Consider the following 72,089-nt stretch of genomic DNA (forward strand, 5'->3'; position numbering starts at 1 on the left):
GACTGCTAACCACAAAGTCGGCAGTTTAAACTCACCAGTGCTCTCAGAAATCCTAGAGTTACTAAGTAAAAACCAACTCAAAGCCACAGAGTAACAACAAAAATGTCTTAATTTCACCTTAATTTTTAAGAAATAGCAACAACAGTGGAACTTTAGGTGACAGTTTTTCACTTAGTATTTTAAAGATTTGTTTTCACTCAAGTTCTCATCTGCAAAAAATGTAGTTATCCTTATCTTTTTTCCTTTAGACATGTCTTTTTCTTTTACTCTTGCTGATTTTCAGAAATTTTTAATCACTTATTTTGAGCAACTTGAACACAATGCCCTTTAGTGTAGTTTTCTTGTACTTGAGTTTCATTGAGTTTCTCAGATCTGTTTATACTCTTCATAAAATATGAAAAAAATTCCACTATTTTCTAGCCATGCATATTTTTATGTTCCTGTGTTTCCACTTTTCATTGGATTGCCAGAAGAACAAACAAATCTGTCTTGGAAGAAGTGCAGCCAGAATGTTCTTTAGATGCAAGGATGGCAAGACTTTGTCTCTTATTCTTGAGATATGTTATTAGGAGGGACCAGTCCTTGGAGAAGAACACCATGCTTGGAAAAGTCGAAAGTCAGCAAAAAAGAAGACCCTAGCGATATGGATTAACACAGTGGAAGCTTCACAACAATGGGTTCAAAGGTAACAACAATTGTGAGGATGTCACAGGATCGGACAGTGTTTTGTTCTGTTATGCACAATGTGGGTTATGAGTCAGAACTGACTCTATGACACCTAGCAACAGCAACAACAATTACACATAGTAGACAACTTAAATTGTATTAAAAGTCACTATGCTCTAATATTTTATCCTTTTCGCTTTGTTTTTCATTTTGTATAATTTCCATTGCTGTCTTCAAACCCACTAATCTGCAATGTCTAATCTGCCATTGATTTCATCTTATTTATTTTTCATCCAAGACATAGTTTTCATCTCTAGATGTTTCATTACTTTGAAAATAATGTCTACATTTTTGCTTAAAATATCATTGTTCTACTATCCTAGTGTTCTAATTCTATAACCAGTGATATTTTAGAATTAATTTTGATAGACTCTTTTATCCTTGCTATAGGTCATATTTTAATGCATTTCTTACGTGCCTGTGCTTTTTTAGTGCTTGGCAGTCAATGTGCATTTACATTGCTGGGTCCTGAATTACTTTATTCCTATAAATATTCTTTAGGTTTGTTCTGGAATGTGATTTCTTAGAAACAAGATGATACTTTTAGATCTTGCTTTTAAACTGTGTTCAGTTGGACCAAGGTATTATTTATTTTAGAGAGAGTTTTTCCCACTACCGAGGCAGAATCTTTCTGTATATTTTCTCTGATGAACCATCAGGGTGTCTAGTATGAATTAGGGACAGATACTATTTCAGTCCTGTGTGAGCTACTATTCCTTCTAGTTGGTTGCTTTTCCAGCCTTGAGTAGTTTTCTCTCTCACACATATGCTCAGTCACAAACTTGAGGGGGACCCTATCCAGTTGACCTCTAGAGTTCTTTTTCTGTGTATACATTTCCTCTCTAGTGCCTTCCCTGGCAAGCTTTGCCTATCCGGGCTTCCCCAGATCCTCAGGTCTGTCACCCCAACTCAAGGAGACTGCTGAGCTCCATCTGGGCCTGTTCTCCTACACTGAGACCCCAAAATTCTTTCCAGACAATAAACTTGGATACCTTTAGGGTTTAGATCATGTATTTCCCTTCTCTGAGTGATCACTGACTTTTCTTGCCTAATGCCCATTGTCTTGAAAACTGTTGTGGTGGTGATGGTTTTAGTGATTTCATTTGGAGGATAAATCCTGTCCTTGTTGCTTTATGTTGGTTGGTAGTGGAAGTCTCTAAAGTGTCTTTTTATAGCAAGGTCTCTGTTTCAAAATTTATTAATGAATTTCTGCTCATTAAATTTAAATTCTCTAGAGTAAGATGTCCTGTAGGAATCACAGTTGGCTTTCAGGGTCACCCTCTCTCAGTCCAAGTTTCATGAATGAGGAAAGTGACACAGAGGGATTAATGGCTGAACTTTAATTGCCCAATGTATACAAGTAATAAGGGGTAGGTACTTATCCAAGATACAGGTGTATCCTTTTTTAAAGTCCACATTGTTTTCAACATATCTTCTTGGAGAAAACAATTCAAGCCCCAACAACCCCCATCATGCTCACTCTGTGATTCTTCTTACATTTGAAAGTGAGTTATTCAGATCAAAGTTGGTATCTAAGACTAAATATGTGACTCATATATTACAAATTTCAAAGGTCAAAGAACAGGGAAGTTCCCTCAAGTAAAGATAAATTGACATCTACAACTTGGAAATGTGGCTTTGATGCACTTGAGGTGCCACTTCTAATAACCCTAGCTGGATCCGCAAGCAGTAACCCACTGTCTACAATGTTCACCCTGTCACAAGTGTGTGTATACACACATACACATGCATGTGGCACTACTTGAAGTCATCAGATTTTCTACTCCCCAAAGGCAATGAGGTAGATCTGGAAGAATTTGGAGTCTAATCACCAAGATTGGAGTCACAATGCTGACCTCTACTGAGATGCAGACTAAATAGTTTACCTTAGGAAACACAGATAGGAAGTGCTCAAGCTGTATTTCAAACCCTGGCCTTCTTGTAACGAAAGCCTTTTGAACATGGCTATTTTAAAAGATAGCTTTTATACCTAGGTAAATCTGTGGTGGATAGTTTGCCATTCAAGGACTTAAGACAACAAAATTCCTCATGAAAAGACTGAACAAAATCAGTCAGAAGAAATCTTTGTTGTTTTTGTTGTTGAAAACCTGGTTTGGAAGGTATATCATTATAAGGTTTGACCAAATTCCATTGTCATAGACAAGAATGCATTAATATTCCAAAGCAGCTGTAAGTGTTTGAAGAGTGGTGCTGAGAATAACCAGGCACAGATATTGCCTTTCTTAAATTTAGCGGGCATAGCTTGAATGTTGATTAAATGGGCTGGAGACATGGAGAAGCCCAGGGATTGTATGACTAATTAAATAGTTTCATGCAGTTATTATCATCCCAACTTCCATAAGTCTTTCGCCAATGAAAAAAGGAGACTGTTTCTAGAACATTTGTAACGGGCTGTCCCTAGATATCTTAAGAGGTCACTACAGATTCTACAAAGCAGTCTTTATTTTAGTTTAAGATAACTATGAAGATAAAATTTATGACCCATAACTCTTTAAAGGAACAAGGTATGGGCTGGAAAAATCAAACCAATGATAAGCTATTCTGAGTTCACAGACAGAAATCACTGTCTAGAAATTGATTCCAGAATCAGTAACCTCTCCCATGCTATGATTTGTTTAGTAGCAGAGTGATCAGAACACTGGAGAATAATGTATGAGGATGTGTGTGGACATGGGGAAAGCCCCATCTTGACAGTGCACCCATTTTAAAATTCGTTTCTTTTTAACTCCTTCCATTCACATTCCAAAACTTGCAGGTTTCTGGATACTGCTCAGCTCACTTTTTTTCTAGGTTATCCCTTATTGCTGAAGCAACCAACCTGTAAAGAGTACAGAGATTTGTCACATCTAGAGTAGTGCCTGGAACACAGGAAGGTATTCGATAAGCATAGCCATAACTTGTGAGGAAAATTTGGATTGGCTTTTCTCTCCCTTCACTTTGATCTTGCAGAAATATCAGTGAGAATTCACCATGCCTCTTTTTTTTTTTTTTTAAAGTTTTTATTGTGAATTTTTCATTGCAGTGATTACAAACCCCTCTGTGCAGCATCAGTCAACAGTATTTACTTCTATTCCCTCTGTTTATCCCCCACCCCACCCCTAGGGAGAGGGTGTATACAAAAACACTCTGGAATATATAATTATTTAAGCAACCAAAGTGTACATTCTGCAAGCCTTCCTCCTAGACACCAGCACACAGCCTTTCTCTTTTTATGAGGTTGAGTCCTCAGCTGCTCTCTCATGTCATCATCTCTGCCTCCATCTCTGGTGTCACTGCTTCTCTGGATAGGGTCCCACATCCCACTCATGCTCTTCTTCCTTGATTGTCATAGGGTCTACTGTTCCTGGAATGTAAGATTAACTACTCACCTCTTTTTGTTACAAAACTTCTACTTTTACAGTTGTGATAGTTGCAATTTGTAATGCTAAAAATTACTCACTATTGAATCATAAGGATTTTATCCCCATCACCTTTCACCATACCCATCTAGCCAAGATGAAGATTATTCAGTGGGGATCCTACCTTCCCCGCCACACTCTTAAACTAAACTCCCTCTTGAAAGATTGTAAGCCAGTCACGTCATTCCTTTATAGTCCTCCATTTTAGATAGCCAATGTCTAATTTTCCCACCCCTATCAGCCCTCCATACAGAGGGAATAGGATTGATCCTTGATGTGAAGAAAGACTTCCCTCTTAGTTGGTATTTTGAGCTACTAAATCCATAAGTATAGATCAAGTTCCTCAAATTGTAGAAATTTACACTTGTTTCCTTTATCAAAAATTTTTTACCTTCCTCTAATCAAGTTCTGATCATCAAGTCATTAAAGCTAAGTCAAATGGGTACTATCTGCAAGTTTGGGCATTCTTGTGTGTCTTCCCTCACTTCATATCATCTGGAAGCTTCACTCTCAGTTCTAGCCCTCTGTGGCTAGGTCCTTGTCCATGAGTTCAGGAGTCCTCAGGTCTCACCATGCTTTGGACCAACCAACCCTTCTTCTTCTCTCTCTCATCTTCAGGTCAACAGGAATCTATGGAATGCAGTTGAACTTCATTGCTGTCTATCCTCATCTCCCACTCACCAGTAGACCAACGTGGTTGCCAGCATACTTACATGCCTGTTTATGTATTCCCTTTGAGTTTCAGTCTTGGAGGATGGCTTTGTCCTGAAGGGACTTGATTGCTAGCCTTGATGGCTCCCTGGCTAACAACTTGCTTGGTCTTGTAGTAGCCAATCAGACTGCAATTTTTGTTTTGGGTTTTTCTCTGAAGAAGTATCTTCTGTTCTTCTAGCTGTTTCAGACTAGTCTGCTTGTCCTTTCAAGTGGGGATGTCCCACCTCAGAAAGTTCTGGATGGGGCTCAGGATTCTACCTAAGGTCCTATACATTGCAAAGACTCCGCAGGAGGCCTATTTCACTGGGGCAAGTTCTAGAACCCCTTTTAGGTATTCCAATCAGTTATAGACTGAAGACAGGCTTACAATCAGCAATGAGAAAGTTCTCAACTCTGAGTTAAAGCGTATAACCACACAAGTGACTATAAAACCAAAAAAACATTGTTGCAGAGTCAATTCTGACTTATGGTGACCTCATGTGTGTCAGAATCTGACTCTGTTGCATCGGGTTTTCAATGACTGGTTTTTCAGAAGTAGATTGTCAGGTCTTTCTTCTAAGGAGACTTTGGGTGACGAATTTCCTGTTTCAGTTAACAATGAGCATATTAACCATTTGGATCACTCTAGGACTCTATGATCAACATTGTTCCATAATAATAGCAAAGGGATCTAAGGACTTGGAAACAAACTATCAGATAAGATTTGGTCTGGTCTGGCAAAGATAGTAAACTCAAACACAAAGAATTTCTAAAGGATTTTCGTGAGTTTTATGTGTGAACCCAGGTTTTGGGATGGTAATGCAGTGAGTAGGAAGGAAAGGTTTAGTTTGTAAGTTGGTTGATTATTTCTTAGTCATGAATCTCACTGACTATTGTTATGACATTTGATAAGTACTTTCTATTATGTATTATTTGTAAAAACAAAAACAAAACAACAACGAAAGTAGAAACGAAGGAGCAAATAACAGATTCCTTTCACCTTACAAAAATCAATGTGGGAAAACTAGGGAGTGGTCCTTGAAAAATGTAACCTTTCTTGATTCTTTTAAAATAGGGTTTTCTAAATATTTAATTTCTTAAAAACTATTGAAATCTTACAACCACTTGTCTGTCAGTTTGTTATACTTCAATGGCTTGTGGGCTGCTGTGATGCTGGAATCTTTGCTACCAGTAATTTAAATACCAGAAGGGTCACACATGGTGGACAGGTTTCAATTGAGCTTCCAGACTAAGACAGACTAGGAAGAAGGAAAGGCAGGCTACTGAAATCCTTATTAATAGATCCAAAATATTGTCATATGTAGTGCCAGAAGAAGAGTCAACAAAAGATTGAACGGCATTCAAAATAAGATTGGGGAAGAATTGTTGTCTCAAGGTAGAGTTGACCATATGATGCAAATGGAGTAAAGTTTTCGGGATCTTCATTTACTGATGAGACACAACAAAAATGAAAAGAAACACCTGCAAATGGTTTGAATCTACAGAAATTGTAAGTTGTCAAAAATTAAATGCATAAAGATTGGTATCCTAGGCATTGGTTAGCTGAAATGAACATGTATCGGCCATTTGAATCTGACAATCATAGGTTTACTATGCAGGAAATGTTAACTTGAAGAGAAATGGCATCCCTTTCATTGTCAAAAAGAACGTTTCAAGATCTATCTTGAAGAACAATGCTGTCTGTGATAGGAAAATATCTGTATGCCTACAAGGAAGACCAGTTAATGCCACTATTATTCAAATTTACATACCAACTACTAAAGCCGGTGATGATGAAATTAAAGAATTCTATCAACTTCTTCAGTCATAAACTAATCAAACATGTAATCAAGATGTATTGATAATTGATTGGAATGCAAAGGTGAGAAACAGAAGAAGGATCAGTAGTTAGAAAATATAGCCTTGGTGATAGAAATTATGCTGGAGGTTGCACAGTATTTGGTAAATATGCTGCACAAGACCTCTTTAGAGTGTTCAAGAGCAAAGATATCAATTTGAGGACTAAAGTTTACCTTACCCAAGCCATGATATTTTCAATCACCTCAGATGCATGTGCAATTTGGACAGTGAATAAAGAAGATTTTAGAAGAATTATTTCATTTGAGTTACATATTTGGAGAAGAATATTAAAAGTACTATGGATTACCAGAAGAACAAACATATATGTGTTGTAAGAAGTACAACCAGAATGCTCTTTAGAAGCCTGGATGGTTGAGACTTCATCTATCATACTTGGACATGTCATCAGAAGGGGCCATTCCCTGGAGAAGGACATCATATTTGGTAAAGTGGAAGGTAAGGGGAAAAAAGTCACTGAACAAGATGGATTGGCACAATGGCAGCAGCAAAGTGTAGCAGCAACTGGGGGATGGCACAGGACTGGACTGTGTTTCGTTCTGTTGTGCATAGGATAGCTACGAGTCAGAGCCAACTTGACGGTACCTAACAACAGTAAATGAACTGGCATTTCATCTGTCTAATGAAGCAGATTCTTTGCATTAGTTATATATTTCTGTGTAACAAATGACCCCCAAATTTAGAAGCTTAAAACAAGTACCATTTACTATCACAGTTTCTGTAGGCCAAGAGACTGGGAGTGATTTAGTTCACCAGGACTGCTGTCTCTGAGTCTTGCCTGGGTCTGAAGGAGCCACTTCCAAGCTCACTCATGTGTCTGTTGATAGGAGGCTTGAGCTCTTTACCACATGGGCCTGAACATTCTTTGGCTTTCCCCAGAGTGAGTGGCCTGAGACAGATGGCATGAAACAGCAACTAAAATTTAAGCTGCTTCTCTGCATAGGGTCCCACACTCTGTTCTTCTCCCTTGATGGTCCAAGGGTCCTCTGCTCCTGGGCTGCAAGATCAACCACTCCCTTCCTTTTGTTACAAAACATCTACCTTTGCATTTGCAACATTCACAATCAGTCCTGATAGCAATTACTCACTATTGAACCACAAGAGTCTTATCTCCATCTCCTTTCACCAGTCCCATCTACACAGGTTGGAAACCACTCAGTGGAGATTCTACCTTTCCCTGCACCCTCTGAAACTAAGGTCCTTCTTGAAAACTTGTAAGCCAGTCACTTCGTGCCTTTGTTGCACACCCCCATTTTGGGTAGCCAATGTCTAAGTTGCCCTCCCCTGTCAACCCTGTGTACAGAATGGGTGGGAATGATCCTCGCTGTAAAGATTCATTCCCTCTTTTAAGCTGCTACATCCATAAGTATAGGTCAAGTTCATTAAATTGTAGCAGATTACACTCTTTTTCCTCTTCTTTCTTTCTTTCTAGCTGAGTTCTGGTCATCCTGCCATTTAAGCTAGGTCAAATGGATACTATCCAAGTATGGGCGTTCTTGTGTATCTCCCCTCACTTCACATCAGCTGGACACTTCACTCTCTGCTCTAGTCCTCTGTGACTATGTCCCTGTCCATGGGCTCAGGAGTCTGCAGGTCTCACTATACTGTTGGCCACCCAGGTCATGATCCAAGTTGACAGGAGTCTACTGAATGTGGTCAGACATATCCCACAGCTTCATTGCTGTTTTCCCCCACTTCCCCTTCTCAGTAGACCAATGTGGTCACCAGCAAGGTTACATGCCTGCTCGTGTATTCTGTTTGAGTTTCAGTCTTGGAAGGGGGTTTGCCCTGAGGGGACTTGATTGCTTGCATTGATGGCTCTCCCAGTGAACAACTTGATTGTTCTTGTAGTAGTCAGTCAGACTGCCATTATTGTTTTCAAATTTTCCTGCTGGTCTTTCTTTCCAGAAGTATCTTCTATTCCTCTGGCTGCTCCAGACTGGTCTGCTTGTCTTTTCAAGTGGAAATTTCCCACCTCAGAAGATTCTGGATGGGGATCAGAATTCCACCTACCATCCTAGGCAATGAAAAGGCTCCACAGGAAGCCTCTTTCACTGGGTAATTTCTAGCCCCATTTTAGGTATTCCATTCAGGTATAGGCTGAAGATAGGCTTACAAGCTTTCTATAGTGATGTTCCTGGCTATTCCTTTCTCTCTCCCTCAAGTGTCTATTTTACAATAGTAGGCAAAGGATATTCAAAGCATTTTAACATTGTTTTCCCTCTTTTACTCATTCAAACCATTCTCCAATCCCTGTATCACAGAGCCCTGTTTACCCAAGGTTGACCATACATCACTATTTACCTCTGTCTCATTTAGCCCATGCAAACCTTCCGAAATGTTCTCCTATCTGCCTTGTTCTTCCATTCCACTCTCCCTTCTTGTGTATTGCAACCCCCACAACACCCAAACTATCGTATGTCTATTCCCACCCTGTGCTCCACCTTCACCACCTTCCCCTCACCCCACTCCCTGGTAACCAACAAAGAATTTTTCTTTTTTCTTTTTTTTCCCCTTTTAGTGTGGATATTTTTTCTTAAGCTTTTACAATTATGGTCCTATGCAATATTTCTCCTTTTGTGATTTACTAATTTCACTCAGCTTAACGTCCTCAAGGTTCATCCATGTTATGCGGTGGCTTGCAGCTTCCTTGTTATTCTTCAAGGTAGCATAATATTAATGATACATTTTTGGAATACAATGGACACTGTGATTTTTAGAAGTTATTTATTGAAGACAGAGGAAGAATTGATGCATTTTAATTATGGTATTGGTGAATAATATTGAAAGTACCTTGGATTTCTAAAAGAATGAACAAATCTTCCTTGGAGGAAGTATCACCAGAATGCTTCTTAGAAGGAAGGATGGTGAAACTTCATCTCATGTGCTTTGGACATGTTATCACAAAGGATCAGCTCCTGGAGAAGCGCATCATACTTGGTAAAATTGAAGGTCAGAAAAGTAGTTGGCCAGGTTCTATTGGTAATATACTATGTTGTTTATATATGAAAAAATTCATAATTCAACAAGTAGTTTATAATGTGTTTGGAAGGCAGGATGATGTAAATAAAGGAGGGTACACTGAATTATAATTCAATAGGAATAAGTTCTAGTTTCATTTCTATTACTAACTAGCTGTTAGTTATAGCAACATCAGAAAAGTCACTTAGAGTATATTATCACGTGAGGTGTTGTAGGTGGTCTCTAATAATATTGCTACTTATCAAAGGCTTAATTGATGGTATTCAAATTAGAATACAAGTTTCCCAGTCAGATTTCAGAAGGCAATTATCTGTATTACAACCTTGTAAGAGAAATGCATCACAAATAAACATGCAATATAAATGAATCAGGGCTAGGATAAGATATTCATTTATGATAAATGGTCATGAACTGGGCCCTTTGGATAGATAAAGATTGCATTAGAGGAAGGACCCCTGGTAGCACAGTGGTAAAAGCACTTGATTACTAGCTTAAAAGTCAGTGGTTGGAACCCTTCAGCTGCTTCACGGGAGAAAGATGTAGCAGTCTGCTTCAGTAAAGTTGACAGCCTTGGAAACCTCTAGGGCAATTCCACTCTGTCCTACAGGATCTCTATGAGTTGGAATAGACTTGATGGCAGTGATTCTGTGTTTGTTAGAGGATGGTAGATAAACATTACTGTAATCCCTGGGGTATGAGAAGGGGACCACAAAAGCATTGTTTTCATAGAGCGTGCTTGCAACTTGTGGCTGTGTCTAGCCCCATAGGCCAATATATTTTTAAGAGCTTTATTAGATTTTATGGTCTAATTTACATACCATAAATTTACCTGTTTTAAATGTCTTATTTAATGATATTTAGCAAATTTACAGAGTTGTGTAGTCATCATCACGATCTAATATCATTCACATGAAAAAGATTTCTCATGTCAATGCCCTCTCCAGCTCCCAACCTAACCTACTTTCAGTTTCTAGATATTTGCCCATTCTGGAAGTTTCATATAAATTGAATTGTACAATCTTGTGGTCTTTTGCATCTGGCTTCTTTCACATAGGATAGAGTTTTGAAAGTTCATCCATGTTGTAGCATTCATCAGTAGTTTAATTTTACTTTTGAATAACATTGCCTTGTATGACTTTGCTCCATTTTGTTTATCTTTTCACTATTGATGGACATTTGGGTTGTTCCCACTTTTGGGCTTTCATGAAAAATGCTGTTCTAAACATTTGTGTAAGAATATTTTCATTTGCCATATTTTAATTTTTCTTAGGAACCCTGGTGGCAAAGTGCTTAAACAGCTGGATGCTAAGTGAATTATGTGGTTCAAACCCATCAGTTTATCTGCTGAAGAAAAGTATGGCAGTCTACTTGTATGAAAATTACAGTCCTGAAAATCCTATGGGGCATTTCTACACTGTCCTATAGGTGGTGGGTTTTGGTAGTGTGTTGTTTAGTCAGTTCTGACTCACAGCAACCCTGTATAGTTTACTGTAAATCTTTATGGGAGCAGAAAGCCTCATCTTCCTCCTGCAGAGTGACTGGTAGATTTGAACTGCTGGCCTTGCAATTAGCAGCCCAGCTCATAATCCACCATGCTACCAGGCTTCTATAGGATTGTTAAGAATTAGAATCTCCTCAGTGGCAGCGGGCTAGTTATCTAGAAGTAAAATTGTTGGGCCATAGGGTAACTTTATGTTTAAGTATTTCCAGAGTTACTGCACCATTTTACAATACTATCAACATTGTGTGCAGGTTCACATTTCTTTACATCCACACCAACACTAGTTCTTGTTTATCTTTTTAATTATTCTAGCAGGCTTAGAGTAAGCATTCAGGGATAGGGGCAAAGTGTAAAATGGAGAGTTCTTTCCTGTCAGATGGGACAACTAAGCATCAATGTTTGGGCCAATGACTACTATAATAATTGTTTTCTGGACTAAATGCTTCCTGACTGCACTAAAGAATAATCTCTACTTCACTGCATAAGTGAGCTGTGCATTATTCTTTGTAATATTCAAGACAATCCAAAGCAAAGTTCTAAAAAAAAGTCCCTTCATCCCAAATAGTACATTTTATTAGATAGATTCCACTCATTTAGTAGCTAACTATTAGAACTTAGAAACTCCAGAAGATGGTAAAAAATACTTTATGCTAACACAGCATTTTATTTGTGAGAAAGCAAAGTAAATCCTGAATATTTTATTCAAAGATAATTCTGCATAATTTTCTTCTATAGTTATCTAACTTAAAGAATGAATGATTTCTCCAAGGCTATATGTAGACATTACACTTTATCTAAGACTTTGTATTATAATGGGCACTGCATATGATTACAGTTAGATAGAAGCCATATGATATAGTTGTTGCTGTAAAGTTCCACCAAATTAGGTCCTGCTTATAGCGACCCTGCGTAGATCAGCACTGGACTGTGAACCACAAGGTCTGTGATTCAAGCCTACCAGCTGTTCCTCAGAAATCCTACATAGGATCACTGTGAGTCGGAATTGACTCAACGGCACTTAACAGCAACAACAATATGGTTTTCAAGCAGCAGCTGGTGCGTTTGAACTGGAGACCTTGTGGTTTGCAGTTCAGTGCTTATCCTACAGCACCATGTTAGGCCTCCATAGTTGTTGTTGTGAAGTGCCTTCGAGTTGGGTCTGACCCATAGTGACCCCGTATAGGATTTCCGAGGAGCAGCTGGTGAGCTTGAACTGCCAAACCTTGCAGTTCAAACGACTTTGCAGCCTGGCGCATTAACCCACTGCGCCACTCAGTAAATATTTGCTGAATGAATCTGCCCTACCATTTAATTTATTTTGGAGGGGACTAAAATGATACAAAATAATGAGTTAGCATTGTAATAAAATTCTGTCAATTTTATTAAAAGCAGGTTCCATTTCATCACATAATGAAGAAAACTTCTTTCTCTCTCTTAAGGAGCCCATTTCATTGGATTATTCGTAGCATTAAGTTGGCTCAGTGAGACTGTCACTGATAAAGACATGCGCAAAGTTGTTAGCACCACACTTCCATAAATGCAGATAACCACAGTGACCTTCCCAATATGTACAAACTCCCTCTGCACACACACATACACATACTTAACAGCTAATAAATAACATTTAAAGCCAAAGTGTCTTTTATAGAGAGAGCAAAGAAGTCTTTAGAAGCCAGAGTTCCTAGTGTCACATGCAGATTTGATGAATCTTGTCTTAACTTTATGCACCTTTGGTCAAAACCCAAATTCAAAACAAATCATGAATTAGCAATAACAGGGATGCTAACAGGAAATCATACATCATTTTATTTTTTAGAGACAATTCATTCCAAGTCTATTGATATCAATCACAACATGTTTCCTACATTCTATAGGCATAACGGTATTGCTGGCACCTCTGGAATTATTTTTACTCCAACTTGTTGCAATATATCTCTTGATGGTTTGCCTTCCAAATCATTCCGAATGATAAGCAGGTGAGAAACTTTTATATATGAGTATGGGCTCAGATACCCACATACTTTCACAGTTCGGGTTCCCAGCAAAAGCCTCTGAGATCTTTGACGCTGTTATCACTTTATATTATAATATATATAGATATATTTCAGAATGTTTTCCTATATATTAATAACATAAATTATTCAGATAGTAATAATATATTATTTAGATATAGAAATACATTCTGAAAATATGAGATCTATTATAAATAATTGTTCACTCACTCTTCATTCGTTGTTTTAAAAAAACCCAGCAAGAATGGCTTTCCTGGCACTTTTGCGTGGTTATGACAATTGAGAACTCTTTAAATTGCATGTAAGGTTTATCTGCACTGCTTGTGAATATATCCCAATAACTTCTTCACCTCTTTATTTAGTGAAAACGGTCCTTGTGTGAAATTTGTTAGAATCCAAACCCACATTTTCTACTTGAAAACCACACAAGAAAGACAGTCTTGAAGTATGACTGAAAGAAACCAAACTGAATAATAATACTTATTGAATATCAAGTGCCTTCAAGTTGATGAATGTCGTTTTTTAAATCTGAGAATAAATTCATGGTATCATTTTATTGTTCTACCGTTTAATTCTGTGTCAGTTGAGGATTACAGGCACATTTTTAATATCTACTCAGAGAACATAGTTAAAGTGTTAAAGTCTAAATAAAATAAAATTGGTGGGGAGGGGAAAAGAGTTGAAGAATTCATTGGTTTAAATGTTATGTCTCTTTTAATTTGTAACACATTTGCGATGCATTCCAGCCGCAGGGAGTGTTTAAAGGCTCAGCGCTTTCTTAACTACATCTTCAGCCCCTGGCCCTCAGTCACTAGGTCCTGATCAACTTCTGGGCCACATCTCAGTGACACAAGAACCATTTCAAAAAATTCAGATATTTTTACTGGTAAATAAATGACTAGTTTCATGGCCAGCCGACTCATGACAGAGAAAGCTATTTGAGAAAACTTTGAGAAGGTATCAGTTCAGAAAATCTACAATTCCAATTAAAACAGAAAGGACTAGTCCTGATGGACCTGTAGGAAAAGCACTGGACTGTTAAACGAAAGGTCAGTGATTCAAACCCACTAGGCCGGCTGCTCCTGGAAAACCCTATAAAGGATTGCTATGCGTCGGAACCGACTTGACAAAGCTTAACAACAACATGGGTGCATTTTACTCCAGCTAAATATGCCTCATGAAACAATTCTTCTTTCTCGAAGGTCAAAGTGCAGTGCTTTTCATTATCTGCTGTCTTTTAATGAAGGAAGGAAGATGTGCTATTTGGCCATTAGATTCCTCAAATTGAATTAGCCACTTTTTAGTATTTGAGACTGTCTTCTAAAAAGAACTAATAAGGATATAGCTGGGGTTAATACTCAGGAAAATCCACTTTTCAACACCCAAGACACTGGGCATCTTTTGTAAAAGTTACTTCATTCACTTCACTCTTCACTGAATTCATGTGCTGTTCTTTCTGTACATCTGCCCAGTTCTAAGAAAAAGCAGAGGAAGACGGCAATTCATTTCCTGATTATGGTTATATAACCACCTCTCCCCACCCCCACCACCCTTGTCACTTTTATGATGAAAAATTGTAAGAATAAATCTAAAGAGATGTGAATAATGGGTTAGAGAAAGTGGAAGGATCCTAGGAATGAGAGACTCTAACACCTACAAAACCAAGTTCCAATATGGAATATCATTATCAAAGGATGGATCCCAGTGGTTTCAAAATGTAGGAGGATTGTGGTGCTGTGGGATAATGCACTGCACTGTAAGGTTGGTTTGAACCTCAAGGTCAGTGGTTCAAACTCACCAGCTGCTCCTTGGAAACCCTATATAATGTTGCTATGAGTTGGAACTGACTTGATGGCACTTAACAACAACAACAACAACCTTATAAAAATAAAGACCATTTTCTTTTTTCCTGGTAGAAGACTAAAACTAAGTAGATCTAAGAAGATGAGAACTAGGACCTCTTATTTGATTGATTTACTTTAGTCACAGAAAAGAGAAATTAAACATTAGTCTTATTCAATAATTACCTCCTAGATTAAATTCAGATATGCTCAAAAAACAAAGAAGGCTGATCTAACTATGTTTTGTTTCAGTAAGTTTACAATGAGACCATGAACATATCATTAGGCTTTCTCTGATAAATTCTGATAGTATGACCAGAAATACTTCATAAACAGCTGAAGCTTTTCTTAATTTTCTGGGTTTATTGCTACACTCATATACAGGAATCTTGGTGTGGCTCTGTGGACTAATGCATCAGACTGAAAGATCATTTGAACTGAAAGGTTGGTGGCTCAAGCTCACCAGATGCTCCTTGGAAACCCTATACAGGGTTGCAATGGATTGGAATAGATTTGACGGCACTTAACAACAACAACAACATACAGGTTGAAAGCTGTGGAAAATATTTCTGTGTGTGAGAATGTTTCTATGTGTGTTTGTATCTGGTTGTGTGTGATATTAAAATATGATATACATTTTTATATAGAGGTCCCTTCCTAAGAATTGAAGCAAATGTGAAAGTGCCTCAGATCTGTAATAAGGAAAAAAACCAAGTATTAAGCTTCTCAGTAGAAAAGTCTCCACTTAGATAAGAATTTCGTTTTTCAGCCTCATTTAGCACAAGTAGCTCCACTTCTTTTCATTTTTATCTTGAGTGATCATTAATTTTTTGAGGGGTAGGAGGGTCATTCAAGGTATCTATGCCTTAATTTGATTTTTGTAAAACATGAGAAAAATCTAAAAAAGTATGAATGTATAGATAAAATCTGGAAGGATATAAGCCAGCATGTTATTTGTGGTTATGCCTGGGTGACAGTATCACAATGATTTTCACTTCTTTTAGTCGAGTTATTTTTCCTAATCTATCCATAGTGAGCATGCATTAATAATATAAATATAAGTGAAAACATTGAGATATCCCATATAGGGTCTTGAATATGATTTTCCTGAATATGCATGTTTATAAATATAACTAGGAGAAGAGCACAAGCCTAAATCAACTGTTTTTTCTCTTTCCAGATTATGTTGTGACTAGCCTTTCCCATTGTTTGTTGTGTCACTGGTTTTATTACATGATCTAAGCTTTCTCCCCTTCCTACCTGTAACCCATTAGCACTTGGCTTCTGGCAAGGTTGAACGAATGGAGGAATGGAATTGGCATGTCCAGGGAATTCAGCAGGGGAGTAGGGAAGCTCACATGCTTAGTCTCCACTTAGTACTGACGCTCTGGAAAGATTTAGCTGACAGCTGACACGTGGATTAGTCTTAAAGGTCAAGTAGGAAAGAGCCAGGGAGTTGTTTTGAGATGGAAAAGAGAACCGTTTCCTAGACTCTAACTCCTTTAAGCTGCCATCTTTGGCAGTTTTGAGATGGATGTTTGGTAGTTGCCACTTTGGCTTCCTGTCCTAAGAGCTACTGACCCTCAGAGCATCAAGGAACAATGCTGCTAAAGCTGGTGACATAAGACTTTCTAATCCTCTGGGTCTATCCTGGAAAGAGTAGCGCCTTTGCCACAATGGCATTTTCTAAACTTGTGTCATAGCAGGGATGCAGTAGAGAAAAAAAAAAAGTGGAAATGGTCGTGAGCTTGGGATGGAAGGCACAAGGCTGAGAGAATGGACAGAAAAAAAGAAAAGAAGCAAAAGCCCTGCAAAAAGCAAACGGGGCTTTTGATGATGCCTGTGTGGAAAGACCATCTCCAGGATCTGATCACAAGAGACAGTGTGGTGCGACTCAGGATGCAGGACAGGTTGGCCCATGATACTTACCAGCCAGACTTTTTATTCAGGGACTTGTCATGGCACTTCACAAACACCACAGGCGTCTTTCCTTTCTGCAAATGAGACACTCTATCCCGGGAACAGAAGATCACCCTGCCAAAGAAAATGGGTGTGAGTATGCCATTGGGAACCATAAAAAAGGACTTTTTGAAGATGTGTGGTTCCACATGGGATATAGCTTCTGCCTGGTCTTCTTGGGATGTTTACTCTTAGAACTCAGCCACCATCCTGTGAGGAATCTAGGCCACTGGAGTTCCAGCTATCAGCCAGCCCCAAACTGGCCAGTCATGTGATTGAGCCATCTGGGAGGTAGACCTTCCAGTCATCAGTTGAGCCACCTCAGATGATGCTACATGGAGCAAAAGGGAACCCTCCCACAGAGCTTTGCCCAAATTGTAAATGTGTAAGATAAGTAAATTTGTGTGATGATTTCATGTCACTAAAAAAAAGTGTGGTGCTTTGGTCAGGTGCATTCAAACCCTACATGATTCTTCTAGTAAACTTTTGGATATTTACTATAATTGACTGTTACCACTCAGGCCATTCCAGTCAGTGACACATCTGAGTCAGAAGGACTATGAGTCTGATCCAATAGACAAGAGTTAATCAATCTAGACAGGCAGCCTGAACATCATAGTGATGTCGTGATGTCCAATCTCTCAGCTCTTAGTATCTGCACTAAGGGCTAGGAAATCTACCTTCAACTGGTCCTGCTACAGGGACAAATGTTCTACATAGCCTTCTCCACCAAAATATGTCTCCTTGGTCATAAAAGAAAATGACTAAAAGAATCAATTGATCATTGATCAATTCCCATCTAATGATTCATTTTTAATAACAGTAAATCCATACAACAGTTTGTAAAATCCATGTACATCTAGTATAAAAGTTAAAAATCCCACAGTGTTCTCTGTTTATAGCTATGCGTGGGATAGGAGTAGTGGGGAGACAGAGAGAGATTAGCTTGGAATCTTGTCCTTCTTGAAGAAGTTGGTTTTAGTATTTGAATGTCAAAGTAACTTCTCTAAGTTTTACTCCAAAAGGGTTGCGCTGGTAAGAAACAGTGCTGAGTTAAAAGCCAGAGTGCTGATTTTAATTCCTGCTGTTCCTCTGAGTTGTTGTTGTTAAGTGCCGTCTAGTGAGTTCCAACCCACAGCGATCCTGTATAGGATTCCCAAGGTGGAGTTGAGTAACTGTGACCAATTCAAAGCTTATGCCTTCCTTGCACTACCAGAAGCCTGGTAGTGTAGTGGGTTATGCACTGGGTTGCTAAGCACAAGGTCAGCAGTTTGAATCCACTAGCTCTTCTTCAGGAGAAAGATGAGGCTTTACAGCCTTGGAAAAATGTTTACAGCCTCAGAAACCCTATGTAGGGTGACTACGAGTTGGAATCGACTCAACAGCACACAACAATGACAACATGCAAAATTACTGTTATTTTTCAGTATCATAATAAAAGAATAGTCACAAAAATTCTATCTGTAATAACTTAGGTCATATAGTATTAAAATCAAGTTTTACTGTAGATTCCCCCTGAGTACTGAAGGTCCCAGAAATGCTATCAAGAAGTAATGTCATTAGTGTGAGTTTGAAGTGAATGGAGATCAAAAAAGAATTGAATTACTTTTTCTGAGTCTCTCCTGCTTTCACTCGGATCCTCTCAATAGCAAAGCCAGGGCTGCTCCACCAATCTGACCAGCTGAAGTATGAATCGCTGTTCCATTTGAGTTTCAACATGAGCAGCTCTCCAATGTCCACCTCGGTGTAAATTAGGAAGGAATATGTCTTATTTGTGGAAACTTCAGGCCTGAAAATAAAAGTCACGATGTTCGGTTAATTCTGAAAATCATTTTGTTTTCCTCCCAAGATGTACAAATAAATAGCTTTATTGTTTGGGAGATATTTTTTAAATGTGCAATATGTCCCATGAAATACTCAAGATGGATGACAGTAGCATTTTAAAAGACATTCACTCCCTTAAATCTTTTTCAATTGGAATTTTCAAAATATAAACTATTAAGCACAAATTTTTAAAAGAGAAAAAAAATTGACAGGCTATCATTCAGAGGAATTATTTTTGTTTTTGTGCATTCCTTTTCAATTTGCACCGATCTGTAAACTTATTTTTATTTGATTGCATAGAGTACATACCAGTCTTAATTCTCTTTGATCACTTAATAATTTAGGATACATACTTTGTCATGCTTTAAAAAGATCTTTAATAATTATAGTTTTTAACATCTGAATTGATTCTATTGACTTGATAAGTCACAATTAATCATTACCTTGATATTAAACACTTCCTTTGTTTCTAAGTTATTCTATGTACTACTGTAATGAACTTCTTCTGCTACAGAGTTTTTAAAGCATTTTCTGTTCACTATTTCCTTAGGATCAATTACTTGTAATATTGAATGTTACTATAATTGCTATGTTGCCTTGTTTACCTGGAAGATTCTGTTAGTTCATGATGCCTGCAGTAGGGTGTGAATGTACCTGCTTTATAACCTCATTAGCACTAGGTTTTTAAAAAGGTTTGTTCATTTAGTAACTATAGATAACATCTTAATGCTGCCTTAATTTTGTATTCCTTTGATTAATAGTCATGAGTAACATTTTGAAGCTTTTTAGTATTTATACCCTCTATACAGCTGCAAGGTCAGTGGTTCAAGCTTACCAGCCGCTCCTTGGAAACCCTATACAGGGTTGCTATGGGTCGGAACTGACTCAATGTCACTTAACAATAACAATACACACCGTAGAAAAGCCCTGAGAGCATAGTGGATTACGAATTTTGCTGCTAATCACAAAGTCAGCAGTTAAATCTACCAGTTGCTCCACAGGAGAAAGATGACGCTTTCTGCTTCTGCAAAGATTTACAGTCTCAGAACTCCTGTACAGGGTCACTACGAGTCAGTAGTACACAACCACCAGTGCCATCAAACACATTACAAGGCACTCTGGTGGTACAGCAGTTAATCAGTAGGCTGTTAACTGAAAGGCTGACCATTCGAGCCCACCACCTGCTCTGCAGGAGAATGATGTGGCAATCAGCTTCTGTAAAGATTGTTGTTGTTGTCAAGTGCTATTGAGTTCGTTCTGACACACAGTGACCCTGTTTCTGAGGAGCAGCTGGTGGGTCTAAACTGCTGACCCTGTGGTTTTCAGTCCAGTGTTGATCCTACAGTGCCACACCAGACATTCCTAAATTCCATAAAAATTACAGACTATCAAATTCTATGGGGCAGTTCTACTCTGTCATATAGAGTCACTTCAAGTTGGCTTCCACTTAATAGCAATAGGTTTTGGGTATATACATTGCACTTATAGTTATAGAGGGAGTTCTTATTACTATTGGTTTTTTGTTTTGTTTTTTTTTAAATGTCAGATTTTTGAGGGACTTTAACTGTCTTGCTTTAAAACTGTACAAAAGAAATAAGCAGATACAAAACAATAAAAGATTCCTGATGTTGTACTGTAGGATAAACACAGGACTGCAAGCCCAGTTTGAACCACAAGGTTGGTGGTTCAAACTCACCAGTTGGTCTTCAGAAACCCCATACGGAATCACTGTGAGTTGGAATGGACTCAATGGCACTTAACAACAACAACAAAACATGAAAAGAAAAATGGATAGCAAGTGAAAACAAAATAGGAATGTGAAATAGGGCAAAAACCTCAATTCCAATTTCTTAAGCTAGTGACTTGTTTCCTAGTTGTTCCACTCCACCTTGGTTTCTGAAGCCCGTGATTAGGAGGTAGCAGTGCCCAGAAAGCACACTAGCTTGAGGAGATTTGTGTGAATACTCACAGGGTAAAAGCAATGTTCTCACTCTCAGCCACAGTGCCATACAGAGAGATCTCAAATGGCTGGTTGGTCTGTGTAGTACTTTCAGTTCCAGAAAAATGTATCTTCACTTGATAATGGAAGACTGGAAGGGAGAAAATTGGAATAAAGGCTGGTCAGTCTTTATGTAAACACTATAAATGCCAAACGATTAGACAATTCACAGCCATACTAACAACCAAAGTGGAAATGCAAATGCACACACTTGGAAATATTTCTTCACATCTATACAGTGTCCACTTTAGGAGATACAGGCCTAGAATTCTACATTTCTGATTTTTAAAGTAAGGTTTTAGTAGAACACAGTCACACACCTTTGTTTACATGTTGTCTATGACTATATTCTCTCTACCATGGTAGAGTAGGGCATAGTTTGGTCATCTTGAATAAACGATTAGATTCACTGAGCACCAAGTCTGGTACTAGTAGACTAGCCTAAGCTATTGGTCCTAAGTACAATGGAGGGTGGCAAGAGGGAATACTAAATTTGCCTTGTACAGGCTTTGCACTGGCATCATGGTTCAATGGGAATTAGGAGCTATAGTAAATGAATCTTCAGAAATATACACGAGGGTGCAAGAGTTAGTAACATGATTTCATGGACAAAATCAGTCCATGTGGCACTATGTGCATGACAAAAAAGTAGAGCTAAATTGATTTTCCCATTTGCAAGCATCTCCAACCTACCTTTGTAGGGCATCTGAGAACGAGTCTTCAGGTACATTTTGCTGCTTCTTTTGGCTCTGACTTTATTGATCTCATAGCCCAGGTTGTTGCAGCGGTTTTTTCTGCAACTCAGACAGAGCCCCTTATCAAAGGCTTCCTTTGAATTGCACCGGTAGGCCTTACTTGGGTTTTCTTCATTCAACAGGGAGTCAATGAAAAGATGAATGGAACGCTCATGGGAGCACTTCACTAGCTGGTCCACATCTAGAGAATAATAAGCAGAAAGACCAATTTCAACTATGCTAAAGTCTGCAAAGCCATTTGAACTGCAAGGTCGGTGGTTCAAGCTCACCAGCTGCTCCTTGGAAACCCTATACAGGGTCGCTATGGGTCGACTAGACAGCCCTTGGCAACAAACAACAACAAAGTCCACAAAGAATGCTTGACTGTGTACTTCTAAAATAGCTGCTCTAGCTGCTGCATACTGTCCCATTGGTTCCAACTCCTAGTGACCCTGGATATGGTTTCTAAGGCTGTCAATCTTTATGGGAGCAGAAAGCCTTATCTTTTTCCAACAGAGTGGCTGGTGTATTCGAACTACTGACCTTGCTGTTAGCAGCTCATTGTGTAATCCACCACAATACCATGGCTCCTTAGTTTAGATAGTGTTTAGGTATTTTGTTGTTGTTAAGTACCATGGAGTCGGTTCTGACTCATAGTGGCCCTGCACAGGGTTTCCGAGGCTGCAAATCTTTACAGAAACAGAAAGCGTCAAATTTCTCCCATGGAACAGCTGGTAGTTTTGAACTGCCGACCTTGAGGTTAGCAGCCCAATTCGTAACCACTATGCTACCAGAGCTCCTATAGTTCAGAATAAAATGATCTCAGGGTCTATTCCTGTGAATCTATAACTATAGGTTCTATTTAAGCAGGTATTGTTGGTGACCTTCCAGAGTGTCAAAGTTCCCAGGGATTTAAAAAAATTTTTTTCTGTTGTCCTGTATTTATGAATATGTTTATCAAGAAGCCATAGTAACATAATACATCCATGGGAAAAGTTGATCTCTTTCAGCTTATCTCATCCTTCTGCTATGTAAAGAAAGCATCTAAGATGTCAAGAAATGCACTTCTAGAAACCACACCATAAGGGGCATAACTATTCATTGTAAAGTCTCAGAAACCGTATACAGGGCAACTATGAGTTGGAAGCAACTCGACAGCACTTAACAACAATGTATAACTGAAGATGTGTCCCTACTACAGAAATCATCTGCAATGTTATAAGAGCAGCTCCATCACCATAAGCTTTTTTTTTTTAATCACTGCTCTCCTTGCTACAAAACGTCTACCTTTACATTTCCAACCCTCACAAGCAGTCCTGATAACAATTATTCACTATTGTATCACAAGAGATCTATCCTCATTTCATTTCATCAGCCCCGCCTAGACAGATTGTATACTACTCATTGGAGATTCTACCTTCCTTCACGCCCTCTGAAGGTAAGTTCCCTCTTTTTTTTTTTAATGTTTCATTGTGAATTATATGATAGTTTACATGTTTACATCCATGGTTCCAATCCTCTTCATGCATCATCAACCGACCAAAAGGTACATCCTAGAAACTTGCCCCACCATAAGCTTTTATAAATATATATTTTTTGAAAACAGGAACATCTTGTTGTAAGATCTAAAGCAAATGCACATAAAGTCCAGATCATATTGACTATGGGTGGTGTGCCGTGGATTCGATTCTGACTCATAGAGACCCAGCATAGGGTTTCTGAAGCTGTAAGTCTTTACAGGAGCAGACAGCCTCATCTTTCTTCTGTGGAACAGCTGGTAGTTTCGAACTGCTGACCCTGAGGTTAACAGGGCGACTCATAACTTCTATGCTACCAGAGTTGCTATTGACTATTTGTAGGTCTTAATATACTAGATGAATGCAGAAGACCATTAAAATAATACATTGAACACAAATGAACATTCTTATTAAGATAAATATTAAATTAAATTAAATTAAATCGGTTTAAACCTCAAGGTCAGTGGTTCAAGCTCACCAGCTGTTCCTTGGAAACCCTATACAGGGTTGATTCGGGTTGAAACTGGTTTGACAGCACTTAACAACAACAAAAACTATTAATTTTTTTCTTCTTAAAATCCGGAAAATTTATTGCTAGGGATGATGATTATTTTCCCTGATCTTCATGTCTCTTAAAAAGATTTAAAAATTAACATTTTGTTTTCTCTCATTAAAATTCAAAATCACTCCATTGGCTTTGCAACTACATTATACAGTGTAACAGTGTGTGGTCGGGTAAAAACTATTGTAGCTCTTTTTGAGACCAGTGCCATTCTTCTGCCTAAATCTCACCTTCACTCTATCTTGTGTCTGCAAGTACAGTGCCCAGTGTAATATACAATTTATCAACTGCCGAGTTAACTTCAACTCATGGTGACCCCAAGTGTGTCAGAGGAGAACTGTGCTCTAATGGGTTTGCAGTGGCTGGTTTTTTTATAAGTAGATTGCCAGGTCTCATTTCTGAAGTATCTTAGGGTGGATTCAAACATCCAGAGGTGCTTCCTATTAGCAGCTCAGTGTGTTAACCACCTATCTATACCACTCATGGTATGCTGCTGTTAGTGGGCATCGAGCTGATTCCATCATAAAGACTCCATATGTGTAAAGTAGAACTCCATATGTGCTCCAGAGGGTTTCAAGGCTGTGACCTTTCAGAAACTAATCACCAGGCCTTTCTTCTGAAGAACTATGGATGCGTTCAAACCATCGACTTTTCAGATAGTAGTCTAGTACTGAAACTAAAGATAAAATGGTTGTCTTTCTAGTCACAGAAAGTATTAAGACTCTGCCCATGCAGAATGATGCAATTGTTCTAAAACGTATCTTGGGCAAATGTATATATCAACAATACAGTCTCTGTGGATAACGGGTAAGGCAGTGGGTCAATAAGAATCAAGAACAAAATTCACATTTAATTAACTTCAGAGTATATTTACCTCCAAGGCCTTTCTCTGCAATCACTCGAATAGCTTCCCCAATGTTACAGCCTGGTTGAAAGGTACCTCCATTAGGGTAAATGTCAACATGTCCTACTGGTTTCTGGATTCCGATACTTCGGCCAGGCGACCCTCTGGTGAATGTGTGCAACACGTCTACAAAATCTGCATCATCTGGAGAAAGGCGACTTGGAGCTTCAGCATATTCAAAGTTAGGTCCAGCTGGATCTAGGCCTTAATGGGATTTTAGACCTGTTTAAGTTTTCATTAGCATTATTTTAGCAAATCATTGTTCTTCATTTGAATGGAACAGGCAGACACTTAGATTCTATTAGCCCTTATTCTATGCTAATTGGATTTTTAAGTTACTAAAAAAGCCATAAAAGTAGACTCAAATCCTTCTAAAATGGGATTTGTGCCTCTTCAAGTAGTCATTATTTAGTGATTTCCACTCAGGATGGCTTGATTTCCTTTTGTAAATTATTTCTAAATATGGTGGGAAGGCCTTTAAACAGTGGTGGTTTGTTCTCTCTCTCTATAGGTGCCAAAACGTCTATCTACAGTGATGAGATGTGCAGAGATGACGATCTTCCTTTTTACATAAGGCATTTGGTGTTAGTTCTTTTTCAATTCTCCCAGAATCCATGGGAGAGGTGACATGTGTAATACACCACCAAAGCATAGTGAAGAAGAAGGAGCAAGGGAGACAGTGTTCTTCTCAGAGAAGTCAGTGGATTTTCTGTGCTTAATGCTATACTCTATTTCTGTGCTACCATCAGAAGATGGTAAGCCCATGAGAGTAACAGTCTGTATTTTAATCTTATTCATGAAAAAGTAGCCCTCTCATGAGATAGTCTAAGACCATCAGACACATGTGGGTGTTTAACAAATGTTGCATTGCTAATTCTCTCTAGGAGTGGTGGCCATGTTGATTCTTTTGTGATAATATGAACACGACCCTGCTTTCCTACCAGTAATTCTGTTGACTTTCTTGTTGGTTAGACTTCCTGCAACACCAGCAGCATGGGCTCCAAGGCTGTATCCCAAGAGATGAACATTATCCAGAGGATAGTTAAATTCCTCCTTTGGAACAAGGAAAGAAAAAATGATAAGGTTCTTATAGTTCTTTGCAAAAGATCAAAACTAAAGAAATAAAATGATTATAAATATGGTTTTCAAAATATAGGCCATACCAAAAATTATGCTTATTTAAATGTTGTGTTAAAGATGACAGAGAAAACATATACTCCACTGTTGGATATTTTTCTCTTTCTTTCACAATGGCCTTAAATAAGAAGTTTCCTAATATATCTGAAATTATGTAATGTATATAAATTTAACTTTACCCTGTTATTTCCTAATCCAAATGCCCTGTATTGCTTTATCATAGCCAAATGATTAATAATCAGAAAACGTTACAGTGGGGAGGGGCCCCACATATGTAGTCCAACAATCACATTTTATAGTGAAAGTCTGAGGCCTAAGGAGGTGATCGGATTTGCCCAGGTTCATGTATCTGGTTAGAAAAAGAACTAAGAATACAACCAGTCAGTCCCATAAACATTGATTATTTTTTACTTCCAATTACCTGGTTTAAATAATTTGGCCTGGTCAGAATATTAACTTCCTTTTAACAATAAGATAGTTTTCAAATATGATTTTTCAAAGGATGGTCTCAGAAAGCCAAAGGAGATTAAAAAAAAAAACAGCCAAAAATCAGAAGTCTAGGCTTTTCATCCCCTCACATCCTATACACCATTTATTTTCTTACTAACTCAATTCCATAACTCTCCAAACCCTCAACACAAAATCTGGATCCGTAATCCACACTAAGGAATAAATACTGATAATGTTTTTGCCACAGATGCCCTAGTAACTTAATGGACAAGCACTCAGTTGCTAACCAAAAGGTCAGCAGTTCAAACCCACCAGCTGTTCCATGGGAGAAAAGAATTGGCGATCTGCTTTGATAAGGATTTCAGTTTAGCAAACAGTAAAGGGCAGTTTTACTTTGTCCTAATGTGCCAGACTGCAAAGCCGTTTGAACTGCAAGGTCGGCAGTTCAAACTCACCATTGGCTCCTCGGAAACCCTATACAGACAGGGTCGCTATGGGTCAGAATCGACTCGATGGCACTTCACAACATAACAACATAGGGTCGGTACCTTTGCCCTGAGATAACCATGTTTTGTCTGTTCTGCCCACTTAATTCTTGGTCTCGGCAGATCTATTCGCCATGCAAGTATCAAAGGGCAGGGCAGGGCAGGGCAGGGCAGGGCAGGGCAGGGCAGGGCAGGACTATTCTTTCGCAGTATTATCTTAATACTGTTTTTGGTCAAAAAAATAATGTCCATGCTGACCTTCTGAAGATTTGAATTACCTCAGAAAATGTCTACAGCTAAATGAAATGGAAAAAGACTGATTGGTTGCTGCCTAGCTCTAGCCAAGATCTATTTGGACACATTCACTCTGGCAGCGTAGTGGTTTCGGGCTGCAAACCACAAGGTCAGCAGTTCGAAACCACCAGCTGTTCCACAAGAGAAAGATGAGGCTTTCTGCTCCCGTAAAGATTTACAGCCTAGGAAACCCTGTACAGGGTTTCTATGAGTCAGAAGCGACTCCACAGCACATAACGACAACAACATCCAGTGTTACCTCGATCCAGTTGATAAACCTGGCCACGTCATTTCCCACCAGCTTCGTGTAGCCTGCAGAAACGGGATAATGCTGCTGGGCCCGATATAGCCAGTCCACCACAATGACATTGGAGTCAGGTTCCCTCTTGTACAGAGCTGCCACAAGTTTGGGTACCCAACTCTCATACATTCCTGTCACCTGAAAAAAGATAATACCAGTGGATAAAGATGCCCATCTATAACTCGTTTAATTACACTAACCCAACACACTTGTGTTAAGTGGAGAAAAGTTCACAAGGAAGTCCAATGGCTCAGAAGTAAAATTAATCCCCAGCAGAGTGTACAGAGACCTGTCCTACCCATTTGCGGTCAATTTGAGTATGACAGAGGGTAGTGATGAGCTCAGGAATGGTATTTTGGGGTTTACCACACTTTCAATTTTAAGAGTGTTTTATAAATTCAGTAAAACTTCAATAACTTATACTATTGAGGAAAGGTTCATCTGAATGAGTTAAACACTTGCATCAGAATTGGTGATGGTGGTTATGTGCCGTGGAGTCGGTTCTGATGGCATAGGGTTTCCAAGGCTGTAAATCTTTACCAGAGCAGAAAGACTCATCCTTCTCCCACAGAATGGCTGGTAGTTTCGAAACGCTGACCTTGAAGTTAGCAGCCCAGCTCCTAACTACCTAACTACCACTATACTACCAGAACTCCTTTGCATTAGAATTAGACTATTAAAAAATAATTTTAGATTAATTACTTTCAATTACGCTAACAGATGTTTTGCAGCAGAACTGTTTTAGGGCCTGTGAATATATATATGTTTTTTTTTTTCTCTTTTTTATTGAGTCTTTTACATACAACATTTTATGTGTTAGTGGAAAAAAAAGTTTATAACATATTAAACAATCCTAACAGAAAGTAAGTATGTTTAGCAATCTCTCAATAAATAAGAAAATGATTAGTTGTAGCTCACATGTCTTCACAATTCTCTAAAATTCTTAATTATCAGAGTACAAATTGTTGTTGTTAGGTGTCATCGAGTCAGTACTGACACATAGCACAACGGAATGAAACACTGCCCAGTTCTGCGCCAGCCTCACAATTGTTGCCATGCTTGAGCCCATTGCTGCTGCCACTTGCCAATCCATCTAGATTGGGGTCTTCTACTTTTTCTCTGATCCTCCACTTTACCAAGCATGATGTCCTTCACCAGGGACTGGTTCCTTCTGATAATATGTTTGAAGTATGAGAGACGAAGTCTGGCCATCCTGGCTTCCAAGGAGTATTCTGGCTGTATTTTTTCCAGCACAGATTGGTTTGTTCTTTTGGCAATCCCTGGTACTTTTAATATTCTTTTCCACACTGTAACTCAAATGCATCAATACTTCTAATGTCTTTCTTATTCACTGTCCAACTTTCACATGCATATAAGGTTAATGAAAATACCATGGCTCGGGGCAGGTGCACCTTAGTCCTCAAATTGACATCTTTGCTCTTGAACACTTTAAAGAGGTCTTGTGCAGCAGATTGGCTTAATGGAATACGTCCTTCGATTTCTTGAATGATGCTTTCATGAGTGTTGATGGTTGATCAGAACAAAATGAAGTCTTTGGCAACTTCAATCTTTTCTCCATTTATCTTGATATTATTTATTAAACAAATTAAAGAGGTTTAACTGAAAAATTGGCAGTCTGAACCCACCAGGCTCTCCATGGATGGGAGAAATATGTAACAAACAGTATGTTTCTGTGAAGATTTACCGCCTATGGAACTCTATGCGGCAGTATTATTCTGTCCTGTAGAATTCCTATGAGTCAGAATTAACTTAAGGACACACAACCTAAGCATCAATAGTCACATTTCTCAAAGGATTGTTGTTGTTAAGTGCCGTCAAGTTAATTCTGATCCATAGCGACCCTGTATAGGGTTTCCAAGGAGCAGCTGGTGAGCTTGAGCCACCCACCTTGCAGTTCAAACGACTTTGCAGTCTGACGCATTAGCCCACAGCACCACATCAGGACTCCTGTTCTTATTTAGAGATAAAGGTGCCCTGGTAGCATAGTGGGTTATATATTGGGTTTCTAACCACAAGTTCAGCAGTTTGAGTGCTCCCCAGGGGAAAAAATGAGGCTTTCTCCACCCATAAAGATTTACAGAACTGATAGACAGTCAGTCATTTGGAGATGAGAAGGCTGCCAATTGTAATTCTTTGCTTGTTGTTAATAAGGACCTCAGAAGTCAAAGTTAAAACAACTGTGGGACCCTCACATTAACTCCATTCATGTAGAATTTTAACTTTTGTTGTGAGAGAACAGACAGTGGCTATGCTTTAGCAAAAATATATCATTCAAAATAACAAAAATGCAATAAAAAATTGGAGGCTAAAATTCCAGACTATCTTGCCGTAATAACAGCCTGAAATCCACCCACCACCAATATGATATGAGAGCAAGTCATACTGTAACCACGGTAAAGGTTACTCAACTATGTCCTAAACAGACAAAGAAGATTCTGAAATGCATACTTAAAGTAGTTGTTAAAGGGAGACCTTCATAAACCAGATTCTTCTTAATGTAATTCCAATAGAAAAAGAGAAGTCTTGGATTCCCAAACCAAGGTACTTTATTAGGAACTTTGGTTTTATAGGGTGGGTTCTTATAGTTATGCTTCTATTTTGTTTAATTTATTTTAGAAATTAAATTGATCAAGACACTAGTTTTAGTTTCACTCCCAACATTTTCAAATTGCATATATGTATATTTAAAATCAAGTTTATATGTTCTTTGGAGTGGAAGGAGTTGATGAGCAAGTCTGAAACTCAGGAGACCTTGGTTTGAATCCCAACTTTTCCACCAATTGTATCTGTGAACTGAGTCGCTGCTTTAACCTCATCAGGCCACCTATAAAACAAATGGAATCCTGGTGTGGTACTATAGGATAAGCAATGAACTGCGTACCACAGGGTAGGTGGTTCAAACCCACCAGCTGCTCCTGAGAAAACCTATGCAGGGTTACGATGAGTTGGAATTGACTTGATGGAACTTAACAACAACAACATAAAACAAAAGGATCAGATTTCGATAACCTAGAAGTTACTGTCTCCCTCATAAATTGCTTCTTGTGGGCCATTCCCAGTCTATTTACAATCATTATAAAATGCCAGACGAATAGCTATTCCAAGCATGAAGAGAAAACAAAGGAGAAAAGGAACAAAGGTGATGCTACCCCTCTAGGAACTTAGTCAGATCTCCTTTGAACATATCTCAGCAGGCTGTTTCAGGTCTGGGTGCAGCAGGGCTCTGGAAATAAGCAGAGATCAGGCCTACTGAGAGCAAAACCCTGAGGAATTGGTCCTGCCTCTCCACTGTTCCTGGCTGGTGTGTAGACCACCCTTTGCAGCTGCTTTTCAAGAAAGGATGATATCATTTCTCCAGAATGTAATTTGAATCACTCTACATTTCGGCCAGGGGTGAGGACCTCCTACTTCACAATGAGAACCCTGTACTTTCAGCAGTATTCTGTGAAACCCAAGCAAGTGGCAAAGCTGCAGTACAGCTGTGTCTTAACTGCGTGCTGGGATGAGCATATGACAGTTGTAATCTAAGTGTTCTCAGGGTCACTCAAGAGAGAACTGGCTTCTCTTCTCATTCTCCTTAGTCTGTTGCCTTGATTCACTGACTAGCTTAACTTAACAACAGGTGGGACAACTTTGACTGCTCGAGACTTCACTTTGAAATGTTTCAGAACTAGTGTTTCCTAATTGTTGTTGTTAAGTGCCACTAAGTTTGTTTTGACTCATAGTGACTCTCTATTGGGTTTCCAAGGAATGGATGATGGGTTTGAATCACTGACCTTGCGATTAGCAGTCCATTGCTTATCCTACAGTGCCATACCAGGACTCCTAATTCTGTTGTTGTTGTTAAGTGCCTTCCAGTTGGTTCCAACTCATAGTTACCCTGCATTGGATATCCAAGGAGTGGCTGGTGAATTTGAATCACCGACCTTGTGGTTTGAACCAACTTTGCAGTCCAGTGCTTATCCCACAGCGTTACATCAGGATTCTGGATTCCTAAGTAGGCAATCTTTAAAGGACATTAACTCAACTTTGGAGTTCTGGTGTGATGCTGTAGGATAAGCATTGGACGGCAAGGTTGGTTTGAACTGCAAGGTCATCAGTTCAAATTCACCAGTTGCTCCTCAGAAACCTGATACAGGGTCTATGAGTCAGAACTGACTCAATGGCACTTAACAATAACAAAAATAATCTAACTTTGAGTCCTGGTGTGATGCACCAGGATAGACACTGGACTGCTAATGGCAAGGTCAGTGGTTCACTCCTCGGACACCGTATACAGGTTTGAAACCAACTCCATGGCAATTAATAACAACAATAGCCCAATATACTTCTTCAGAGATTGATACTTTCATCAACTGCATAACAATGAATCTAATCCTTCCTTTTTATAACTCAACATAAAATAATAAAGTAATCCCAAAGAAAGGGGCAGAGAATCCAAGTACCACCTCCCTCAATTCTGAAAAGTTCTTATTTCCTAAGTGTTTCTCTGTGCTTTCCTGAGAACATGTTTTGAAGATCTTGATTCTCAGAGACACAGCTGAACTGAACCCCACGCCCACACCTGCGCCATGTGGCCCAGCTGAACCCACTAGTGCAATGGCTGAGATCAATGTGCTGGCTGAGCTATAACATAGACTAGCCTGCTCTGCACGATGAAAATTCAGCTCCTCTGAAGCAGTTAAAATGTCCCACAGCCAGTAATCTAGCCTCTGAGCTCAGGCAGTCAAAATGCCAGAGCAAGTGGTATGGAGAATCCAGTTGGGATTAAGAGGTAAGTGGAGCCAATGATTGTAAACGGTACTATCTACTCACATTGGGTTAATGTCTTAGTATGAGAAGGAAACATTATTATTTTCATAATTTCTAGATTACAGTATTTTCTCAGATAAATTTCAGGTGCCTGAAGCATTCCATTTATTCCTATGGTAAAGATGTGCTTATTAAGTTAGACTTAAAAAAAAAATTAAAGTCAAGTTCTATATATAAGATTTGTTGTTGTTGTTGTTAAGTGCCGTCGAGTCGGTTCCGACCCATAGCGACCCTGTACAGGATTTCCAAGGGTGCCTCCAAAAACACCAAAGATTCCTTTTTCCAAGTTAAAGCTCTCAAAATACACATAAAAAAATTACGCTTAAGAATTTGGTCTTTAATCATAAGATATGCAGGATGTTATGTCAACACCAGTAAATAAACATTTTATTAAAATAAACATTTTTATATGAATTGTTAGTAGTTCCTTGGTCTCCACAAAAATTATACTAATTTTTCCATATTGTCAATAACAAAGGAACTTAAGAAGTCAGGATGATACCTTGTTTAGCTACTTTATCTTAATGGAATTTAGTCCTAGTGTGGCACTGTAGGTTAATGCGCTGGACTACAAAGTTGGTTTGAACTGCAACGTCAGCAGTTCAAGCTCACCTTGGCAACCCTATACAGGGTCACTATGGGTCGGAACTGACTCAACAGCACTTAACAACAACAACAACCCAATTCACACGCTCTGGCATAATGGAAAGATGATATATCTTTAACAATAAATTTTTAAAATTTTATACATATTATGCAAAAACTGGACAGTGAATAAGGAAGACCGTAGCAGAATTGATGTTTTTGAGTTATAGTGTTGGAGGAGAATATTGAAAGTACCATGGGCTGCCAAAAGAACCAACAGATCAGTGTTGGAAGAAGTGCAGCCAGAATGCTCTTTGGATACCAGGATGGCCAAACTTTGTCTCTCATACCTCGGACAAGTTATCAGGAGGGACCAGTCACTGGAGAAGGATATCATGTTTGGTAGGGTGGAGGGTCAGAGAAAAAGAGGAAGATCCCCCAGCGAGATGGATTGGCAGAGTGGCAGTATCGATGGGCTCAAGTGTGACAACAGTTATGAGATTGGCCCAGGATCAGGCAGTGTTTTGTTCTGCTGTGCACAGGGTTGCTATGAGTCGGTACCGACTTGATGGCACCTAACAACAACATTTATATAACTACCCATTGTATATAATCCTTCAGCCAGGATGTGCAGGTTCAGGTAATTGAACTGCCTTGTGAGGATCCCTCAATTAACTCTGTCTTTGCTTAAAGAATGAATTTTAAGTGACTTGATCCAGATTATGGTGAATAAACAACAAAATAGATTAGAGATGAAAAACATTTCAAAACAAAATAAAGTAGCTAATTTTAAAACACAAAGCAGCGCACCTTGATGTGGTGCTGCATGGTAAGCTCTAGACTGCTAACCACAAGGTCAGCAATTCCAATCTATCAGCTGCTCTCAAAATATATGGGATATAATGCATATATGTATGTACATATATAAAGAGAGAGAGAGTCCTGATGTGGCACTATGAGTTAATGTGCTGGACTGCAACATCAGTTTGAATCACAAGGTGGGAGGTTCAGGCTTACCAGCTGCTCCTCAGAAACCCGATACAGGGTCACTATGAGTCAGAACCAACATGAAGGCACTTAACAACAGCAACAATGTATGTAAGTAAACTGAAGCCATCAATGGAGTCCTGGTGTGGTTCTTTAGGATAAACACTAGACTGAAAGGTTGGTTTGAACTACAAGGTCAAACTCACCAGCTGCTTCTCGGAAACCCTATACAGAATTTCTAAGAGTTGGAACCCACTCAACAGTACTTAAAAACAACTAAACTGAGACCCAGAGATGCTAAGTCATGTGACTCACATCAAAAGCTAGCAAATGGGAAAGTCAGAACTGGAATCCATGCCTTTTTACTTGAGTACTCTCCTTTGTATTCCAGGCTGTCTTCCATAGGAAAGGGCATTGGCAATGTACTGGATGAATCAAGGCCATGTCAGATTCTTGCCAGTTCTCCACCACAATAATCCATGTTCTGCTGTGTAGTTGTGTACAGCCTCCCTTCCTCCACCTCAAAGGAAAAACACCAACCATGTACCTTGTTATAATATAGGCTGGTGTCGTCCAGGGAAAGTGTTCATGAATCTGTGATTTTAGAGCCCACCTTCCTTACTCTAAGCCAGAATTTACTCAAGTTTAAAGAGTAAACAAAAGTACAAGATAGAGAAATCCATCAATGGACTCCCAAGCAGTGGGATGTCTATTTGACCCCAACTCTCTCCTTTTAAAACGCTACCTTACCGTCCAGCCATGGATCACCACGAAGGTTTTGCTGCTGTGGTTGAAGTGGCAGTTAGCCACAGATTCTGCCACTCCAGGAATGAGGTGGCAAGTGTCGTCAACTGTATCTTCAGGGGTCCTTAGGGCAAATTTACTTTCAATGTCGCTAAAATCTCTTCCTCCTGTAATTCCTGGAAAGGACAAAGTGGACAAGAGGTTGACTAAAAGACTGTTTGCTTTTATTTTATTGGATGCTATGTTTTATGTTCACAAATACCAACAATGATATATTTTTTAAAACCTTTATTTTGTTGATGTTGTTGAGCAGATACACAATAAAACATGCACTAATTCAACAGTTTCTACCTGAACAATTTAGGGACATTGATGATATCCTTTGAGTTGTGCAGTCATTCTTACTTTCGTTGTCTGAGTAGTTCCTCCCTCATCAACAAAGACTTCCTGCGCACACAATTTTCAATAATTGAACTGCTATTTTGAATTCCTGAGTCAACTCAATCTTCTCTAAGACCTGAGTGTAAGTACCTTGGCCCAGATTACACTGATAATGGTGTGAAAGTGGGAACAGATCATAGGGATCTTGGTTCCACTTTAAAGTTCCTTCTAGTGAACACTGGTATGTGGCTTTCATGTTGCATTTATTTTATTTATTATTTCATATTCTTAGATCTTTAAGTATATTCCCTGGAATATTATCCAATTAGGCTTGCTTAAGGAAAGGCTGTTTCCTTTTCATTCTTGCAGTTGAAAAAATATATTGTTGTTGTTAAGTGCTGTTGAGTTGATTCCAACTCAGAGCAACCCTGTATAGCATTTCTGGGGAGCAGCTGGTAGGTTTGAACTGCCATCTTATGGTTAGCAGTTCATTATTGCTGATCCTACAGAGCCTTAGCAGAACTGCATGGGAATTATTTAGGAGGAATTAGTTCCTAAATGGAAAAAAAAAAAAAAAGTAAAAACACAAGAACAACAACAACAAAAACTATGTATTTACTATTGTTGTTAAGTGCCATCCGCAATTTGTGAAAGGTCCAAAGGCTGTAAATCTTTGTGGGAGCAGAAAGCTCCATCTTTTCTTCCACAGAGGAGCTGGTGAGCTCTAACTGACAACCTTGTGGTTCATAGTCCAGTGCTTATCCTCTAAAACCACCGTGTTCCTATATTTACCATACTTTGTTTTTAAGTGCCGTAGAGTTGGTTCTGACTCATAGCAAAACCATATAGGGTTTTCAAGGAGCTGTTGCTGACTTTATGGTTTGAAGTGCAGTACTTATCCTAGAATACCATACCAGGAGTCCATTCTATATTTACTATGGTTACTGGTGGTGCCTATGTGCCATGGAGTTGGTTCCGACTCATAGGGACAGGGTTTCCAAGGCTGTAAAACTTTATGGGAGCAGAAAGCCTCATCTTTCTCCTGTGGAAAAGCTGGTAGTTTTGAACTGCTGACCTTGAGGTTAGCAGCCCAATTCGTAACCAGTACAATATTTACTATAATAAGGCATGCATTTGTAGATTTAAAATGTGTTGTTGTTGTTAAGTGACATGGAGTTGGTTCTGATTCATAGCGACTCTGTATAGGGTCTCCAAGAAGTGGCTGGTGAGTTTGAACCACCAACCTTGCAGTTCAAACCAACCTTGCAGTCCAGGTCTCCTCCTACAGTGCAACATTTAGTTATTATAATTTTTCAGGAGATAAATAGCTGAGGTTACCTGGGAATATTTCTACTAATCAAAATTTACTGTTTTCACAATTCAAAATGTGAAAATCTGTCATTTAAAATAATATCAGGCCAAGGATAATAAGGAAAACAATAGTAGTAACAATGAAAGTACATATAATAAGGCTTATCTTATAATTGCCTGAGGATTGACCAGTAGGCTCCTTTCAAGTCACTAGCCACATTCCTTAAAAAATATTGTAGTTACTTGTTAAGTGACTCGTTATATACAACTGTTGTTAATGTTATTTTTAAGTGCCCACAAGTCCATTCCAACTTATAGCGACCCATTATAAGGTTTCTGAGATTATAGATCTCTGTAGGAACAGAAAACCTCATCTTTCTCCTATGGAGCAGCTGGTGGGCTGGAACTGCCTACCTTGTACAACTAGATGATTTAAAAAACAATAACAAAAATTTCAGCACCAAAAATGCTGGAGACAATTACTTGCTGACTAGATGTAGTGTTAAGAAGCAGATTTTATTAGAGTAATTACATTCTAAAATCTTGTATTCAAAGAAATGTCTGTGCTAAATTGTTCATCATAAAAGCTCTTAAAATTTCCGCATAGTGAAAACACAAAAGAAACCAAGTTTGTTGTGCTAAAGGCGATTCTGACATATGGCAACCCCATGTGCTACAGAGTAAAACTGTTCCTTCTATAACCTTTATGGAAGTAGATGGCCAGGCCTTACTTCTGCTGTGTTGCTAAGTGGGTTCAAACCGCCCATATTTAGGTTATTGTCAAGGGCAAACAGTTTGCAATACTGAGAGATCTTCATATAGTAAAACTGCATTCAAAATCTATCCATTAGTATACACTCTGATACTGATCTTATTTAAAGGTACAGGTCTGTCTCCCTGTGCCCTCCTAACCATAAAATACTCTGGTGGCCTTATTATTTATCTGATAATGGAAATACATTTTACAGTTTTCTATTCTGATTGTGTTTTCTGTGATGAAGATGTTTTGTTTTATTAGAAAGTGGTTTATATTAAAACTAAATTAGAGGACCCTAGGACCATCAAGGGAAAAGAGCACAAGTGGAATGTGGGACCCTATCCAAAGAAGCAACCACACCAGAAATGGAGGCAGAGATGGGGACATGGAGAGAGGGAGTAGCTGAGGACTCTAGACTCATGGAAAGAGAGGGACTGATTGCTGGCAGCCAGGAGGCAGGTTTGCAGAATGTGCCCGCTGTTCAAATTATTACATATTTCTGAGTGTTTTTGTGTACATACCTCCACTACTCTCCCCTCCCCCCCCCAAAAAAAAACAAAAAAAACAAAGAGGGAATGGAAGCAAATGCTGTTGAATGATGATGCACGGAGGAGATTGTAATCATTCCAAAGAAACGACAAGTGTAAAGCCGATGTTCTCCCATGTAAACTATTACTCAGTTCACAATAAAAATGTAAAAAACAAAACAAAACTAGATTAGTTTCACTCTCTCTTATACCTCAACTGAAATAACCTCCTCCCTAGCAACCTTATTTTAATGTGTTCAGTTACCAGTCTTTCAAAAGAAGAAATTATATGAACAATCCAGCAAATCAATTTTCCCCACCACCTATCTGCCCAGCTGATATTTAGGACAATTACACTGTATGGCTTCAGAGGACACCATTCATGTTTACTCTGTTTTCCTACCATTATGTAACGTGGGGCACTAGTATTGTTACTGCTTTGCAAATGGCTTTTCAAAGAATATTCTTCAATATGACTGAGGCTGGTTTTGTATGGTTCTACACTCACTATATATATATATATAGAGAGAGAGAGAGAGAGAGAAAGAGAGAGAGAGAGATAGATAATCAACACATAGATCTCATATCACATTTTAAGTATGGTTCACTGAGAGCTCCAATTTCTCTCAACCAACATTTTAGGTTGGGGCCATATCTTATACAGAAAAATAGTAGGAAATAAATAATTCTCATATAAGTTTGCAGTTGGAGTTATTTAAAAAAAAAATCATTTATAAAGGTAATGGTTTTTTCATTTTAAGTTACAGGATGTGTAATGAAACCCTTTGGTTAGAAAATAGTACTACTCTCCATGCTTTGCTACTAACTGAATGGCTGACAGTTTGAACCTACCCATCAGCTCTGTGTGAGAAAGATCTTTTGATCTGCTTCCATAAAGATTATAACCAAGAAAACCCTATGTGGCAGTTCTACTCTGTCACGTGGGGTTGCTATGAGTTGAAATGGACTAAATGACACCAAAAACAGCATGAGATACATAGTTGTGTGTGAAGGTTCAAGTCTATGCTAGTTATATATATATATATATGAACTTATAAAGTATATTAGTGCTTAGTCAATCATTCCTTCTCTTTAGAGTTCTACTAGGACTTTACACACTACCTGTGCAATACCTCAAAGGCCCCTGAGTGTCCTAAAGATTAAGTGCATCCCAAAACTTGTATCAGTCCTTCAGCAACTGACTTAGACTGTATACAGACAGGAAGAAAGATGGACACTGTTTAGTCGGCATGTTTACTTGTCCCAACACATGACAGGATTGCTCCAAGGTGAGTTTACCTGACTGACAGATGATGTGATTTGAAAAGACTGTTACTAAGGTCACAGATGAGTTTATAGAGGGAATATCATTGTTGTTAGAAAAGAATACGCATCAAGCATCCTAAGAAAGAAACAAGGGATACTCTAAAGGTAGTGCAGAACTATGAAATGTGTAAGATAATTATTTATATGCATACGAATCACAACAGCCTACATATTTTGCAATTTTTAAAATAATTCCATTGTTTTTTGGAATGAGTGCTGAAGTGATGCAAACGGTTAAGTGTTGGGCTACCAAATGAAAGGCTGCTGGTTCAAATCCACCCAGTGACACCTGGGAAGAAAGGCTTGATGATCTACTTCCAAAAGATCATAGCCTTTGGAATTCCTGTGGGGCATAGTTGCTATGAATTGGATTCAACTCAACACAACAGATTTTTGTCGTTGTTGTTATTCTCAGTGAACTTTCTATTCTCTCTCTCTTTGTCACACACATATACATATCTAAAGTGTACCACTTGGTTGTGTACCACTGAGTCTGTTCCAATTCATAGGGATCCTGTATAGGGTTTCTGAGGCTGTAAATCTTTACAGAAGCAGAAAGACTCCTCTTTCTCCTGCGGAGAGACTGGTAGATTCAAACTTGCAATTAGCAGTCCAGCTCATAATCTACTTATATCTAAAGAAAGCATCCATCAGTAATCAATTTGCTCTCTGAGACTGAAAACCATAGTTACTGACTTAGGCAATGTCTGTAGGTTGTCAGAAACCAAATCTAATTGCCGAGTTTATCAGTTTGGTGAGGAAGGAAATAGATACAACAACCCCTCACTTGGAGTCCTGGTGTGGCACTATGGGTTAATGTGCTAGACTGCAAAGTCGGTTTTAACTACAAGGTCAGTGGTTCAAGCTCACCAGCCGCTCCTCGGAAACCCTATACAGGGTTGTTATGGATTGGAACTGACTCAGTGGCACTTAACAACAGCAACAACAACAACTCCTCACTTACTGACATAGCTATGTTCCAATAATCAGGTCATTTAGGTGAAAATTGGAATTATATGAAAATGGAAAATGATCACATCAGATTATAAAATGGAGAATAATTACATCATTACAGTATCTGTCAAACTAGTGAGAATCATGGTACAGACAAGTTGATACATAACCTTAACCATCATAGCTAATGTTACTTTTGCTTAGCACCTCAGTGTTCATTACTTTCAGATGTATGTCTGTACAAAATAGTCAGAACGTTTTAGTATTATCATCAAAATGAAATGCTATTGATAGTAAGGAGTAGGAGTCCTGGTGTGGCACTATGGGTTAATGTGCTAGATTGCAAAATTGGTTTGAACTGCAAGGTTAATGGTTCAAGCCTACCAGTTGCTCCTTGGGTCGGAACCAACTTGATGGCACTTAACAACAAGAACAAGTGAGGAGTAGATTTACTAGTTGTTGTTGTTAAGTACCATGGAGTTGGTTCTGACTCACAGTGACTCTGCATAGGGTTTCTGAGGCTATAAGTCTTTGTAAGAGCAGAAAGCCTCATCTTTCTCCTGAGGAGTACCTGGTACCAACTTGAGGTTCATAGTCCAATGCTCATCCTATGGAGCCACCATTTACTGGTATCTGACCGTATTGTATGATCTGTTCAGATATGTCAATATAGTCAGCAGGTTTATGCTCTGAAAGTACTTAGAAAATGTATTTTTCATTTGTAAAGAAAAAATATTTGTCTAGTAAATGGAATATTTTTTAAAAATTTGTACTTAACAAACTAAATTAATTTTATGGTTTATTCTGTCTAATATTAAGACTAAAATTCCACCTTCCTGAGACCAAATTAAAAACCAAACTCATTGTCGTTGAGTCAACTTTGATACACAGTGATCCTGCATAGGATTTCAGAGACTATAGCAGACAGCTTCATCTCTCTTCCTTGGAGTAGTTGGTATGTTTGAGCCATGACCTTGTGGTTAGTTGCCCAATGTTTAACCCACTGGGTCTGAAAAGAAGGGATAAATAAAATATTGGAAGATGTGTGTCCAGTTGAATTAGACCATTAAGCCTCAAACGAATACAATGAAAGTCAAAGATTTTCTTGCTAACTAGTGCTTTGTTTAAAGAAGAGTAAGGGATATAGGAAAAAGAACAAGAAAGACGGGGACTATTTTGTCTGTTACATAAAATGGTGATGTTCTAATTTTATTTTTCACAATAGTTAACTCTGAAGACCAATTTATTTTTCAAAAGTATATAAGTGATTTTAAGATCTATTCATGGTGTGGCACTGTAGGCTAAGCACTGGAACACAAGATCCATTTGAACCACAAAGTCGGCAGTTCAAACTCACCAGCTGCTCCTCAGAAATCCTACACAGGGTCGCTATAAGTCGGAAGTGACTCCACGGCACTTAACAACAGAAACATCAGTCAGAACCGACTCAGTGGTACTTAATAACTACAACAATAATATATATATATATCTCCAAGGTGATCCATTTCTCTTTTCTAGTAGTACCAACTAACGCTTATTGAATGTCCAAATGGTGTCACTGCACACAAATAATCTTAAAACGGTCATAAGAATTCAATGCTCAACTATAAATTCAAGGGAATAGTGTCTGTTCAAACTAAAGCTCAAACTCTTAATCTCTGAGCAAGCTGGAATTCAATGATATTATTCCTCCTTCAAAAACTAATATAGCATCCAATTTAACAAAGAGAAATTGTGCAAAAACTACTTGTGACAAAGATTCACTCCAGGTTAAAAAGTGTCTGCTGATAAAACAGTAATTAGTTCACTCAAATTGTTGTAAGGTGCTACTGAGTTGATTCCAATTTATAGTGATCCAGTTTGACAGAGTAGAACTAGACTGTAATCTTTATGGGTGCAAGACCTACTGAGCAGCTAGCTGGGTCTGAACAGCCAACCTTTTGGTTAGCGGCCAAGCATTTAACCATTATGTTACCAAGGCTCTTATGCATTCATATACAAATTATAATTAATGAATACAACTATGTAGAAACTTTACACCAACAAGTTTTCAAAAGTTTAATACCTGGAATATTTTGTTATACAAATTGAAAAATACATTGTGAGTAAAATCCCTAATGGCATCTCTGTTCAGAGTTGAAAAATGTTACACATATTTTTAATAATTTTTTTTATGCTGTTGGGTCCAAAGTCATCATCAACCCCCATCTTGATTGCAAGAGCATCTTCATTTTTAATGTTATGGAATGCAGCTTTTGTGATAATAATGTGAGAGTAGGGGTGGGTCAGAGAAATATTAACAGCAGAGTGTTGTATTTTTCAAGGCCATTTCTTGAACAGAATGATAAAATCAAGTCAGCAAACTAGATAACCCTATTTTTCCTCAGGAATAAAGTAAGAAAGGAGGGCTGAGCTAAAAATACAGTTTGATAGAAAGTGAACATTTTCCATTGTGATTCTACCCCCGTACCTGACTCCCACCTTTCAATACAGCTATTAATCAATCATCCCCTTGCCGAGTTTGATTAGAAAGTGACATCTGTTCTTTTCCTCTCATTACCCATCATTCTCAACTGAGATACTGCCCTGGAAATTCACTGTGGCCAGTCAAATAGAACTGCAGCTATTGAACACTGACCCTTTGCTCTGCTCCCAGTTTCCTAATTGGGGCCGGGCAGAGAGTGTGGTGGCTCCCAGAGCAAAGAGCCTGAGGGCAGGGACTCAGAGAGTGTGGTGGCTCCCAGAGCAAAGAGCCTGAGGGCAGGGACTCGTCCTCATACTCTCCTTGGAAAAAAAGATAAAGACCCCAGGGGAAGTCAAGCCTACAGTTCACCCACACATGCGCTGTTGTCACTCTGATATTCGTACATTTGGAGGAGAAATGGAGAGTAAAGCAGGTGTGATGGAAAAGGCAGATATAAAGAGGGGGTAATTTCACATTTACTTACAAGCAAGTTGTTGTTGTTGTTGTTGTGTGCCATCAAGTAAGATAGTTCCCACTCATTGTGGCCCTTTATAGGGTTTTAAAAGGAACTCTGGTAGTGTAGTGGTTACGAGTCAGGCTGCTAACCTCAAGGTCAGCAGTTCTGAGGGAAGAAAGAGGAGGCTTTCTGCTCTCATAAAGATTTACAGCCTCGGAAACCCTATGCAGTGTGCTTGTGAGTCAGAACGGACTCCATGGCACAATACCACCATAGGATTTGTGATGAACGGTTGGTGGATTTGAACTACAACCTTGTGGTTCAGTGCTTATCCTACAGCATCTCCCACTGATTTTAAGCCAAGGAAAACACGTGCTGGTTAACATTCAATTTAATTAATTAAAGTTTCCACTTAAATCAAAGAACTTCCAATCTAGTCCATATTCCTCATTTTATAGTCAGGGAAGCTAAGTCTAAAAGCTAGAAGGCAACATTGACTTGCCCCAATATGTACCGTCATGAGCCTCTTATGCAGAATTGTGGTTGTTAAGTGCCATCCCATAGGTTCTGATGCACAGGGTTTCCCAGGAGCGGTTGGTGCGCTTGAACCACCAACCATGTGGTTAGTAGTACAGTATTGCTCCTACAGTGCCATACCAGGACTCCCTTATGCAGAGCAGCAAAAACTTAAAATGTGGAGGACGCTTGTTTGTGTGTGATTTCTGGTAAAAGTAACTTTATACTATGACATACATTCTTAAGTGTCATACTGCTCAAGAATTTGGCGTTCGTTCTTTCTATCTTCACGGACAGTGTGAACAGTATCAAGAGGAACAGACAACTACATAAGATGTTTACTTTTTAACGGATTCTCTAATGTTCTCAAACTGATCTGGCAGAAAGTCAAGTGTGTATCTTTCCATCAAATTTAGCGTTCATGAAATCTACTTAAAAATAAAATTTAACAATAACTTTTAGCGTTCACGAAATGTACTTAAAAAATAAAATTTAACAATCACTTTATTTCAGTGCCCAAATAAAACAATCTTTCAGCTGCAAAGTCACGGGTAAAGTTGACTAGAACTTAAACATCTGCCACTTGAAAGCACATCCAACCAACACCACCCTAACTGGAATTTCACCACGGAGGAGAAAAGAAAATGTTGGATCTTTTATTATTTATCTAAATCGCCTTTTGAGCTACTGTTGTATTTTAGGTGAACCAAGGTTCAAGTTTTGCAGACTGCTTCTATTGTGGGCAAGGCACTGAGTGGGCATTTCTCTTCTCTGCAGTAAAGACATTAGCGTCGGACTCCCAAAGCCTTAATTCTTGTGAGCAAGTGGTGGCGACCAAGGTCCTGCCTGTGGCCTAAAGCCCCAGGTTGGGCACGGGGAATTGGCCTAAGCTCGTACAGGAAGGGAAACCAAGTCTAGAGCTATGTCACCGTTTCTGGAGGGTCAGTCCCTCGCTAGATTTTCTTGGCGCTTCGTTATGCTGTGCATAAGGTCGCTATGGGTTGGTACCGACTCGATGGCACCTAACAACAACAAGCAAAGCAAAGCGTTGGGTCATGGAAACAGACTTTCCCATGTGCTCAAGCGCTTGCAAGACACAGCGTCCATAGGACACTAAGCCACACTTTCCCCTCACCCACCCCGGAGCACAAGGGTGCCTTGGACTTCTAAGATGCAGACAACTCCCTTTTCCCCTCCCCAACCGGCTTCTCCAAAAGAAGGGACCACTTTCTGCTCATGATCCCACAGGCGGGGGCTGACTCGCTCCGCGGCCAAGCCAGGGTCACCTTGGACTGCGTGCCTTTCATTCCAGGGCCCCCAGAGCGAGGAAGTTACTGCCGGTCACCCCATCCGGGCCTTCCCTTCCCTGGTCCCGCCCCTCACACTCCTCCAGACTCTCCCCTGCTCTGCGCGCGCCCTGGGAACACGGCCGCAGCTGCAGCTAGAGTTTAGGGGACAGCGCGGGAACCCAGGAGAAAGGGAAAGCGGGAACTCAGAGTCGTTCAGTGAAATTCACTTTTAACCCTTCCGAACCTCACCCAGGTGGCCCTACTAGGGAAGAAGAGCTCGGGCAAGGAGAATCCCGGGGGTTCATCCGCAGCCTCTTCCAACTTAGTCTTTCCCATTCCCAGAGCGCATGCAAGTGGCCACAGAACAGGGTCTGCAGGTGGAGGGGAACCTACGCGCAAACTTACTGTCGGCAGCGGCCACTACTCCGCGAGACACAGTCAGACTCTGGAGCCACACTCCTAGGGCCACCAGGAGCAGTGCTTTGCTCTTCATCTCCGGGAACGTCCCTCTGTAGTAGCTGCACTGCGCGAGCGGGCGCGCGGACCGACTGATGAACTGGTTGAATCCGAAGCGGGAGAGGGGCTGGAGTCGTGGTCTGGATCGGGCAAGTCGCCCTTTAAAGGGAAGGACTGGGTAGCTAGATAGAATTTTGTGGCAGATTTCCTCTGAGGAGGAGGAGAAATTGAGTCTGACACTGTCTCCACTCCAGGGCTGCTTATGTGACTGGAAATATGCAAATAAACCTCATCACCTATTGGCTATAAAATCATAAGTTGGAGGGAGGGCCCTAAATTCACTTCCAAATATCTGCGCAAACTGTAATATGGATCTATCCTGCCAGCAAGAAGAGGGGGAAAGGGCAGAAGGGAAAATTTGATTTTTCTGTGACGTTCCTATTTGCTTTACCTAAGAGTCTTTACTTTCCCCAGGGCCCTGTACAGGCACACAACACGGGTCTATATTGATTTATGCTCCATACTCTGTGGTCACTTGTTTTCCAAGAGGGGAAACTAAACTTTTAAGCGACATTTGGTCAATACTTCCAATTATTTCTTTCTGAATTCTGGGGAACACAATGTCATTCAGTGCCACACATTGCTTGGTAGTTTGTGCTTGCACATGCTTGTGTTTTTAACATAGGAAAGATGGATTTGTTCATGTGATGGAGAAATTCCTATGGGCTGTAAATAGTGTATAAGTTTTGTTTCATACCAATTATACTTGATCTTCAAACAAACCAAGAATGTAAGGATACTGTCTTATCTTCAGAGGCGGAAGGGCGATGTCACATAAAAATTTATTGACCTGGTGTGGTACTGTAGGATAAGCACTGGACTGTTAACCGAAAGGTTGGAAGGTCAAACCTACCAGATGCTTCTCAGAATCCCTATACAGACTCACTATGAGTTGGAACCAACTTGACAACACTTAACAACAACAAGTGAAGGACATGGTGACAGAAGACCCATGTTGTATGATCCTTATATGAAATGTCCAGAATAGAGAAAACTATTGAGACAGAAAATAGATTAGTGTTTGCCTGGGGCTGAAAGAGGGGAAGGGAAGAATGGGGAATTATAATAAAATGTTGTAAATTAGATTTGGTGATAGTTACACAGTACTGTAAATATACTAAAAAACATTCAACCTTACACTTTTAAACTGTTGGTCTTTTGTTGTTGTTGTTAAGTGCCGTCGAGTCGGTTCCAACCCATAGCGACCCTGTACAGGGTTTCCAAGGGTGTAAATCTTTACGGGAGTAGAAAACCTCATCTTTCTCCCGCGGAGCGGCTGGTAGTTTCGAACCGCTGACCTTAAGGTTCGCAGCCCGATTCGTAACCACTACGCTACCAGAGTCTTTATGGTAAGTGAAATATACCTCAGTAAAGCTGTCTTGGAAGAAAAAGAAATCTGTCTTGGTAGAAAGTACAATCAACATGCTCATTTGAAGTGAGGATGGGGAGACTTTAGACATGGTATGGAAAAAGACATGAGGCTTAGTAGACAGTCAGCATAAATGAGCAAGACCTTTAAAGAGATGAATTACCACAACTGCTGCAACAATGAGCTCAAACATGGCAACAATTGTGAGGTTGGCAGGCACAGGATGGGACAGTGTTTCATTCTGTTATACACAGGGTCACTATGGATCAGAACAGCTCTAACAATAACAACAACAACCACAATAACAAAGCTGTTTGTAAATGTGGATGGAGGTATGCAAGTAAAATTAGAAAAATAAAACTATAATGGACATCGTGCTTTTCTGCCTAAATGCTCAAGTTACTTTCTGTTATTTTTGTAAATGAAAGGATTTACAGTTGTCAGGAAAGACAGCTATACTCCCCACTTTGCAATGGAGAAACTGGGTTTTAAAGTCAGAATCCCTTATCCACTATTTATACCAGATTTCCTATCTAAATATCTTTAATATTCAGGGGAATCTTCCCTGAGTACACATGCAGAGATACAGGCAGAGATACACACACAAAATTTGCATTTGGAAATTTGAAGGATGAAAGACCCTACAATTTTAGTTAAGACTCATATTTTAAGGTTTTCTAAGGCAATAAAATCTGATTGTTGATGTTGTTGTTGTTAAGTACTGTCAAGTCAGGTGTGACTTATAGCGACCCTGTAGAGGGTTTCCAAGGACAGTTGCTGTTAGGTGCCATCAAGTGGGTTCTGACTCATATTAACCCTTTGTACAACAGAATGAAACTTTGCTCTATCCTGCACCAGCCTCACAATTTTTTGTTTGTTTGAGAACATTGTTGCAGTTACTGTATCAATTCATCTTACTGAGGGTCGTCTTCTTATTTGGTAACCATCTACTTTACCAAGCATATAGCCTTCTCTAGGGACTGGTTCCCTTTGATAAACATGTCCAAAACACATGAGATGAAGTCTCAGGATCCTCGCTTCTAAGGAATATTCTAGCAATACTTCTTCTAAAACAGATTGGTTCATTGTTCCGGCAGGCAGTCCATGATACATTTAATATTCTTTGTTAACACCGTAATTCAAAGGCATCAATTCTTTCTACAACTTCTTGCTTTGGCATGTGGATAAAGTAGCTTGCAATTCTGTAGAGTAGAGTTACATTTTTTAAGTTAATGTATTCAATTTCCACAACATAATTTATTGCCTTGCACTGCAATTATTAGACAATATAGTGTGTACACTCATTCAATCCTATAAGGCATGTAAAGGAATACTAAAACTTACTAAGGATCTAACTCCTCAGAAGAACTTCAGAAATGGCAAAAGAGACCATGCAGAAAATAAACTATGATTTAGCAGTTCTCTAAAAACTTTACATAGTAAATTCTAACTTCAAAATTGACACAAGATGAATTCAGTGACACTGAATATGCATCGATATAAATGATATATTAACAGAAGTGTGGAAATGCCTACTACCTTACATGGAATACTCATTCAAGCAACCTATTTTTATATATAAAAAACATTTGCTAAGAGAGCCAAATCAATCTACATCTTTGTACATTTCAAAGGACTTCAATATTTTATGCAATTGTTAAATTTTGATGCTTAAAATGTATTTTAAAGATATATTAACATATAAGAGAATCAAACCAAACCAGCATTTGGAATAACTTTTTTTTTTTCTTCTTTAATGTGAACCTGGCTTTGGAATGGCCAGTACTGTTGCCTCTACATGTTCACTAGAGTTGCAAAGATTTCCAGGAAGAATTAACTCATACCACCTCAACCTGGTAGAAAAGCAGACTGGTTGGCTCTGCTCCTGGGTGCTGGAGTTGGGCAGGTGGGTGTGGTGGTAACTCCTTCTCTTGATTGGCTGTTCTACGAGATGGTCAGGTGACTGCGTTCTCAACCAGAAACTCACACCATTTCTAAGTCAGGACTGTGTGTGTGTGTTGGAGAAGCGCCTCTTTCAACTTCAGCAAGGTTATTTGGTCACAGATAGCTTAAGGACTTGACTTTTTCTGTTATTGACATTTCCTTTGTTACAGTCTAGAAAACTTAAGGTTAAAAGAGGCTGAGCTTTTTATAAACGTTTAACAAAACAGTACCCTTAGGGCAGGACACTTCCCCAGATAATAAGGTAAAAAATCAGCTAAGGAAAAAATTAAAAGTACATACCTAATGGATTAACGGGAGTCTACAGATGTAGGGAAGTTTTATTTTATGTTCTCTTCCTTCCTTTCTTCCTCTCTCTTTTTTCTTCTCTTCCTCTCTCCCTCCCTCCCTCCCTATTATCTATCATCACATAAGATTGAGGGTTTTCTATTTGCCTATACTTTTCAGTCTTTTCTGCATTGATTAATTTAGGCTAATTATACAGTGAACCTGTATAGGATTTCTGAGATTGTCAGTCTTCACAGGAGCAGATAGTCTCATCTCTTTCCCATGGAGGAGTTGATTGATGGTTTTGAACTCCTGATCTTGCAGCTAGAAATCCAGTCCTTATCTTATAGTTCTGCCAGGGTTCCTTGGATCATTACAAAATTACCCCAAATGATTAATAATTCTTACTGTACAGATGGAGTCCTGGTGTGGCGTTGTGGGTTAATGAGCCAGACTGCAAAGCCGTTAGAACTGCAAGACCGGTGACTCAAGCTCACCAGCGGCTCCTCGGAAACCCTATACAGGGTGGCGCTATGTGTCGAAACTGACTCGACAGCACTTAACAATAACAACAACAACTGTACAGATGAGAGAAGATAAAATTTAAGGGAGATTAACTAGTAGTAACCATAAATCTTGAACCACGTAGTGGGTTACATGTTGGCCTGTTAACTGTAGGGTGGACGGTTCAAATCCACCAAGCACTCCATGAGACAAGGATGAGACTTTCTGCTCCTGTAAAGATTTACAGCTTCAAAAACCCTATACAAGGTCACTTGTTGGAACTGACTTGACCGCACACAATAATGACCACAAATCATAGTGTTATTTTTTTTGGTGATCCCAGCCAAGGGAGAAGGAACATGTATTTGATGTGTTCTTGTGAATTTGGAGTCTTGATGTGGCACTATATGATAAAGCACTAGACCACAAGGTCTGTTTGAACTGAAAAGTCGGTGGTTTGAATCCACCAGCTGCTCCTTGGAAACCCTATATTGTTGTTGTTGTTAAGTGTCTTCGAGTTGATTCTGATCCATAGCAACCCTGTATAGGGTTGTTTCCTTGTGGTCCAGTGCATTACCCTGCAGCACCACACCAGGACTATTCTATGTCTTCTTTGCTAAAATAAAATATGATGAAATGTCTGAGTCCCCAAAATATCAGTGCTGACATGTATCTGGCCTTTATCACTAAAATTGTATTTAATTTAGGAAAAAAGCAAGGGTCATACAAATAAAAATTATAGATACAAAATAATAAATTTAAAAGTATTAAAAATATACTTATTTTGTAAATAAGCAAAAGCAAAACCTGGATGTTACAATAACAATGACCATGCAGGGCTTTTCTGCCACTACCAGCACATCCTGACATTACATTGTAGACAAGAAGGAGCACACATCAGTATCTGAGTCGAGATGATGATCTGATGATCTAAAGGCGAGGCTGGCAATTCTGTATTGCCTGCAGAAAGATCTGGTGCCGGAGGCTCTTTGGCCTCACTAACTGACTGAGGAGTGCAGGCTACACTGGTCCTCTGACACTTTCTTTTATCCTGGGCAAAGCTGAAGTGGGAGGAATTCCAAGTAGCTCAATTCAGGGAAGATTAAACAGAGAGAATACACTTCTTCTTTGGCAAAGTTGCATGTTATATTCTGGAAACGTTCATGAATATTATATTTTGTCAATCTCCCATTCACTCCTCCCACAATTAGTAACCAAATTATCAAGGATACTTTGCCTTTGGAAAGGTATCTAGATGTGGGGAGAGAACTGCTTCATATGAAAAAAGATATACTGTAAAATAATCCAGACATATATGAAGGATTTTTAGATTTCCTCAAAAGCAGAACTGTTACCTACAAGGTCAGCCAGTCAAACCCACCAGGGGCTCCTTGGAAGGGAAAAAAGCTGTCTTCTCCTGTGAAGATTTACATCTTCAGAAACCCTCTGCAGGGTCGCTACAACTTGGAACTCATTTGAAGGCATTGGGCTTGGTGGTTTTGGAGTTGGGGATATCCATAACCTTCTCTGACCTTCTTCCAAATATAAAATAAACCACAAAGAAAAAGAAAGAAATCATATTTCTATGTTAGTATTAAAAGATTTGACTCATTAAAATTAAGAATAGGAATAAAATAATTTTTAAAAAGAGATTAATAGGAAAAAGTCAATGCATTGCAGTGGCACATCTTAGAAAAAGCTACAGTACAACTTGCCCGTCAGAAACTGTAGGGAGAAAACCTATCAGAGAAGAAAATCTCAAACATTTTCCATTAAAAGGAGCAATAGAAAAGGGTAAGACTGTACCCTGTTGAAGATGGAAAACTTATGAGACTCAGAAAAACAAGGCAGTCCCATTGAGTTCTAGCTCTCACAGGTTTCACTGAATATAGTGAAGGGGAAGGGCAGACCATAACAGAAAGACTAGCATTTCACAGAGGAACTGCCACAAGGTCAAGGGCTGAAGACTGCAGTCCATTAGTATGTTGTTGTGGTTGCTAAGTGCCACCAAATCGGTTCTGACTCACAGCGTTTCTGATTCTTTGTCCTTTAGTATATGGATGCTCATAAAAATGAAAAATAATGGTTCAGAAACCGCTCATTGGTTTCATAACTTATGCCTGTTTATAAGAAGTTTTAATCCATCTTTTTAAATTAAAAAAAAAATTTTTTTCCATAAGCTTAAGTTTGTTTGTGTGTTTTTTAAAAAGCTAAAGTGGATAGAGAGAAACACTTTTAACTGGTGGTATATGGGGGCGGATTATAATCAATGTAATGAAACAAGTTATATTAATTGTTGAATGTGAAACTGATGATGTGCCCTGTAAAGTTTCACTCAATCCACAATAAAAACCTTAAATAAAATAAAATAAAATAAAATAAAATAAAATAAAATAAAATAAAATAAAATAAAATAAAGCTTAAGTTTATATAGGAAATGCAAAGAGACTTTTAATGAAATCTAGTTAACTGAATAGGAAACGATATATATTTTGCTGAGGTCTCCTCTTCCCAGAGAACCCATTAGGGAGACTGAACCTTACTTCACAGAGACTGTGTTTGAGGTGCCCCCTGCTGACTTCCTGGTGATAGTGTAACATCTCAAGAAAGCTATTTTAAGAGGTCTTGAAACAGAATTAACTGGATTTATTATTAAAGTTTATGTTGCCTTTTGAACTTTCTTATTTCTTTTGGTAGACTATTATAAGTAACTTGAAAGGATCCCTCATGAATCTCATAACCATGCTTGGAAGATAGGAGGAGGTACTTAGGTAGTAGTGGTCAGGTGAATTAATACCATTGAGTAAAATGGAATTGGGAGAAAGGTGGATTCTGTGGCCTTTTTCAATTCTAATTTTTCAGTGTTGTTGTTGTTAGTGACATCAAGCCGGTTCCAACTCAGAGAGATCCCACATCGGATTTCCAAGGAAGGGCCGATGGGTTTGAACTACCAACCCTGTGGTTAACAGTCTAGTGTTTATCCCACCACAGAGCCACCAAAATGCACATGCACTCACACAGCCTTCTTATTTTTAGGATCTAGTCCATTTGAATTTAGTGAAAAGGAGTACAACTTCATTTGATTGGAACTTTTTTGGCAGGTATGATATTGTTCTCCTTTTAGTTCTATTTACTTTTTAGTTTAAAAGTAATATTCTCGTGACAATAAATAAATAAATAAGAAAAGCCATAGAAAAGTGTTTCCACCAACCTCAGAATTCTTATCTTGTATAGAATAAGTAGGAACCCTGGTAGTGTAGTCAATTACAAGCTGGGCTGCTAACCGGAAGCTCAGTAGTTCGAATCTACCAATCACTCACAGGCAAAAAGATGAGGCTTTCTGCTCTCATACAGATGAACAGTCTGTGATACCCTACATAGGGTCACTATGAGTCAGAACCAACTAAGCAACATACAAACTACAAAAGGATAAGTACCGGACTGTGCGGTTGATTTGAACCTCAAGGTTGGCAGTTTCGACCCACCAATTGCTTCTCTGAAACCCTATACATCATGGCTATGAATCAGAATCGTCTTGACAACAATTAACAATTCCTTTGTTAGAGTTCTGGTAGCATAATGGATTACAAGCTGGACTGCTAACCTGAAGGTGAGCAGTTTGAATCAGCCAGTTGCTCCTTGAGAGAAAGATGAGGTTTTCTGTCCCCATAAAGATTTACAGCCTCCGAAACCCTATAGAGGGTGGCTATGAGTCAGAACCAACTCCACAGCACACCAACACTGCCTCCATTTCATCTCCAGAACTAAATACTATTCCTTTTCTTGTGTTTCCTTCCAAAAAAATCTCTGCGTATACCAGCATACGTTTGTGTTTATAAATGTGTATATATGATATTTGATGCAGGATAAAGAGCTGGTCCGCAAAGTCGGTTTGAACCATAAGGTTGGCAGTTCAAGCTTATTAGCACCTTCCAAGAAACTCTATATAGGGTTGCTGTGAGTCAGAAGTGACTCAACAGCATTTAACAACAACAAGAAATAACGTATGAACTGTCATCCACACATGCACAACTTGTTTCTTACAGTAATGTCAATGTAAGTGTTGTTTTCCAGTTTACGTTTTTTTTCCCCTAGCAATGTTTCTTAGAGAGCTCATGTAGAAGGACCTTTTAAGATCCCTTGGGAATACAAATGGTTTTGATCAACAAATAAAAGGTTGGCAACTCAAACCTAACTAGTAACATGATGTGGCACTGTAGGAGCAGCACTGGACTGTGCACCATTAGCTTGGCGGTTCAAAGCCACCAACTGCACCGTGGAGACCCTGTACAGGGTTGCTATGAATTGGAACTGACTCAATGACACTTTACAACAACAACAGTAATATGATGGAGGAAAGGTCTGGTAATATGCTATTGTGAAGATTCCAACAAAGAAAACTCTATGGAGTAGTTCAACTCTATTACATAGGGTTGCCATGAGCTGGAATCTTCTCAACACCAGTGGGTTTAATATTGTCATGCATGATTGTACCATCATTTATTTAACTAGATCCCAATTAATAGTCATTTATTTTTTGTAATATAAACCATGCAATGTGTATAGGGACTTTGTGAGTCTGAACTGACTCAGTGGCAACCAACAACAGTATAACAAAGATAAATTATTTGAAATGATTGAGTAGAAAGAATGGATATTTCTCATTTTAATACATTAAAGTTCATTTACTATCCTATGAAATCCCCAAATTTACATTTCTTCCTACAGAGTATGAGAGTAAGTGAGTTAAATCATCCTGACCATTACTGTGTATTTCTGAATGTCTCAATCTTTACCAGTCTGGCAAGTGAAAACTGAGCTTCTGTGGTTTAAATTTGCATTTTGCATTGTAATGGTAATAGCTAACCCCCATATAGAACTTTCTATGTGTCAGGCTTTGTTCTTTGCATATGATAATTCATTTACAAAAAAGCAGCTTCATTAAGATAAAATTTGGATACTATATGTCAACCATTTAAAATATCCAACCATCACCAATTTTAGAACATTTTCATCTCTCCAAAAGAAACTCTATACCATTGGCTATCATTCCCCATTTTCCTCCCATAGCTAGCCCTTGTTGTTGTTATTGCCAAGTGCCATCGAGTGGATTTTGACCCATAGTGATCCTGTATAGGATTTCTGAGGAGTGGCTGGTGAGCTTGAACTGCAACCCTTACAGTTCAAACTGACTTTGCAGTCCAGCGCATGAACCCACAGCACCATACTAGAACTCTCTCCACGGTACGGTCCCCCAGCCCTAATCTACTTTCTGTTTCTAAAGATTTTCTACTTTAGACATTTCATATAAATGAAATCATGCCATATTTTTTTTTGTGTGTGGGTGATTGTTCTATTTCATTTAGTATAATGTTTGTAAATGATAGCACATAATCAGTATTTCACTGTCTGTGATAGGATAATATCCATAACCTACGAGGAAGAATATTTAATACCACTATGATTCACATTTATGCACCAGCCATGAAAGCCAGAGATGATAGAATTGAAGAATTGGATATGCAATTTAGGCTGAAGCTGAAGAAAATTAAAACAAGTACACGAGAACCAAAATATGGCCTTGAACATATCCCATCTGAATTTAGAGATCATCTCAAAAATAGATTTGATGCATTTGATGCTAAATAGCAAAGACCAGAAGAGTTGTGGAATGACATCAAGAGCATAATTACAGGAAGAAAGCAAAAGCTCATTAAGAAGACAAGAAATATGGAAAAGACCAAAATTGATGTCAGAAGAGATGCTGAAACTTGCTCTCCAGTGTAGAGATGCTAAAGCAAATGGAAGAAATGAGGAGGTACGAGAGTGAATAGAAAATTTCAAAAGGCAGCTCAAGAAGACAAAATGAAATATTACAGCCAAATGTGCAAAGACCTGGAGTTAGAAAACCAAACTGGAAGAACATTCTCAGCATTCCTCAAGCTGAGAAAACTGAGGAAAAAATTAAAGCCTTGATTTGAAATATTGTAGTATTCTATGGGTAAAGCATCAAAAGATAATGGAAGGAATACACAAAGTCACTGTACCAGAAAGAGAAGGTTGATGTTCAACTACCTGAAGAGGAAGCATATGATCAAGAGCCAATGACACTGAAGGAAGAAGTCCAAGGTGCATTGAAGGCATTGGCAAAGAACAAGGCACTGGGAATATATGGAATACAAATTGAAATATTTCAACAAACTGATGGGACACTGGAGGCACTCACTCATTTGTACCAAGAAATTTGAAAGACAATTTCTTGGTCAACTTACTGGAAAAAAATCTATATTTGTGCCCATTCCAAAGACATGACCCAATGGAATGCAGAAATCATTGGGCAATATCATTAATAGCACATGCAAACAAAATTTTGCTAAAGATAATTTAAAAATGGCTGCAATCATACACTGAAAAGAGAACTTCCAAAGGTTCAAGCTGGATTCAGAAGAGGCTATGGAATAAGACATACCATTATTGACATCAGATGGATCTTGGCTGACAGAGAATACCAGAAAGATGTTTACCTGTGCTTAATTGACTATACAAAGGTTTTCTATTGTGTGGATCATCACAAGCTATGGGCAACATTGCAGAGAATGAGTATTCTGGAACACTTAATTGTGCTCATGAGAAACTTGTAAATAGACCAAGACGCAGCTGTTTAAACAGAACAAGGTAACACTGAATGGTTTTAAATTATGAAAGGTGTGTGCCAGGGTTGCATTCTTTTACCATACTTATACTTAATACCTGAGAAGCTGGATTATATAAAGAAAAATGTGTCAACAGAATAGGAGGAAGACCCATTAACAACCTGCGATATGCAGATGATACAACCTTGCTTGCTGAAAGCCAAGAGGACTTAAAATACTTACTGATGAAGATCAAAGACCACAGCCTTCAATATGGGTTGCATCTCAATGTAAAGAAAGTGCAAATCCTTACCACTGGACCAATAAACAACATTCTTATCAATGGAGAAGAGATTGGAGTTGTCAAAGACTGCATTTTTCTCGGATCAGCCATCAACACTCATGGAAGTAGCAGTCAAGAAATTAAAAGACTTATTTCATTAGGCAAATCTACTGCACAAAACGTCTTTAAAATGTTGAAGAACAAAGATGTCAGTTTGAGGACTAATGAGTGCCTGACCCAAGCCAAGATATTTTCATTAACCTCATATGTATGTGACATTTGAACAGTAAATAAGGAAGACCATAGAAGAATTAATGCATTTGAGTTATGGTGTTGGAGGAGAATATTGAAAGTATCATGGGCTGTCAAAAAACAAACCAATCTGTGTTGGAAGAAGTACAGGCAGAATGGTCCAGACTTTGTCTCTCATACTTTGGGCATATTGCCAGTAGGGCCCAGAAGGATATCATGCTTGATAAAATGGAGGGTTGGAGAAAAACAGAAAGACCCCCAATGAGATGGCTTGGCACAGTGACAGCACCGATGAACACAAATGTAACAATGCTTATGAATTGGCAGAGGACTGGGCTGTGTTTCGTTCTGCTGTGCATAGGGTGGTTGTGAATTAGTACCAACTCGATGGCACCTAACAACAACATCAGTATTTCATTTACCCACTCATCAGCTGCTGCACATTCAGGTTGTTACCACTTTTTGAATGTTGTGAATAGAGCTGTTATGAATATCTATGTAAACGTTTATGTGGGGAACAAACATTTTCAGTTCTCTTGGGTATATTCCTATGGACACAGTTTCTGGATCATAGGGTAATTCTAAAGAGGCCTAGTGTGACAATAGTTAAGCTATCAGTTGCTAACCAAAATGCTTGTGGTTGGAATCTACCCAACAGCTCCATGTGAGAAAGACCTGCTGATAGGTTTCCACAAATATTGTAGTCTAAAAAATCCTATGGGGAATTTCTAATCTGTCACATGGGTCATTATGATTCAAAACCGACACAAGAAGGTGTACAAACTTGAAAACCCTACACAGGGTCTCTATGAATCCGAACTATTGATGGCCCTTAATAACAACAACAGTAAAGTTAGAGTGCTATGTAAAAAAAAAAAGTGATATGTATATCAGTTGCTATAATACCAAACATACAACAGCAATGACAACTGTATGTTTACCTCTCTCTCCTTGGAGTTTTTCAAATTTCTCTCTCAGAATTCCTCACGGCCTCCTTGTGTGATAAAGTAGTATTCATTCTTTGATAATGGTATTTATAATATTGGATTATTTACTGTCTGTCAGTTGCAGGAGATTGTGACCTCCCCAAAGTCAGAGTTGAAATCTCATTCATTGTTTCTGCATTCTTGATTAATGATGAAATAACTTACATGAATTCTGATGTAATTTCGTAAGTGATTTTTTTCAATGTAAATGATATTTGATTGTAAACCATTTATAGACTATTACTTTTTTGTCACCACTAGTAAAGTTGGGAGCATGGTAGCTCTGTAGCCTAGGCACAGACTGTCAACCACAAAGTCTGTGGTTGGAACCCACCTGCATCTTTGTGGGAGAAAGATGAGATTTTTTTTGCTTCTGCAAAAATTTACAGCCTGGGGAACCCCATACAGGGTCTTTATGAGTCAGAACTAACTTAATGATACTTAGCATCAGCAGTAACAGTAAAATTAGAGTATGTAATACAACTTTCATTCACTATATTTAAACATCTTATTGAAAACAGTTTAAAAATAATGCAATGGGTCACATATGAACAGGCTGCACAATTTTAAAGGCAAAGGTATGATAGTTAGAATTAAGAATTTGCCTGGATCAGGCCTTGACTCAAGGAGCCATGGTGGTACAATGGTTAAGAGCTTGTCTGTTAACCCTAAGGATGGCGGTCAGAACTCACCAGCTGCTCCATGGAAGAAAGATGTGGCAGTCTGCTTCTATAAAGATTTATAGTGGTGGTGGTGGTGTGCCGTGGAGTCAGTTCCAACTCACAACAACACTATGTAGGGTTTCCAAGGCTGTAAATCTTTATGGGAGCAGTAATCCTCATCTTTCTCCCATGGAAGAGTTGGTAGTTTAGAACTGCTGACCTTGAGGTCAGGAGCCAGACTCATAACCACTATGCTACCAGAGCTCCTTATAGTATTAGAAATCCTCTGGTCCAGTGGAGTAGAACTGTAGGATAAGCACTGAACTGCAAGGTCAGTGGTTCAAACTTAACAGTCGCACCTTGGAAACCCTATACAGGGTTGCTGTGAGTTGGAACTGATTCAACAGCAATTAAAAACAACAACAATAACAATTGTGTCCCTGAGTTAGAATTGACTAGACAGGTTGGTTTAAGGCCTTGAATCTCAAAGAACCACCTGGACAAATCAGCATAGACATTGATCGGCAGAAGTATGTCTAAAATCTCATCTCTGATTTCTCATCTTAATCACTGTATTTCCTTTTAGTGCAAAGGGTTGGACTGTTACTTGTCTACATTCTGCACTGACATCACATGTCTACTGCACATTCTCTTCCATAGATGTACTCTGTGGATCATTTCCCACTACGGAAGGTCAACGCAACCCAGTTGACTTATTACCTAATAGCAATGTAAGAGGGGCACGAGTCTGCCAGGACCTTAGACCTCAATTATGAAGTTGCTCTCTTTAAAGGCCTTGAACCCAGTTTGTCTGTTTGTCTGGCTAGGAGTAAATAAGTAGTCTCATTAGTTCAGAGTTACTTGAATGAGAGACACTTTTCAATTTCAGACTTCAGCTGTGGCAGCTTCATTGAAAAGTTACAAAGAAAGCGGAGTTCTTTAGAATTCAATAGAGAAGAAGATTGAGTACCATAGGTGGGATCGTTCACAGTGTAAGAGTGCTGCTGCTGTTGTGTGTCTTCCAGTCAGTTCTGACTCATAATGACACCACATAGTGATTCTAAGGATGTAAATAACTAGAGTTACAAGAGCAGAAACCTCATCTTCCTCCTGAGGAGTGGCAGATGGATTTGAACTGCTAACCTTCCAGTTAGCAGCCCAATACATAACCCACTATGCTACCAGGGCTCCTAAAATAAGAGTAGTATTAATAGTAGCTTTTTTTTTTTTTTTTAATGTTTTATTGTTAATTATGTGATAGTTTACATGGGAGACCATTAGTTTTACATCCATCCTGTCCTATATTGTTTCATTGCCATGGTTACAATCCCCTCTATGCATCATCAACCAACCAAAGGGTATACCCTGCAAGCGTGACACCCTCCCCCCCCCGCCCCCGTCATCACACACAGCCCCTCTCCCTCTCTGGGTCTAAAGTCCCCAGCTGCTCTATCTCTCCATGTCATCATCTCTGCCTCCATCTCTGGCATCATTGCTTCTCTGGGTAGGGTTCTGCTCTCCGCTCTTCTCCCTTGGTAGTCCCAGGGACCTCTGCTCCTAGAGTGCAAAGTTAATCACTCCCCTCCTTATTAGAAAACATCTACCTTTACATTTCCAACCCTCACAATCAGTCCTGATAACAATTATTCACTATCGTATCACAAGAGACCTATCCGCATTTCCTTTCATCAGCACCGCCTAGACAGATTGGATACTACTCAGTGGAGATTCTACCTTCCTCCATGCCCTCTGGATCTAGGTTCCCTCTTGAAAGCTTGTAAGCCAGTCACTTCTTGCCTTTGTAGCCCCCCACTTTGGGTAGCCAATGTCCAAGTTGCCCATCCTGTCTACTCTGTGTATGGAGTGGGTGGGAATGATCCTTGCTTTAAGGATTTGTTCCCTCTTTTGAGCTACTGCATCCATAGGTGTAGGTCAAGTTCATCAAATTGTATCAGATTACTCTTGTTTTCCTCTTCTTTCTTCTTTAGTTGAACTCTGATCATCCAGTTACTGAAGACAGGTCAAGTGGGTATTATCTGCAAGTGTGGGTGTTCTTGTGCATATGCCCTCTCTTCTTATCAGCTGGACACTTCACACTCCACTCTAGTCCTCTGTGGCTATGTCACTGAGTCTGGGCCCAAGAGTCCCTAGGTCTTGCCACACTGCTGGCCAAGTTGTTGTTGTTTTTAAGAGCTGTTGAGTTGATTCTGACTCATAGCAACCCTGTATAGGATTTCCGAGGCTTTAAATCCTTGTGGAATCAGAAAGCCTCATCCTTCTCCCTTGGCTGGTGGGCTTGAACCCCCAACCTAGTGGTTTGCAGTCCACTGATTATCCTATAGAACCACCATGCTCCCTAATATAAGACTTATTGTTAAGTGCCACGAGGCGTTTCCAATTCATAGCAACCCTGTATAGGATTTCTAAGGCTATAAATATTTGTTGTTGTTGCTAGGTACCATCGAGTCTGTACTGACTCATAGTGACCCTATGTATGACAGAACAAAACACTGCCTGGTCCTGAGCCAATCTCACAATTGTGCCAATCTTGAGCCCATTGATGCTGCCACTTTGCCAATCCATCTTGCTGGGGATTTTCCTTTTTTTCTCTGACCTTAAATATTTGCTGGAACATAAATCATCACCTTTCTCCCAAGAAGCAGCTGGTGGGCTTGAACCACCGACCTAGTGGTTCACACTCCAGTGCCACCATGCTCCCCTAATATAAGAGAAGACCACACATAGTGGATTTCTGGTTTTTTTCCTGACTGTTAGGACAACAAGCCCAGGGAACACTTGGCCATCAACAGTCTCAGAGACTCTGAGAAGAAATGCCCTATTCACTCAAGGACCATAAATCCCTGTGGGTAGTCTGCTAAAGCTGACTCATACACGTATCAATACTTAAAAGATAACTATTAAATCTTTGGGAATTTTGTAAGCAGATTGACAGCATTTGTAGCTTGCAATAGGTCATTGAGAGCATTTGTAAAATGGAAATCGGCAAGCATTAAAAATTAGGGATTCTCACTCAAAAACATAGTAGATATTCATTTGGAGCCCTGGTGTGGTGCTGTGGGTTAATGTGATGGGCTACAAGGACAGTTTAAATCACAAGGAGGTAGGTTCAAGCTCACCAGCCACTCCTTGGAAACCCTACCCAGTGTCTCTATGAGTCGGAAACAACACGAAGGAACTTAACAAAATTCAACATTTAGCAACATATCACTAATCACTACCCTACAAAACTCTATATATAAACAAATGATCCTTAACCAGGAGTATGGCACCCAGGGGACATTTGGTAATATCTGGAGACATCTTTTGGTTGTAACATTGGGAGAGAGGGTGCTTTTGCTGCTTGCATCCAGTGGATAGAAGCTAGAGATGCTGCTAAACATCCTATGATATACAGGTCAACCTCACACAGCCAATTATTTGGTCCTTAATGTCAGTAGTATTAAAGTTCAGAAACCTTGGTGGTGTAAACTTGGAGAAAGTAGAGCTTTCTGATAGATCATACACATTAAGCCTGCAATATATTCCTCAGAAATGGACTTGTCTAAGATATCTCTCTAAGGAGCTCTGGTAGTGGTAGTGGTTACAAGTTGGGTGGCTAACCTTAAGATAAGCGAAACTACCAGCTGTTCCATGGGAGAAATAGGAGACTTTCTGCTCCCATAAAGATTTATAGCCTTAGAAACCCTATACAAGGTCACTATGAGTCAGAACCAACTGCACAGCACATAACCACAACCAAGACGTCCCTCTACGTCCTCTCTATTTCCCTTATTGAAGACCCACCTGACCACTATTTGTTGTTCTTGTTAAGTGTCCTTGATGGTTCTGATTCATTGTGACCCTGGATGGGACTTCCACGAGTGGCTGGTGAGTTTAAACCACTGACCTTGTGGTTAACAGTCTAGTGCTTATCCTTCAGCATCACACCAGGACTCCAGTTAACCACTATACACCATTGCAAAAGCTCTGATATCAACAGAAATTATCCTTACCATTGCTTCAGACAGAATTGTGGCTGTTTATCTGCATCATTTATTTCTACTTAGATTTGGAGGCTTACCTATGGTCAGTGCATTGTATATATCAGATACTCCTCTTTCTATCTGCTGCAATAACATTATGCTATCCCAAAATTAACTCCCTACTCATCTATCCAATCATTTGTTTTAAACAGATTTATGGGAAAATAAGGAGTCCTGGTGTGGTGCTGTAGGTTAATGTGCTGGACTACAAAGTTGGTTTGAATCACAAGGTTGGTAGTTCAAGTTCATTAGCTACTCCCCAGAAACCCTACACAGGGTTGCTATGAGTCAGAACTGACTTAACAGCACTTAACAGCAATGACAACATGGTGAAATAATGTGCACGCCATATAATTCATCCATTTTTAGAATATTCAAAGTGGCTCAAACCATCAGCAAAATCCATTGTATAACATTTCATCATATCAAAAAGACCAACCACTCCCTTTTTTCCCCTTAAGACCCTAGTCGTAGGCAACTATGAATCTACTTATTTATAGATTTATTTATAGATTTCCCTGTTTGGGCTTTCATCAGATGAAATCAATGGCTTCTTTCATTTAGCATAATTTTTTAAAAAGATTCATTCATGTTGTGACATGTATCAGCATTTCTTTCTTTTTAATGGTTAATAATATTCTATTTTATGGCTACACTACATTTTATTTATCCATTTGTTAGTTGATGGACATATGGATTGTTTCCACTTTTGATTATTGTCTCAGTCTAGGTTCTTTAGAATAGCAAAATCAGTGAGACGTAGTATAAATATGAACTCCTTGTGTGGAGCTGTATGATAAGCACTGGACTGTTAATCACATGGTCAGCAGCTCAAACCCACCATCCACTCCTCAGAAACCCAATAGAGGGTCACTATGAATTGGAACGGACTCAATGACACTTTACTACAGCTATATGCAACAATGATTTATAACAATAATATATAAAGATACATAGATTTATTTCAAGAACATTCTCACACAATTTTGGTGATGGAAAGACCCAAATCAGTGAGTCAGATGGTAAGTTGCAGACCTCTGATAGTACACAGTGTCAAAGAGGCTGGCAAATCCAAAAATCTGCAGATCAGGTGGCAGGCAGAGACCTTTGCTAGCTCACAGAGTTTTAGGTACTGACAAGTCCAAAATCTGCATTTTAGATTTGCCAATACCTACAGTGACAGGCTGGGGAACTCTGCAAGCTTATGTCTCAAGAACCAGAGGTCAGGCAATGAGAAGAATGCAGCATTGCCAGAGAGATAGGAAAAGAAAGAGAGAGAGAGAAGGAACTTTTTTAGAGCATCCATTTATATAGTGTAATCAGGCCACACCCTCAGGAAACTCCTCTTTCAACTGACTTGCTGCTCACGTCATATCATAAAATGAAATAGAATTATATAGTGCTGCCAAGCCATTTAGAATCATAGTCTAGCCAAGTTGACACATACATTAACCAGCACACCCACCATCTGAAAATAAACAGGGCATTGGTAAGCTGATAGAATCATAGGTAACCTTCCAACCCTAAAACCAAATCCACTTGCCATAGTATTCTCACTCATACCTACCCTGTAGGACAGAGAAGAATGTCTTCAGAGGGTTTCCAAGAATGTAATTAATTTTCATGGAAGCAGGACACTACATCTTTTTCCCTCCAAGCTTCTGGTGGGTTTGAACAGTTGAATTTTCAGTTATCAGCCAGGTGCTTAATGAGTGCACCACCAGGGATCTTTGGTAGCCTTCCAATTTCCCCCAAATAATTTCTATTGTTAGTTATTAGACTTTTGCATACCACTGTAATTACAAACATCTGCATTTGTACCTTGATGACTGAAGTTATAGTGAGATGGTAAAAGGAGAAAAGGAGAATTTAAACAGCATACAATAACCTTAGATTACTGCCAATATCTTTTTGTTTAAGAGTTAGAAGAAAAAAGGTGATCATCTTTTCTGCTTTTCTCATTATACATATGAGGAAAATTGGTATTAAAGAGATGATGTTCCTCAAACTCACATATGACTGATGGTAGAGCTGTGGTTAGAACAAATTGCTAAAATTTCTCCCCAGTAAGGAGTCTGTGTAGTTATGTAGGATAAGCACTGGGCTGCTAACTGCAATGTCTGCAGTTCAAGCCCATGAGCTGCTCCAAGAGTGAAAGAAGAGGTTTTCTGTTCCCAAAAAGATGTATAGCTTCAGGAATCCTATATAAACTTCCTAAACAATTCTGAATCAATTCAAAGGCAGTGAGTTGGTTTGGTTTTGGTTCTTCCAACATCACTATTTTCCACCACTTGTCTATCATTTTGTTGTAATGTGGTGACTTGTGTGTTGCTGTGAAGCTGGCAAGTATATCACTGGAATTTTAAATACCAGCAGCGTCATCCTTGGTGGACAGTTTTTAGCTGAACAACCAGACTAGAAAAAAGGAGAGGCAAGCTACTTCTCAATGTTTAACCACTGAAAACCTTATGAATAGCACCTGAACATTGTCAGATATATTTCCAGAAGATGAGCCCCTCAGATTGAAAGACACTCAAAATACCACTTGAGAAGAGCTGCCTCCACAAAATAGAGTTGATCATGATGGCATGAATGGAGTAAGACTTTAGGAACTTTTATTTGCTACCTGGCCAACTGTTTGGAAGACATCCATATATGTGCCCATTGCAAAGATAGATGACCCAATGAAATGTGTAAATCATTGAGCAACATCATTAATATTACATGCAAGTAAACTTTTGCTAACATTAACGAAAAAAATGGTTGCAACAGTACATAGACAGGGAAGCTAGAAGTTCAAGCTGGATTCAGACAAGGATGTAAAATGAGGGATACAACTGTTGACATTAGATAGATCTTGACTAAAAGCAGAGAAAACCAAAAAGATGTTTACTTATGTTTTATTGACTATGCAAAGGCTTTCAACTGTGTGGTTGATAAGCTATGGATAACATTGCTAAGAACTGGTATTCTAGAACACTTAATTGTGCTCATGAGGAACTTGTACATAGACCAAAATACAGTTGTTCAAACAAAACAAGGGGATACTGAATCGTTTAACATCAGGATATGTGCAAACAAGGGTTGAATTCTTTCACTGTATTTATTCAGTCTGTATACTGAGCAAATATTCTGAGAAACTGGATTATGTGAAGAAGAACATGGCATCGGGACTATAGGAAGTCTTATTAACAACTGGCAATATGCTTGCTGAAATCTTACTTGCTGAAAGTGAAGAGGACTTAAAATACTTACTAATGAAGATCAAAGACTACAGTCAGTATGGATTGCACCTCATACTGTAAAGAAATATAAAGGAAAGAAAAATCCTCACAACTAGACCAATGAACAACATCATGATGAATGGGTAAAAGGTTTCTGAAGCTGTCAAAGACTTCATTTTACTTGGATCCACAATCAATGCTCATGGAAACAGCAGTCAAGATATCAAATGATGTATCACATTAGGCAAATCTTCTGCACAAGACCTCTTTAAAGTGTTGAAGAGCAAAGATGTCAGATTGAGGACTAAGGTGCCCCTGACCCAAGCCTTGGTATTTTCAATAACCTCATATGCATATGAAAGTTGGACAATGAATTAGAAAGACTGCAGAAAAATTGATGGATTTGTGTTATGGTGTTGGAGAAGAATATTGAAAGTACCATGGACTGCCAGAAGAACACACAAATCTGTCTTAGAAGAAATATAACCAGAATGCTCCTTAGAAGCTTGGATGGTGAAGCTTTGTCTTTCACAATTTAGACATGTTATCAGGAAGGACCAGTTCCGGGAGAAGGACATCAAGCTTGGTAAAGTGGAGGGTCAGTGAAAAAGAGGAAGACCCCCCCCACCCCCAATGAGATGGATTGGTACTGGTACAGAGGCAGCAGCAAAGGGCTCACACTTAAAAGCAGTTGTGAGGCTGGTGCAGGACCAGGCAGAGTTTTGTTCCGTTGTGCATAGGTTTCGATGAGTCAGAGCTGACTCACTGGCATCTAAGAACAACAACATCTCTGCTTCTTTTATGTCTTGGTCTTGGGAAATACAATTGGGATAATTAGTTCTCATTTCCCAGTTCAAAGTGAAAGGTGATATTGAATAGACTATGCAATCATAATAGTAAAACTGTTTATCACCAATGATTATTTAGTTTCTATTGTTTGCTATATTGGTAATTATTGAACACTTATTATGTATCAGTCACTGATAATTTTTGCATAGGTAACATACTGAAGGTGCATTATATTGTTGATGTTCACTGCCACTGAGTTGTTTCCAAACTCTTGGTGATACTATGCACATGACTGTTGTAATTCATAGGAGTTTCATTGGCTGATTTTTTAAAGAATATCACCAGGCATTTTTTCCTAGTCTATCTGAGCCTGGAAGCTTTAATGAAACTTATTCAGCATCAAAGCAACATGCTAGCCTCCACTGACAAAATTATGGTGGCTGTGCATGGAGTACACTGCCTGGAAATCGAATCAAGTTCTTCTTCATGGAAGGAGTGAATTCTGCTGTCAAACCACCAATGCCATCAAAGGTATTGTATGGTACCTTATTGAACTCTCACAATAACTTTTTGTGGTAGAAATATTATGGGTCTCTCTTTTATATATGGAAAAATAAAATGAAAGTTAAAGGAATGTACCTACTAAAGTTCTAGAGTTTATAATTAGCATAGTTGAGATGCCAATCCTCTATTTGATTGGGTTCCATAGTATCCCATGGCTTGTTGTTGTTGTTGTTAGGTGCCATTGAGTCGGTACCAACTCATAGTGACCTTATGCACAGCAGAACAAAACACTGCCCAATCCTGGGTGAATCTTACTATTGTTGCCATGCTTGAGTCCATCGATGCTGCCACTTGGCCAATGCATCTCATTGGGGGTCTTCCTCTTTTCCTCTGACCCTCCATGGCTACAGTGATTTAATTGATGGAGCTCTGTAGGGAAACTCCCCACTTCTTTCATGTCTTAAGACAGGTCTGCCCCTAAGACTTGTGGACTAAGGGGAGAGAATTCAAATTGAAGCCTATATATCGTATTGTTTTGGTTAGGTGTCGTTGAGTCGGTTCTGGCCCATAAAGATCTTACGCACAACAGAAGAAAACTCTGGTCTTGCGCCATCCTCACAGTCATTGTTAAGCTTGAGCCCATTGCTGCTGACACTGTGCCAATCCATCTCATTGGGTGGGGAGGTCTCCCTCTTTTTTATGGATCCTCCACTTTACCTAGCTTGATGTCCTTCTCCAGAGATTGGTCCCTTGTGATAATATGTTGACTTAACTAAAGTTTTATATCATGCTGTAAATGGCTAAATAAAATGTGCTTTATCTTTCTATGCCATTCCTTTATAAAGATAACTTTGAAAAATATGGGGACAATTTGGTTTTTATATGACAGAATGTCAGCAAACTATAATAAACAAAACTACTAAATATGCAATTATTGTATATGTCTGGGGATTCTTAGACGAATCAATGGTGTTGGGATAAGGTAATAAGACAAAGGCATACATAATTTAGAAATCTTCATATACCAAATATATTTTTTTCTACCTTCATTTCAGTGAAATCATTTTGATGCTATAATCAAGATTATTTAAATAAAATCTATTTTCTATTGATAGTAAAGTGAAATTAAGTGCTTTTTCTTGAGTCATTTAAATTTTTGGATGGTGGTAGTGGTTGTTGTGTGCTGTGGAATTGGTTCTGACTCATAGTAACCCTGTGTAGTGTTTCTGAGTCTATAAATATTTATGGGAGAAGAAAGCTTCATCTTTTTCCTGTGGAGCAACCGGTAGACTTGAATTATTGATCTTGTGGTTAGCAGCTCAACTTGTATCTGCTCGTCTATCAGGGCTCCCTAATTCTTAGATATAGTTCCTAAAAATATAAACTGGCAGAAATTTCACTTTAATAGGCACCAACATTGAAAATTGTCAGTAGAAATCTTAAAGTAGTATGAAAATGTAGAAATGAATTGTACATTATATTCAAACATTGCAGTGAGGTTTTATATAAATTATTACTGCAGAAACTACTTTAAAATACCTTCAAATTTTGTCCTGTAATGTACTATCACATAAGCTATAATTTTCACTGTTAATTTTGGCTAAAAAATTAATATCATGCTTCACATTTGTTACATTTACCAAAAAACTTGTTGCCATCAAATAGATTTTGACTCATGTGTGTCATAGTAGAACTGTATGCCATAGATTTCCATGGCTGTTTTTTCTAAAGTAGATCACTCTTGGAGATATGATATTTTTATTATTGAATAAACATGTTTTAACATAAGATATGTCAAAAAAGATACAACACACAAAATGTTCCTCAGACTTCTTGTGTAGAACTAATAAATACTTTGCTAAGTTATGAGTAGTTCTGGAACTTTGCAGCAGTTAACACAAAGAAAAACAAGACAATGGGCACTCAGAATTCCTGGGAAACAGTATGTCACTAGGAAAGAATGCTATAGAGAGGGAAGGTTGAGTATGTTAATTTTTCATCACTATTTTCTAAGTGTTTTTCCATTTTAGATTCTCCTTTCATGCCTAAGCAGTGGCATAGTTTATCAACCTTCTAAACATTCTGATGTAGTTAGCACTTATTTCAAGGATAAGAGAAGTGAAGACATTTCCCTTGAGACCTGAAGACCGATAGTTCCCAAATTGAATGTTAAGGGTTGTATGTTGTTCTGTGCCACATTCTGGGTGTCAGGCATGCTCAAGTGTTCTATAATATAGTTATTGTTTTGTTTGTGTTTATGATATGCAGAGCCCTCCAAAGCAGGGTCCCTTCTTAAATGGGTTCATAGATAGTTCTGTTCTGAGACTGGAATTAAAAATGTATCTTATTCTAATCTTAAATCAGCAACTCCATAAAGCTAGCTACCAAAAGCAAATCTCAAATAATAATATGAAACACAATGTGCATGTTATCTTCCCTTGATAGAACTTTTATTCTCAGGGCACTAGACTAGATGTTATTGACATGCAAAGATTTCTTAATTTTCTGGGAGTCAGACTAAGATGGGAGGCAGATTAGGCAGATGCTCTATTCAGATCTTTTGCATCAAAGATGCTGTAATTGTTCTGATTCATAATAACCTTGTACAGGATTTCCATGGAGAAGGTGGTGGGTTTGAATTGCCTAACTTGTGTTTTGAAGTTCAGTGCCGATTGTATAGTACCACACCAAAAGTTTACAACAAACATAGGGGAGACCAACTGAAACACACAGATGATGATTCTGAAACTCTGAGCTTTAGAGCAAAAGATGGAGAAGTGGCTTGAACACTTACTGGGAAGAGATGCTGAGCAGAGGCAGTGAAGGAGGGAGACAAAATGTGAAGGATCTCCTAGGAGGCCATCTTGAATTTTTGCTTTAGATACAGAGGCTTGGCAGTGCAAATTCACACAGGGGAATGAGAATGGGAAAGGTGTATTTCTTTCTTGTCCCCCAAGTTCCCTCCACTCTTATCCATCCCCAGCACAGCTCCCACTTGCCTAGAAATTTACAACCTTGAGGTTGTGGGTAACACTAGAGTGAGGTGGTGCTGACAGTGCTGCCTTGGTTCCTGGATTTGAGTTGGTTCTGCTCCAGATCTACAGAACCCTGAGCACATGATCAGCCTAGAACTGGCCCATCCTCTTGTTGTTGCTAGGTGCCATTAAGTGAGTACCAACTCATAGTGACTGTCTTAGGCCAGGTTTTCCAGAGAAGCAAAACCAGTGAAAGAGCTCTCTCTCTCTCTCTCTCTCTCTCTCTGTCTGTCTCTCTCTCTCTTTATATATATATATAATTATATTTATATAGAGAGAGCGCGCATGAGAGAGAAGTTTATTATCAAGAAAATGGCATACAATTGCAGAGTTCCAGTGGAAGGTCCCTAATTCTATGCCTGTATTAGGTTCATCATCATGGGAATAATCCTGACTGCTAACTCTCTGGAAATCCTGGTCTATTCAAGCTGACACAAAACTCTAACCATTACAGTTTGTCAACTTGAAACCTATAAACTATATCTATAATCTCTAAATAAATAAAATTATAAAGTCATACTTGTGCCTAACATGATATAGCTAAAACACATACAAATGAAAATGCACTGGTCTCTTTTACATCATGTCACAAAACAAAGCTAAACTATCTGATGCACACACACAAAACAAAAAATATATATTCATTTGAATGTCCAGTGAGCATATTCTGCCAGCCAGTCTCCTGCCTGTAGGCACACGGCTTTACTCAGTCCATGGGCCTTGAGTCCATAGCTGTTCTGTCTTTCCATGTCACTACCTCCGCTACTCTCTCGGCTGTTGCCACTTTTCCAGACAGGAATCCCATGCTCCAATCGTGCTCTTTATTAATGATGGTCCTGGGAACATCTGTTCCTGAAATAAAAGATAACTACTCCCCCTTTTAGTCATATACATCTACAGTTACAATCCTGACAATCACAATTAATCCTACTAATAATTACTCACAATTGAAATCATAAAATCCTATCAGCATCATCACCCATCCCCTTTCACCAGACCTATTTGGTAAAGAGGAAAACTAGTCTGTGGGGATTTTCCTTTGTCCCATCATTCTAAAACTAAGCACACCCATGGAAGTTTGTAAGCCAGTCCCCCACTTTTGATCGCCAATGTCTAAATGGCCTATCCTTGGTAGCGTAGTGGTTACGAATCGGGCTGCGAACCGCAAGGTCAGCAGTTTGAAACTGCCAGCTGTTCTGTGGGAGAAAGATGAGGCTTTCTGCTCTCGTAAAGATTTACAGCCTCAGAAACCCTGTACAGGGTCACTATGAGTTGGATCCGACTCCACGGCACATAACATCAACCCAGTATCTTGAGGAGACAAGCAGAGTCCTTGATATGAAGAATCTTCCATTCTTCTTGGAATTTTGAGTAATTGCATACATAAGCAAAAGTCTAGTTCACTAAATTGTAGCAATTGACACTTGCTCATAGTATTAAACATCTTTACTTTTATCCAGTCAGGTTCTGGTGAGCTCAGCTCTAGTAATGCAAGCTCAATCAAATGGGTGCCAGCTGCCAGTTTGAGAGTTCACACACCTCTCTGAACTTCATGTCAGCTGGCCCATTCACTCTCAATTCTAGCCCCCTAAGAGCTAGGTCAGTACCCAAGGGCTCAGGAGTTCACACAATTCCCTAAACTTCAGCCCAGACAGCCCCTTTCCTCTCATCTTACTTTGATGTCAACAGTGACAATAGAACATGTCCAAACTCAGCTGTGTCTTCATTGTTGCATTCCCCCCAGTTCCACTCACAAGTAGACCCAGGTAGTCACCAGCAAGCGTAAAGGTCATAAGTTCCCTTTAACTTTCAGTCCCAGAAGAGAGTTTTCTCTGGTGGGCCAACTTTCCTTGTCTTGACACCACCTCAACTAAAATACCAAACTGTTCACTTTTTTCTGCTTTCTTTGGATCACAAATCTGTTCTCTCAGTAGTTTGGGGAGGGTCTGCATGTCTTTTCAAATGCAAATATATCAAATCTAAAGGTTCTGGTGGGACTCAGTATTCCACCTAAAGCCCCATACTCTGCAATGGCTTAAATCAAGAAACCTATTTTTCTGGGCAAATTCTAACTCCTTTTTAGCAAATCAGTCAAGTATAGGCTGAAGGCAGAAATATAAGCTCTCTATAATCATCATTTACAGTCATTTCTATCACACATGTATGTCTCTTTTACAATAATGTTGTTTTGATGTTAGGTGCCATCGAGTCATTTACCTGTTCTTCATGAACATAATTGAATGTTCAGGAATGCTCATGAACATAATTGAATATTCCAGAATGCTCATTCTCTGCATTGTTGTCCATACCTTGTCATGATCCACACAGTCAAAAACCATCTTTGTGATATTCTCTGCTTTCAGTCAAAATCGATCCGATGTCAGCAATAATATCCCTCATTGCATGTCCTGTTCTGAATCCAGCTTGAACCTCTGTACAATTTCTGTCATTGTATGGTTGCAGCCATTTTTGAATTCTCTCTAGAGAAATTTTGTTTGCATGACATACTGATGATAGTGTCAGATGATTTCTGCATTCCATTGGGTCACCTCTCTTTGGAATGGTCACAAATATGGATCTCTTCTAGTCAGTTGACCAGATAGTTGTTTTCCAAGTTTCTTGGCATAGATGAGTGAGTGCCTCCAGTCTGCACAAGTTTCTTGAAAAATTTCAATTTGTATTGCATTAATTCCTGGAGCCTTGTTCTTTGCC

General features: G+C 39.0%; 1 protein-coding gene across 1 annotated transcript; it reads right to left on the reverse strand.

Moving 5' to 3' along the window:
* Window positions 1-14,353: 14,353 nt before the first annotated feature.
* On the reverse strand, window positions 14,354-45,225 carry LPL (lipoprotein lipase). The gene is made up of 10 exons (XM_006859904.1): window positions 44,755-45,225; window positions 34,374-34,534; window positions 27,177-27,356; window positions 25,493-25,604; window positions 24,522-24,755; window positions 21,528-21,770; window positions 20,805-20,925; window positions 18,618-18,800; window positions 16,978-17,086; window positions 14,354-14,685 (listed from the first exon to the last, which is right to left on the reverse strand). The coding sequence occupies exons 1-9, from the start codon at window positions 44,840-44,842 to the stop codon at window positions 16,978-16,980; spliced, it is 1,431 nt and encodes a 476-aa protein (XP_006859966.1). The 5' UTR covers window positions 44,843-45,225; the 3' UTR covers window positions 14,354-14,685.
* Window positions 45,226-72,089: the final 26,864 nt, after the last annotated feature.

The sequence above is a fragment of the Chrysochloris asiatica genome, unplaced genomic scaffold (genome assembly GCF_000296735.1).
Source record: "Chrysochloris asiatica unplaced genomic scaffold, ChrAsi1.0 scaffold00035, whole genome shotgun sequence".
Taxonomy (NCBI): Eukaryota; Metazoa; Chordata; class Mammalia; order Afrosoricida; family Chrysochloridae; genus Chrysochloris; species Chrysochloris asiatica.

Bases quoted from the DNA above. Each gene is read 5' to 3' on its own strand.
- LPL (XM_006859904.1), bottom strand. From the start codon at position 44,842: ATGAAGAGCAAAGCACTGCTCCTGGTGGCCCTAGGAGTGTGGCTCCAG. The intron at 24,756-25,492 runs GTAGGAAAGCAG...AATCCCATTAAG, and splicing joins GAAAGTCAACAGAATTACTG to GCCTAGATCCAGCTGGACCT. The intron at 20,926-21,527 runs GTAGGTTGGAGA...TCTCCCTTCCAG, and splicing joins TTCTCAGATGCCCTACAAAG to TCTTCCATTATCAAGTGAAG.